The sequence below is a fragment of the Rosa chinensis genome, chromosome 2, assembly GCF_002994745.2.
Source record: "Rosa chinensis cultivar Old Blush chromosome 2, RchiOBHm-V2, whole genome shotgun sequence".
In the NCBI taxonomy this organism is placed as follows: Eukaryota; Viridiplantae; Streptophyta; class Magnoliopsida; order Rosales; family Rosaceae; genus Rosa; species Rosa chinensis.
The window spans coordinates 41,030,516-41,102,316 of NC_037089.1; the positions used below are offsets into that span (position 1 = coordinate 41,030,516).

General features: G+C 37.6%; 3 protein-coding genes and 2 long non-coding RNA genes across 10 annotated transcripts in view; 3 read left to right on the top strand and 2 right to left on the bottom strand.

The window, feature by feature from the left end:
- Positions 1-6,587: 6,587 nt before the first annotated feature.
- Positions 6,588-8,300, bottom strand: LOC121051567. Its single transcript, XR_005806110.1, has 3 exons — positions 8,242-8,300; positions 7,198-7,244; positions 6,588-6,767 (listed from the first exon to the last, which is right to left on the bottom strand). It is a non-coding gene; the product is annotated as an uncharacterized LOC121051567 (long non-coding RNA).
- A 6,895-nt stretch (positions 8,301-15,195) lies between these two features.
- Positions 15,196-20,670, top strand: LOC112184282. Its single transcript, XM_024322551.1, has one exon. The coding sequence runs from the start codon at positions 15,196-15,198 to the stop codon at positions 20,668-20,670; it is 5,475 nt and encodes a 1,824-aa protein (XP_024178319.1).
- A 1,184-nt stretch (positions 20,671-21,854) lies between these two features.
- LOC112185409 (two pore calcium channel protein 1A) lies at positions 21,855-39,203 on the top strand. 4 transcript variants are annotated; one of them, XM_024323657.2, is made up of 24 exons: positions 21,855-22,103; positions 22,213-22,356; positions 22,458-22,565; positions 23,159-23,254; positions 23,960-24,090; positions 25,225-25,285; positions 25,501-25,667; positions 25,997-26,102; positions 26,339-26,416; positions 26,641-26,702; positions 27,581-27,653; positions 28,334-28,399; positions 28,498-28,641; positions 28,924-28,981; positions 29,348-29,455; positions 30,634-30,697; positions 31,246-31,414; positions 33,630-33,694; positions 33,927-34,017; positions 34,984-35,070; positions 35,878-35,955; positions 36,765-36,802; positions 36,899-37,006; positions 38,855-39,203. In XM_024323657.2, exons 1-23 carry the CDS (start codon positions 21,969-21,971, stop codon positions 36,984-36,986), a joined length of 2,217 nt encoding a protein of 738 aa, XP_024179425.1. In that variant the 5' UTR covers positions 21,855-21,968; the 3' UTR covers positions 36,987-37,006; positions 38,855-39,203. The 4 variants fall into 4 exon arrangements, with proteins under 4 accessions (XP_024179425.1, XP_024179427.1, XP_040370437.1 ...); XM_024323659.2 differs by lacking the exon at positions 34,984-35,070; XM_040514503.1 differs by lacking the exons at positions 23,960-24,090; positions 25,225-25,285.
- A 13,696-nt stretch (positions 39,204-52,899) lies between these two features.
- Positions 52,900-56,660, bottom strand: LOC112185412. Its single transcript, XR_002930246.2, has 4 exons — positions 56,172-56,660; positions 55,968-56,071; positions 53,854-53,949; positions 52,900-53,116 (listed from the first exon to the last, which is right to left on the bottom strand). It is a non-coding gene; the product is annotated as an uncharacterized LOC112185412 (long non-coding RNA).
- A 595-nt stretch (positions 56,661-57,255) lies between these two features.
- Positions 57,256-71,801, top strand: part of LOC112185408 (two pore calcium channel protein 1B) — a 15,481-nt gene continuing 935 nt past the window's right edge. Inside the window, exons 1-24 of one of the 3 annotated variants that reach the window (XM_024323651.2) lie at positions 57,256-57,443; positions 57,545-57,688; positions 57,778-57,885; positions 58,088-58,183; positions 58,912-59,042; positions 60,155-60,215; positions 60,433-60,599; positions 60,901-61,006; positions 61,243-61,320; positions 61,546-61,607; positions 62,560-62,632; positions 63,038-63,103; positions 63,202-63,345; positions 63,627-63,684; positions 64,051-64,158; positions 65,085-65,148; positions 66,364-66,532; positions 67,308-67,372; positions 67,605-67,695; positions 68,454-68,540; positions 69,310-69,387; positions 70,167-70,201; positions 70,298-70,406; positions 70,566-71,801. The exon at positions 70,566-71,801 is cut by the window's right edge and continues 22 nt beyond it. In XM_024323651.2, coding sequence (XP_024179419.1) covers positions 57,300-57,443; positions 57,545-57,688; positions 57,778-57,885; positions 58,088-58,183; positions 58,912-59,042; positions 60,155-60,215; positions 60,433-60,599; positions 60,901-61,006; positions 61,243-61,320; positions 61,546-61,607; positions 62,560-62,632; positions 63,038-63,103; positions 63,202-63,345; positions 63,627-63,684; positions 64,051-64,158; positions 65,085-65,148; positions 66,364-66,532; positions 67,308-67,372; positions 67,605-67,695; positions 68,454-68,540; positions 69,310-69,387; positions 70,167-70,201; positions 70,298-70,385 — 2,223 coding nt within the window. In that variant the 5' untranslated portion in view covers positions 57,256-57,299 and the 3' untranslated portion in view covers positions 70,386-70,406; positions 70,566-71,801. The remainder of the gene's footprint in view (positions 57,444-57,544; positions 57,689-57,777; positions 57,886-58,087; positions 58,184-58,911; positions 59,043-60,154; positions 60,216-60,432; positions 60,600-60,900; positions 61,007-61,242; positions 61,321-61,545; positions 61,608-62,559; positions 62,633-63,037; positions 63,104-63,201; positions 63,346-63,626; positions 63,685-64,050; positions 64,159-65,084; positions 65,149-66,363; positions 66,533-67,307; positions 67,373-67,604; positions 67,696-68,453; positions 68,541-69,309; positions 69,388-70,166; positions 70,202-70,297; positions 70,407-70,565) is intronic. The other 2 variants (XM_024323650.2, XM_040514502.1) reach the window with 2 other exon arrangements.

The window sequence follows — 71,801 nt, forward strand, 5'->3', positions numbered from 1 at the left end:
AGTAAAAAGTGCTTTGGTTTGGTATAATTACCAAAATGGGCATAGATGATAAAAGATGCTACTAAAATACATAACTTTGTTTTATGGTTATGTAACTATACCAAATTAAATAATTTCTCATGTATTGTCCTTGTACACTAGTTTAAATTATCAATTCATCATTTTTATCTCAATATGTATATTAATTCTATAAATTATATAAGCAATTTTAGTTTTTTGTAATTTGTTTGCTTATATATTGCTTGGATCAAATAAAAGATTACATTAAACCCTTAAATATTATACAAATGAGTTGAGAATATTACACAAAACATTCCCCCACCATGGTCAACGGGAAACATTACACAAAATGTATTAAAGTTAATACAACTTTGCAACTAAATGCTAAGTAGATGCATTCATTAGACTTTGTGCAATTACATTTCTTAACACCTCCATTTCATGTCTTCCCGCAACAACTCGGGATCTAAAGGATTTATGCTCTCAGAATCACCCACAATTGGTCTTTTTATGTGAGACAAAGATTAGTAGATTAGAGGATTTCGAAAAGCTTCGTCTGGTGCAAGGGTTGGCGCATGCGGAGAAAGTTTTGAGTTCAGGACAGGTGGGGGGCCTGGGGCTTTTTAGGAATGAGGACTTAACAATTCAGATTGGAACCAAATCAGCGCATCATATTGACACGGTGGTGGTGGGTGAATCTGGACTCCCGTCTTGGAGATTGATGGGGTTTTATGGACATGCAAGAACCGAAGACCGGGATCGCTCTTGGCAACTTCTACTTGACCTAGCTGATATGGATTCCCTTCCCTGGATGGTAATTGGGGACTTCAACGAGATTCTGAATAGCGGGGAGAAGATTACAGGTCCAATCCGGCCGGAGAGATAGATGAGAGGCTTCCGGGAGGCGTTAGGTTACTGTGATCTTCTAGACATAAGTTTTCAGGGAGCAATGGCTACTTGGTGGAATTTTGATACCTTGCTGCTCCTTGATAGGGCTGTTTGACCATGCTAAAGTTTTTCATTTATCATCATCGAATTCTGATCATGTTCCTCTCTTGCTACGAGCTAGTTCGGTTCCTTTGCTGGCTAGGCCTAAATGTCACCGTTTCAAATTCGAAGCATTTTGGCTGCAGCATGAGGATTGTGATAGAATGGTGAAGGCTTGGGGAACTGATGTGTCGGGTACACCTATGTTTTGCGTTACCAAGAAGATCATGCATACTAGAATTCAATTGAATAAATGGCAGAAAGAGGTGTTCCGGGGCCTGCAATTACAAATGATTGGCATTCACTCTAGATTGGAGGAGTTGTTGAGTGTGTTTCCATCAGAGAGTGTGCAAACTGAAAAGAGGGAGTTGATGGACAAACTTCAGAATTTACTATTCCAAGAGGAGTTGTTTTGGAAGCAACGAGCTAAAATCACATGGTTGAAAGAAGGGGACCGTAATACGGGCTTTCTTTCACCGGAAAACAGAAAATAGGAAGCATAAGAATACCTTGCAGGGACTATATGATGAGTATGGGAATTGGCATGAAGATGAAGCGGGCATTGAGAGAGTAATTACTGCATATTTTTCCAAATTGTTTCGAGCCTCTGAGGTTGATGTTGACACAATGGACGTGACTCTTGCGGCTATTAATCCTTGTGTTACTGAGGGGATGAATGCTCAGTTTTGTGCGCCCTATACTTTGGAGGAAGTGCGTTTTGCTCTTTTTCAGATGTATCCCACTAAATCACGGGTCCAGATGGGATGCCTCCACTTTTTTTCCAATACTATTGGGAGTATATTGGTGAGGATATTTTTGCAGCAGTCCATAGCTTTCTGCAGACGGGCCAGCTGTTGAAGCAAATAAATTTTACCCACATTTGTCTAATCCCGAAAGTAAGTAACCCGGAGAATATGGCAGACTTGAGACCAATTGCGCTATGTAATGTTATCTACAAGATTTGCTCAAAAGTTATTGCTAACAGACTGAAGGTTGTTTTACCTGAAGTGATTTCTCCCTTCCAAAGCGCTTTTGTTCCTGGCAGATTGATTATGGACAATATCCTAGTGGCCAATGAAATAGCCCATTTGTATACAACAAGCAGGATGGGAATGAAGTTATATTGCATTGAAATTAGATTTGAGTAAGGCGTATGATAGAATGGAGTGGATTTTTCAAGAAAAAGTGATGATCCGGTTTGGTTTTGCCAGGAGTTGGATATCGATGGTGATGTAGTGTGTGAGTACGGTAAGGTATTCCTTTTTGGTTCGAGGAAGACCACGGGGATATGTCATTCCTAGCAGAGGTCTGAGACAAGGGGACCCTCTGTCACCTTATCTTTTTCTTATTGGAACTGAGGGTTTTTCAGCCCTACTACAATAGCAAATGATCATAGGTTCCTTATTGGGTATTGAGGTATGTCCTAATGCACCTTTGGTGAACTATTTATTGTTTGCGAACGATAGTATGCTCTATGCATAGGCCTCGGTGGAATCTTGATCTATCATACAGGAGGTGTTGAACACTTATGAGAGAGCTTCTGGACAGGTCGTTAACTTTACCAAGAGTTCGGTGTTTTTAGCAAAAATGTTCATGTTGATCTACATAATGATATCTCTAGTTTGTTGGGGCTGGAGGTTGTGGAATCTCATGCAAAATATTTAGGCCTTCCCACTTACGTAGGGAGGAAGAAAACGTCTACTTTTCAGTATATTAAGGAGAGATTGTCTAAGAAACTTACTGCTTGGCAAGGTAAGTTGTTGAGTGGGGCAAGGAAGGACATTTTGATCAGAGTGTTGGCTCAGGCATTACCTACTTATGCTCTGAGTGTCTTCCAACTTACCAAGAGTTTTTGTGATGATCTGGAACAGTAGTGTGCAAGGTTTTGGTGGGGTAGTACTCTAGATAAAAGAATGTGTTGATGCTCAGAATACTGCCATATGATGTCGGCTTCCGATAACGTGGACAATGGTCCAATCTTTCGATATATTTGTAGTTCACGAAATGCCGCTAATCTGTCAAGTGAAATACAACGGCGTCAAGAGGGGAGACCGCGGTTGGTGGTCTTCGCTCCTCCGATGCTAAAGTTTAAACGATGTATTGGTATTGACAAATATAGCGGTAAATAGCTATTGAACGTGTAATTAATGAAGAGAGGGAAGTGGACTTTTATAGGTGAAATAGTGAGTTACCTCACTCTTGTTTTCGATGTGGGACTGATATCCTTCAATTTGGTAAGTTTTGGTTCTTTCTGCAGAGACAACTTTGGGTGGCGCGTGTCGGCGCGTCAAGGAATATTTCGGCCTGGAGCTGGCTTGTCGGTGAAGGTTGTCTTGCTGTGTTTCCAGAGATTACTCTATTGAAGTTACTCTGCCAAGGTGACATCTTTAAGTATGAGTGCAGATTATGGCCGGTAGTTGCTATGTATATACAACGTGGATGGTGCATTTCATCATGCTACTCGGAAGGGTGGACTGGGTTTTGTGTTTAGGGATGAGCATGGGATCATGTTGGGAGGTGGCGCTAATCAGTTGAATGGTCTGTTATCGCCGGAACATGTAGAGAATTTGGCGTGCAAAGCTGCACTAGAGTTTGCGCTGGAACATGGTTTTGGTCCTACAATTTTGGAGACTGGTGCCATGGAAGTCCAACGACAACTCTCAACAAAGGAATCTGCCAATACATCCTTGCTTGGCAGGCTTTATGATGATGTAATGGATCTGGGAGAAGCTCAGGAGGTTGTTCATGTGTGTCATGTTGGTAGGCAAGGAAATATGGTGGCCCATCTGTTGGCTAACCATGCTTGTTCCCTTAGGCAGGTCGAGTTCTATTTTTCAGTTCCAGTTTTTTTACAAGCTGCAATTGTAGCTGACATTTGTAATGTGTAAGTTTTATTTTCATCATTAAATGGTTGATCTCCTTAGATTCAAAAAAATCTCCCTAATCATGTTCATATATTATATAATATTTTTATTTTCTAATATAGTAGAATTAATTATAATTAATGATTCTTATTTCCTTCTTACTTACAGATTTTTAAATCTAATACTGATACAATTAAAAAAATATATATTAACATCAATAACATGTATATATATTGTTAAGTCGACCAATTCTTTTCTGAATAGTATTGCCGCAGTCGTTTCTTTTGATTCTCACTACTCCTATTTTGAATGAAAATAAATGTGCCTTGTATGTGCATTGTTTTGCTCAATATGTTAGTGCATACATGCTAATAGCAGTGCCCTCCAGACAATATTCTGGTTGGCAATATCTTCCATAATATTCCGGTCGGCAGTACCCTCCGATGCATCATTTGGTAGGCAGTATCCCCTGGTGGCATGAGATTGTTAGTCGGCATGACTATAGTTAGTTGGCATGAGTATTTATTGAGATTATGATATTTTCAAAGAGTTTTGAGATATTTCACTGATGATTTGAAGTTATTTTATGAGATGAAATTTACTGCATGATTTGAGACGGTTTTCGAGATGTTTTACAATAGATGTTTGAGATTTCAGGAAAGATGAATATTAAGAGTATTTCACGAGACCTTACTACATGCGTGGTTTTTAAGATAATAAAATGGGAAAGCATTAAATCTTCTTTTGTTTTCTTTGCAATTATTAATTTTTCGACCACTCACTCTAACGGTTTTCAAATGTTTTTCCTTGGGCTTTTCTGTTTCTCTTGCTCAGTCTGCAGAGTAGTCGAAGTCAAACTTGCGTAGGATGTGGAGGCATAGTGACTACCGCTTCCATGCATCTTCCTTGTAGGTTACATGCTAACCTAAGTATAATTTATTTCAATTTATTTGTCTAGTTTGCTTTGATGACTAGGTTTTGATTGTATTAGTAGGATGATTATTGTTATTGGAGATTTGAGTTTCAGTGTTATTTTATGTTGTTTGTTTGGGAGTTGGTTATGGAATTGTGTGGATCCGGTAGGCTCTAGGAGTTGAAGACGGATATGTTCATTTGAGGAGTGTTAGAATGTTTTTACAGGTTTTGCGTAGTCCATTTTTAGGGGAAGTCCAGCCAAAATTTTTGGTAAAATTTCTTCCAAAGTGAGCCCCACAGGGCCTGTTTCGGGTTTCAGAGTGAAATCTGGTTTGAGTCTTGCTATGAAGACCTTTGGTATTCTCCAATTTACTCCATAAGAATTACCCTACTTATGAGAGAACATTAGAAGCACGTTTCACTATGCCAAAAAGGCCTTCAGACGACAGAACTATTCTGTCGTCTGAACGAACCAAAATGTGTCGTCTAGTACGGTGTCGTGTCTTGGGGGTATCAGACGACAGAAGTGTTCTGTCGTCTGATTTTTCAGACTACATAAAAAAATAAAAATCATGTGTTGTCTGATGAGTTTTGCATTTTGGGAACATTGTGATCTGTCATACAACAACAATTAAATGTTGTGCCAATTGACTTTAAACGACAATTATCTGTGGTCGTAAAGCGCATCAGAGGACAATTAAGTGTCGTTCTATGGTAGGTTTATATGAATTTAAGTGTTGTGTGAAAGGTTTTGAAATTATACGTATGTGATGTTGGGAAATAATTTAGACAATAGATATCATATTCTTTCTGTTATGTCAGTCTCATTACAACGACAATTTACTGTCGTTTGAGGTTATTTAAGACGACAAATATTTGTGATCTGAATATAAAAAAGACCACTAATAGTACGTGTTTTATATTGTCTGTGATCAAGTCCAACCACACTTATTTGTTGTTATTATATGCTTCAGCCAACAATTCCATCTAACTTATGTTATTGTTTTGCCATTTAGACTACAATTTTCTGTCGTCCCAAAGCCAAAAAGACAATAGACTTCTAATTGGTTTTTGTGTTGCTTTTGTACAGCTGCAACCACACATTAGTGTGCTTTTGTTGTAGTTTGCAATTTGAGATAACACATGGTAGTAGTCCTTTGTTACAATTGGTATGCATGCATTTTGGAAATTAAAATTGCTCATTCATGAAACCATAAAATCCACATCCAAAATCATTCATTGTAATTTCCATTAATCCACAATTGTCTCATGTACACAAACCTAATCATGAGCATCAGTTCAAAATGACCGATATATACTAATCTGGAAGTCCAAATGCTTAATAAAGGAAGAACTTCTACTAGACACAAGTCAATAAAGGAACTAGCTAGTTGTACTGCTGTACCAGTTTCACGATCTTATCATGAATGGAATCACCCGAAGCATAGAAGTGATCATAGAAAACGGAAGGTATTCCGGGGTGCGTGAGCATACATGCATAACCCTGCAGATATGCTTTGCCAGGACTCAAAATACCAAACTTGATGCCAACCCATAACATATACTGTTGAGAATTCCAAACCTTAACAGCAAAAACATAAACTTGATTGCAGAAAGTGAGACAAACATAGTAATAGCAAAAGCCAATATCAAAATGAAGCTAAAGACTCAATATTTACATAAAAATGTGGGGAACAATGAAAAGGTTTATTGAGACCAATAATCCTAAACCAAATAATCAAATTCTTCCATATCTAATTCTAGTAGATTAAGAAATGAATTTGTTGCTAGTAGGTATAGTAATCTAGTATATGTGCTTACTCTAGAGTTTGTCTCAAAGCTGAAATAGGGTCACGGTGATGACTACCCCATAATTTAGAGGAAACAAAAATGTCCTCTCTTTTTATAGTCCCATCTTGAAACGTACGTCTCTGTTAAAGTGTTTATAAGGGCAGCCTCAGAACCATATATCTTGACTGTGCCAAAGTGCATGTAGCCCATCTGCATTGTACAAATCAATTATTTCAGAAATTTGTAGGTAATATTGAAAATCACATTGATCTGAGTTTTCATCAATTTCATCGACGACTTACCAACACATTATAAAGATCAATTACCTACAAATAGAGAGAACAAAGCAGCAACAAGTTGCAAGGAACTTAATTTCTCTTTACCTTCTTATTTCTATTCTAAGAAAGATTAAGAATTAATATAATTGCTTTTCCAGCTAGCTACCTACTTGCAGATAGTTTAAGAGAGAAGGAAAAAGAAGCAATTAACAGAGACGTTTGGCAGCAATCCACACCATTGCAGGTATTATGGTTGCTATTGTTTTTACGTTGGACATTACCAGAAAGTAATCAACACCATTGCAGGTATTTAAATTTTCTGACATCCAAAATATAAGAGAACGTTAATTACAGGTATTTACCTGAGCAGCCAAAGAGAGCATCAAGAAGACAGTCCTTGGAAATCTACCTACAAATAGAGAGAACAGAACAGCAAGAAGTTGCAATGAACTTAATTTATCTTTACCTTCTTATTTATATTCCAAACATGCCAAAACTTTTGTTCAAATATCCTAAGCTATAGTACCAAACCCAAACTTCAGATTATACAAATCTCTCAGCATGATCTAACAAATTTGAGCCAGCTTAGCCCCTGCCCTTCCCTTCCCAAGTCTTAGGCTTCCTTTCTACCCAAAACAAGAAAAAAAGACAAAGACAAAACACACCAACAACAAAGAAGACAGCAGCAAATGCTGCAAATCTCGACTGAAGTCACTACAAATCAAAACCATCTCAAACCTGCATCCAGAAACCCAAATTCAAACAGCACCAAAGAATCATAAATCGAAGAAATCAAAGAATCAGAAACTGCAAATCTCGACACAATGTATCCTCTCCAACCTCCAAAGAATCAGAAATAGAAGAAATACTCAAATCCCTAACTGATCTACTTAAGCTTCCAAACAATCAGATTCAAAGAGGCTATGGGCTGCCCTATATTCCACTCTAGCTCAGCAGCCCATAGCCTCTTTGAAACTCTTCAAAAACTTCACCCTATTCTCATATATAATTCCAGAAACTCAAATTCAAATAGCACAATGCCTACATAATTAGTAGAAAACAAAATCACATATACTTAATTCATAGCTCTGGAAAAAGTAACGAAACAGATGCGAACTGCACGAGGAATCAAAAGAAACTATCTAACAACAAGAACTCAATCAAAATGGCTGTCCAACATTTTAAAAACCAAACAACAAAGACCAATTTCAAAACAGAAGATGAAGGGAAAATACAAGTAGTTTGGAATCTATATGGATCCAATTGCCAAGCCCCGTCCCAATTAACTCTTTACAATCTTCAAAATTTGAACGAAAGAAACAAATTCAGGAGCTCAAATAAGATCAAACCAACAATCAAACAGATCGAATACAAGTAAATGACACTATAAAACTCCACACACTTACTTTGAGTTTTCTAGCATTCTTGCAGAAACTTATAACAGTTGCCTTTGAGTTGCTACTAGGATCTCTACTAATTCTCTTTTGAAGAGGCCTAACCCTTTGGTCAATACTAGAAAATCAGCCTCAGCCTTGGCTTGGTAGGTTTTCTGTAAAGCTACATAGTGCCTGCAAGAAAGTAGATAAAGCACACATTTCAACAAATTAGTTTTTAAAGCACAAAAGAGAAACATGAAATTCTGGGGATGTCGACTAACTCAGTTGAAGATGTTATATCTGGTACTGATCCCTCGAGGGGTGCCTCACCACCACCTTCTTTTGCTAGGAATTCCTGTAAAGTGAAAATTTATGATTATACAACTTAATAAATGAATAGTGGTATGGATTGTATAGAATTTGACTAGCTAAATACAAGCATTTGATTACTTGATAAAAAATATATATATATATAAAAAGTAACTTTTGCAACCTTCATGCATCCAAAGAAAACGGCAGAAATCTAAGAGCCTTATTAAAGCGAAGACTTCTAGTCAGATTACTCAGGTGTTCCCTCCCTGCATGGACCACTCAATTAGACAACATGCTTCAACTCTGAGCATTTATTTCTGTATTTACAATGATCATGTCGGAAAACCGAGGACTAGAGCTAAAAACTCTGTTTGCAAAAAATATGAGTTAAGCCATTAACACTAGGTTTTACTTTTTTTTCCTTTTTTTTTTAATCAATGCATCAAAGTTAAACTGCCTTACACTCACAACTAAGAACACTGAACCATTTTGAAACTACAGTTTAGGGTTATCAATCAATTCAAAACTTACCATAAGGAAATCAGTTGGAGATTAAGGAAATCAATTCAGAACTTATCATAAGGAAATCAGAGACTCTAGAAGATGTTATAAATGTTAAGTGATAAAAAACACTCTCACCAAGATAAACAGATCTAATTTATGCACACTATATCCAGTTGTCGCAGATTCAATCTTGGTTTCACAAATCTTCAATGCCGCCACCATGACCCAAAAGTCTGATTAACCGGAATGAACTTAAGAACGGCTGTCACTAATTATTTGTTGCAACTCTGGACCTGAGACATAAAGTAAGAAAAATCAACCACCTGCTCAATGGGGATTGATATTCACGCATGAGGCTGAAACACTAGTTATGACGGCAAACTCCAAAGAAGTGTGTGCAAAACCATAAAGCCAATACCAACCCCAAAGGAGTGAGAATGTAAGCAATAATTGACAAAGCTTGACACCGACACTGCATCTATGCAGGTGCAGTAATTGAGTGCAGTTTGTAGCTTAGTTAAACAAATACTAATTTTAGAATTTTTCCTGACATGAAGAAACAATGTCATTTCGAATTTTAGTGACAACTATATACTATCTTGAAAATTTCCATTCGCAACAGCCTCTTCAACTAAAAACGTTCTCAAAATTCCAACCAATGCTTGAATAACATATCCTCACTAATTCCTCAAGGAGTAAAGACTTTAAAGGAGTTCTCAATGCTTCACTGTAGTTATCTACATCATCTGCAGTCATCCTAGTTTTGATAAGCTCCTTATAAATTCAAGAACACAGGAAGAAAAATCACGGTGCTGAACAGCAATAAAACGATTGTTCAACATAGTAATTAATATACAAATCAAGAAGGTAAACCTTGAACTCTTTTTTCTCTTCCCTAGTTGTTGGAAGTACACTACTAGGACTTTTTATCAGAAATGCAAAAGAGACTGACATTGATAATGTCTCAGATAAGAACATGAAAATAGCACTCTGTTCCTTCTAAGCTCAGGCCATGGATTATTCAAACGAAGGTCATCCAGAAAATGTTCAGGCTTGGACTCAATCACAGTATGTTTCTGCACCCAGAAAACCATAGAGAAAATGAAGGACATACCCATTTCATTTCATTTTCTTCTCTTTTATTTTGTCTTCAATATCCCAGCAACCAAAGCTAGCAAGAAAAGCATAAAAAACCCAATAAAAACCAAATCGAATGACAACCCAGATCACATAAATCCCGGAAACATTCACCAAAGCCAACACCTTTTTCAAAAACAAAGCTTAAACAACCAGAACTAGCACCTGATCTAATTCGAGGATAGAGGGAGAGGGCTAGTGCTGGCAACCGTCCAGGAGAGATTGAGAGAGATAGAGAGAGAGAGAGAGACGAAGAGTCACTAAGTGATTGACTTCGAATTCATGGAGAGACCAAGACAAGAGTCATTGAACCAAAGCTAGTCTATGAAATCAAAATGAAACAAAATCAAAACCTACTAACCTATCAAATCAAAATACAATTGTAATCTACATAACTAAGTTCTAATGGCCCAAACAAGGCCTTCAAACTCAAACCCAGATCCGTATAATCCCAAATAAGAGATGAGCTGCTGAAAAGGAGACTTACAAAACCAATAGTCATCGAAGCATAGGTTAGCAGAGTCCATGAAGGATATACAAGAGGCTATCTGTCCTCCCAGATTGACCATGATCAAGAGGAATTGTATAATAACACCCATATTCTCTCCTGGAATCCCACTAGCACTGCAATTCCAAGCATCAAGCTACCAAAGTGAATAAAGAATTGTATGAAATTTGCCCAGAAACTTAAGATAACTTAGCAGCCTATTAATGCCACTGACCACTAAGCTCTCAACCTATGTACTCAGCTAACACACAGACTTGCCAATCCGATATCATCAAAGTAAAATTAAAAATTTCACCCAAAGCCCATTATAGAAGCATAACTGTGTCTAGCAATTTGTTCTAAAAGCAAACAAATGATGCAATATGAGTAGAAAACAGCTTGTACAATAAAAGAAAGAAAATCATCTAGTGTAAACATACCTTTTAAAAGTGGCTCTGTTGATTTGTGTTATCGACAAGATGAGCAGCCTTGCCAAAAAAGGTATGAACACTAGTGGCAATCACCACAGCTTCAATCTCTCCTTGTTTTCATGTAGACCCCAAATACACAATGTCACCAGGGCCTTTGATCACAGGAAGTGACTCACCGACAAGTGTAGACTGCAAAGACCAAATGCAAAAAATGAGACTAAAATCTAAATAGCTCCATTCAATCATATAATCTTGCGAAAATGTGATTGTTAAATCATTTGATCAATTTCAGTGGATCACCATCGAGGAGACAAGCATGTGCTGGAATAATATCCCCAAACTTAATGTTGATTATATGATTTATATCAGCAGGAACAAGAACGGAAGCATCCTCCTCAATCCACCTCCCAATCTGATACACGCACAAATTCAGAGAACTCAAGCCACCCAAGAACTGGGATATATTATTAACAATTTCATTAGCTTTAATAATTTCAATTTGGGTTTTATCAATTAGGAGATGAATTGGGTTTTAGAATACCTCTTTCGGTGGAGTGACCGGAGTGAATAACCCAACAATTTCGAACTGATACAAGACATATAATCATGAATCTTAAAAAGTTACAAACTGCAATTGAAGAAGAAATCAACATTAAATGGAAATCAAGTTATCACACCCATTTCTAACTACCCAATCAGTATCATTAGTTCATTACCTTAATTAAAATCAACATCAAGATCAAAACTCAAATGGAAATCGACATCAACATCAAGACCAGATCAGTTAATGAGTAACATTATCTTTGTTAAAAACTTAAAATTACCATCAAGATCAAAATATCAAATGGAAATCGTGAAATCAAACCCATTTCAACTTTACCCATTCAAAATCTAATTTCCCAACAAGATCAAATGGAAATCAAAGTATCGAACCCAAGTTTACAGATTAGAAATTTAGAATTCAGAAACTCAGATGAGAAGCAGAGGAGGAGCGGAGCTCGGAGAGGGAGTAAGAGATAGTGAGATACCTAGAGCCTGGAGGAGGAGCTCGGAGACTGCAGAGGCGGACTGGCGGAGACGGATTGCTGGTTGTAGCCTTGCAGGTTGCTGTGTTTGGTGTTCCATATTCCTCGTTCAGGTCGGGACTCGGGAGTGCTCCAATTCTCCAACTGAGTTCAGCGGTGGGGCTTGAGTCCTACCCAGTCCCGGCTGAATCCGCCCCTGCTCTGTGATTTAGTTCTTGGGAAGTGAAAGACTTGTGGTGATGGACAGGTCCCCATCCCCAAATAGAAGAAAAACCTAATCGAAACTAAGAAGAAGAGGGAGAGACTAAGAAGAATAGAGAGAGCGAGAAGACAAAGGAGGGGGTGAGAATTAAGATCTGAGAGAGCTGAGTGAGAAGGAGAGAGGCTGGTTTTTGAGGTTTTCAATTTCGCGAGTTCTAGGTACAGCTGAGAGAGCTGATCGATCGAGTGAGAATTCGAAGGACAGAAAATGACTTGTATCAAAACGCACAAGTCAATATAACCTAGAAAATTTTAAAACAAGCTCTACACTCGGACGACATTTAAATGTTGTCTGAATGTCACAACATTTTCTAGTCAACTAGAGCTTGGTTATTTGAGAGGGAAAAGTATTTGATCAAATTTTGGATATCCCTCCAAATTTGGGATAGGAAATCATCATCTATTACAACAACAAATATGTGTTGTCTGAAGGCTGGCCATTTTTTCAAATTGAACGGGTATGGTTTTAGCCTATATTCAGACAACATAAAAAAAAATTATGTCGTTTGAAAAACTCAGACGACACAAAACGAAACTTATGTCGTCTGAAGTGTGTCGTCTGAAGGCCTTTTTGGCATAGTGTTTACTTATTTGGAATGATAATGAAAATGGAGGAAATGATTTTTGAGTAAAAATATTTTTCCGTTTACTAACACATAAAGGAATCCGAATGGCTGTGGATCTCACTTCCTTGTCAGGAATTTGATAACGAAAGGGGGAAATGAGTTTAAGAATCAAAGCTTCCATAATCAAGTTTTTCTACCCAAAATACCCTCACGTAATTTCTGTAACTCCAAATTACCCAATCCTATATTGTTGTCTTTTTCTTTTTGTTGGGGTATTTTAGTAATCAAAGTACGTAGTTTAATTCAATTCATAAATATAAGTAAACAACATTAACCGTAATCAGCTCCTTTCTTATTATGATTCCACATGGTAGGTAAACAGCATAATAGAAATGAAATATGCTGTTTACTTACCATGAGTAATATTAATATAATGGTCCTTTCTGACCTGAGTAATATTAATATATCGACAAGATATTCTTAAAAAAAAAAAATAGAAATGAAATATTCCCACACCGTTTCCTTTCTTATCATTCGATCTAGTTATCTCCGAAATTTTATACAAAATGTTTTGCATAAAATCTGTAAAAATCAAACAAAAGAACAATAAAATCCTCAAACCAATCATAAAACTACCAAAACTAACTTCAATAGAAAGTTCATTATTGTGTAAGTAATACTCCTAATACTTTTTTCTTTCAAACACCATGAAATATTACTCCTGCCAACAATATGTCCTTCTCTACTGAATGATCAAACAATCAATACACAAAACTCAGTCAGAAAAGAAGCAAAACAGAAACCGGTTAGAGAGTGTAACTTGAAGACCGGATCCCTATGTAAATCCAATTCCAATAAGTTAATCATTTAACTTAGTGCTATAGGAATTCAATCAACAAAATTGTTTATATAACATACGAAAACTTAGTGGGTTCCTAGTTTGCAATTCCATATAATCATCATTAAATCCACATATCTACCCATTCTCTCTTCATGACAAAACAGAGCCCAAAAAAAAAGAAAAAAAAAGAATGATTTCGCTGCAAAGAAAGCAGAAAGAAAACACACCCGAATGTAGACACATTCATCACCAAGTAAAAAAGGCTGATTAATGTTTACGATAAAGAGAGAATGGGCATCATGTGGAGATCGTCAGACATGCAGAAATCAAACCCATAGAGCAATCTAACCAAAACCCTGTTTCATAAACCATCTTTCAAGCATAAGAAGAGTTCCTCAACAGCATATCATCTCACACCAGCAGACCACCTCATATCAATTTTCTACTCTACTCTCGGGCTATGGCTTTAAAATTGAACTAAAATGTTCAAAGGTTACAACTTCAAAAAAATTCATCCTCTACAGACTACAGATCTCAGGAAAAAAAAAAAACCTTTTCAAAAAGTTTCTAAAAATTTAAAGTTGAGCATGATTTCAAAAATTGCTTAACATGTATTCTCTTCCATTTACCTTGATTTACAGATTCAACCTTCTCCTTCTCTTCAGACCTTGGAGACCAATTTCTTACAACAGTAGCATATGAAACCTGCATACAAAACCAATCACAGTTTAACATTAAATAGGAACAATTTACAATTACAATGGACAAAATTGAGAGAGGAGAATTAAGGAACCTTGAACGTAGAAGCAATCTATGTCTCCAAGCATGAACAATAACTTTGGAATTGGATGTTTGAAGCCACACCTCAGCAGCTCTCCTGCCTTTCTCAACACACCTCCACCTCAAGGTTAAGCCAATAACCCAGAAACCCCTAACATCACCAAAACCCCAAATCAAAATTCTTTCAAAAAGAACCACAGATTCTTTCATTCTCCGTGTTTCTTGATTATTACTATTATCGGAAAACACAAAAACACACACACGGAGAACATGCAGAACATATTCTCTGGAATTCTGTCAGGGACCTATTCTAATTGATTTCTTATTGATGCTAATGGTTGTGAGTTTCTGATTTTGCTAAGAATATTGTTTATGCATCAGTTGTCGTTTTTCTTTTACGATATGTATGAGTGTTAGCCAGCTGTGATGGCAGCTGTAGGAATCTTGAGACCGTTTGGCATAGGATCACTGATGTTTGACGCGTGTCAATCTTCACATGTTTTGCACCTGGGCATTGCATTCCAGGTTATAAGCGTTGTAATGGTTGGAGACAAACATTGATCAATTTTGAATAGAATTTCCTTTTCGTTTTCTCTTTCATTTTGAGTCTCTATTATCTGGTATCAGAGCCATAGCGCTCATGGGACCAAAGCCGAAGGGCGGTGGTGGTTCGTCGGTGACCCGCGAATTGACGGCGGCGGAATTGGATTACATTGCTCAGCTGTCGCTCGGTGACTCTCAGATTCAGGCTGTGCGTGCCTCTGTTGAAGAGATTCGTGTTGCTCAAGAGTCACTGCGTGCTCAAACTGCTGCAATTCAAGCCCAAAACGCTGCGGTTCAAGCGCAAAATGCTGATGTACAGGCTCAATTACTAGAGGAACTTCGACAACTCCGGGCTGCCTCTCTCCGACGAGAACCCGACCCCATTTCACCCAACAACCTCCGTTTTGGTTCACTTCCGGCATCAGAGTCCAGTACCCAAGCGTTGAACATCTCAGCACATCTTCCAATCACCGGAGTAGGGTGTTTAAGTACCATGTCTGAGGCTGGCCCAACTGGGTATTCACCATCACTTGAGGTAGTTAACGCTTCGAGCTCGTCGTCGATACCGTTTTCAAGGGCTTCATCGTCATCAAGTGTGGCTACAACTGAGGGTAATACTCGAAATTCTCCACACTCTAATTTCAATTTGACAAATAAAGATGTGACTTTGGGCTTAGATTCTGCTAAGACTTCATCTTTGGCCACGGAGAATACCATGGTTTATTCTACTAATATGGGTGTTTACTCTGGAGGTTTATGCTTTTCTGATTCTCAGAATAGTGGAAGTATGGCTAGTATGATTTTGAGAAATGGAGAACAAGCTCATTACTTCCAGCATACTAGAATTGATAATGGTCATGCTGCTCGTTTTAATGAGTCTATGGCCAGATCTTATCAATATTACAACCCAGGAGGGAATTTTAGTACTGTGCACCATATTCCAGGGCAAGACCATTTTCACATGATTTATCCTAGCCAAACTTCTGGGTATTACCCTAACCTTCACCAACAACCACCCATTTCACTTCCATTTGCAGTCCCAAACTATCTACATAATAAATATGGGAGTACAAGTGGAACTGCACCCCCAAATTTTGCTACTACAGTCACACAAGTTCCTCAATTTTCTCTTACTCCAGCCTCACAAATACCACCGACTTCTGGCCCGTCTAATCATATCCCTGGAAATCAATTTGGAGGGGGAAACGACTTGAACCCTGTGAACTTTTTGGGAGGTCAACAAATGGGGTACCATGACCCAAATCTGCCTACAATGAGGCAAATGCGTTTGGAATTCGCAATTTTTGATGGTGGTGACCCTATTGAGTGGCTAAATAAAGCTGATCAGTACTTCGATTTATACCAAATCCCAGAAGACAAAAAGGTTGTCATAGCTTCTATGCATCTAGCTGGGAGAGCAGCTGACACTTGGTACATGTTCAGACACGAATTTCCTTATTCATGGCAGGGGTTGGCAGATTTATTGATGAGAGAATTTGGCGGGTATAACAGAATGGGTTACCAGGCTGCATTGGCCAAAATGAACCAGGTTGGGAGTGTGGATGAGTATAAGAATCAGTTCACAAGGTTATCGCGAAGAGCCTCAGGATTTTCACAGGAGGTACTACTGTCTTGTTTTATTGGTGGATTAAAGGAAAATATTAGGTTTGATGTCCAGGCTCATCGACCAAGAACTCTTTATGAAGCATGCGAAATGGCCAAAGTGTTTGAAGCTAAGTGTGAAAGCCTCAAAGTTGCCGCAACAGTACAGTTTCAGTCTAGAAATGTGGGAGTTGGTACTTCTAACTTTCATAGAAATAGCCCTTCTGTTGCAGCAAATAGGAGCTCAAGCTTGTCATTGCAAACACCTGCAAGAATTGGCAATAACAGCAACAGCACCAATAGCAACATTGCGAGAATTGGCAATAACAGCAACAGCACCAATAGCAACATTGCGAGAATTGGCAATAACAGCAACAGCACCAATAGCAACATCAATTCTACCAACCGGAAGTTGTCTCAGGCTGAGTATCAAGAAAGGAGGGCAAGGAACCAATGTTTTTTTTGTGATGAAATCTACAGACCAGGTCACACTTGTAGGAGAGGTCAAGCACTACTTATTGAAGCTGCTCCAACGCAAGAGGAAATAGTGCTACCCGCAAATCTCCTAGCTGAGAACGTGGATGAAGTTCCACCTATTGAAGATACTGAAGAGCCTCTAATCGAGCTGAATGTGATTTCAGAGGGGAGCAGAACTGAGACCATGCAGATGAAGGGATGTTTTTATGGCAAAAGGGTTCATGTTCTTGTAGACTCCGGGGCAACACATAATTTCTTGCACCCTTCGTTACTGTCAAGTGCTAAAGTAGTGGTTATCGATAAGAACTCTCTCGTAGTAAGGGTGGCTAGTGGAGCTTTGTTAAAAACTCAAGGGTTGGTTAATGCAACCATTAAGCTACAGGAATATCAATTTTCTGGAGAGTTTCATATTCTTCCTGTACCAGGATGTGAGATACTTTTGGGGGCAGCTTGGTTGAGGACTTTAGGGGATATTATATGGAATTTTGAGAGCATGAGAATGAGGTTCACTGTTAATAATCAAGAGTTTCAGCTTCAGGGAGAAACGACACCGACAACAACTGTTGTCAGTTGCAAGGTTATGACTAGAATGTTGAAGAAGGAAAAGGAAGCTGTCCTAGTTCAAGTCCAGCCGGTGAAACAGAAGAGAAAAATTGAAGAAGTTGACCCAAGAATTCAAACTTTGCTACATCAATATTCCGACTTGTTTCAAGTACCTACGCAATTACCTCCTTCCAGAGCACACGATCACCGAATTGAGTTGTTTCCGAACACTCCACCGGTAAACGTAAGACCATATAGATATCCTTACTTTCAGAAGGAGGAAATAGAGAAAATCATACAAGAGTTGTTGGAAGTTGGTATAATCAGACCAAGTGTGAGCCCGTACTCATCACCAGTTTTGCTTGTGAAAAAGAAGGATGGTTCTTGGAGACTGTGCGTAGATTACAGGTCGCTAAATGCAGTAACGGTAAAGGACAAGTACCCTATCCCTGTAGTTGATGAGCTCCTTGATGAAGCACATGGCTCCGCAGTTTACACGAAACTCGATCTGAGGTCCGGATATCATCAGATCAGAATGCGTCCTGCTGATATAAATAAGACTGCATTTCGTACTCATAGTGGTCATTACGAGTTCATAGTCATGCCCTTCGGATTAACCAACGCACCCTCAACATTCCAATCATTGATGAATGACATACTGAGAGAATTTTTGAGGAGTTTCGTTATGGTTTTCTTCGATGACATTCTGATCTACAGTCCTGACTTAGAATCACACTTGATACATTTGGAGAAGGTACTCCTCAAGCTTCAGGAACATTCTTTGAAGGTTAAGGAGAATAAATGCATCTTTGGCACCAAACAAGTAGAGTATCTTGGTCACGTTATCAGCGCCGCTGGGGTTGCAGTAGACCCTGAAAAAATTGAGTGTATCAAACAATGGCCTTTACCTAAGACCTTGAAGGGACTTAGAGGGTTTTTGGGGTTAGCAGGATATTACAGAAAGTACGTAAGGAATTTTGGACTGATTGCAAAAGCATTGACCAACATGCTGAAAAAGGATAGTTTTCATTGGACCTCGGAGGCAATTAAGGCGTTTGAGGAGTTGAAGACAGCTATGACTACCACACCTGTCTTGGCTTTACCAGACTTTACCAAGGAGTTCACACTAGAGTGCGATGCGTCTGGAATAGGCATTGGTGCTGTATTATCCCAAGAAGGGCATCCAATTGCTTTTATGAGCAAAGCTTTAGCCCAAAGGCATCTGGTTTTATCGGTATATGATAAAGAGATGCTAGCCGTGGTTTCAGCCGTCGAACACTGGAGGCCATACTTACTGGGACATAAATTCAAAATTGTCACTGATCATAAGACAATTGAACACTTCTTGCAGCAGCGAATCACCACACCTGCTCAACAAAAATGGTTGATGAAACTCATAGGCTATGACTACAGCATTCAGTACAGATCCGGGAAACACAACACGGTGCCTGATGTGTTGTCAAGACAGGCCGAACTTCATGTGATAACTGGAACTTCAAGACCTACTTTCCAGTTTGTATTGGACATTCAAAGTGCTTGCCAGCATGACGATGAAGCAATCAAAATCAAAGAGCAGCTACAGCAAGGTAAATGTTCTAACCATAAATTCTCTTTGATTAATTCTCAGTTGCATTATAGAAATAGAATATTTGTGCCTAAAGCTAATGAGTGGAGGAGAAAGATAATTCATGAATATCATGATGGATTGGAAGGAGGCCATTCTGGTTATCTTCGAACCTATAATAGAGTATCCAGAACTTTTGCTTGGCCTGGTTCTAAGAAAGATGTAAAGAAGTTTGTGTCAGAATGTGACATATGTCAACGAAACCATAGCGAGACCATTCTACCTCCTGGCCTCCTCCAACCAAACCAAATTCCTGAGAATGCTTGGATAGATATATCTATGGACTTTGTAGAGGGCTTACCTTTATCCAGTGGAAAATCAATAATCCTTGTGGTGGTGGATCGGTTTACTAAATATGGCCACTTTCTACCATTGTCTCATCCATATTCTGCTAAGTCAGTAGCTGAGGAGTTTATTCGAGGGATTTTCAGGTTACATGGTCTACCCAAAACCATCATTACTGATAGGGATTCATTATTCCTCAGTAATTTTTGGAAGGCCTTCTTCGAGACTCAAGGTACTCAATTATGCAAGAGTACGGCTTACCATCCCCAGACTGATGGCCAAACAGAGAGCTTGAACCGAGTTCTTGAGCATTACTTGCGTTGTGTTACAGGAGATAAACCCTCAAAGTGGTTAGCAGCTATTCCCTGGGCAGAGTGGTGGTACAACACCACTTACCACTCTGCAATTAGGATGACGCCTTTCCAAGCATTATATGGTTATCCTCCTCCCAAAGTGCAGCTCTATCTCCCTGGTTCTACTGCAGTTCATGAGGTAGATCAACAACTCAAGGATAGGGATTCCTTGCTAGCCATGCTCAAGCAGAACTTAAAGAAGGCTCAGGAGAGAATGAAGCACTTCTACGACAAAAAACACACTGAGAGGAGCTTCATTGTTGGAGATTGGGTTTACCTCAAGCTTCAACCTTACAGACAGCATTCAGTTCAGAGAAGATTAGTTCACAAACTTTCTGCCAAATATTATGGGCCATTTGAAATTGTGCAGAAGATAGGATCAGTGGCCTACAAACTGAATTTGCCTGCGACTTCAAAGATACATCCTGTGTTCCACGTCTCCTTGCTTAAAAAGAAATTGGGACAGCATGTTGTTGTGAAGCCACACTTACCACCTGAGATTGATCCTGATAATCCTCGTTGGTACCCAGCTGCAATTGTGCAGACTGGAATGTTTAAGGAAAAAGGTGCAGCCGTAACTAAATGGTTGATACAATGGTTGGGAGCTCCTATGGAGGATGCTACTTGGGAATACCCTGCTGATTTCAAGGCTCGATATCCAAATTTCAATACTGATCAACAAGCTTGAGGACAAGCTTATTCTGAGGAAGGCAGGACTTGTCAGGGACCTATTCTAATTGATTTCTTATTGATGCTAATGGTTGTGAGTTTCTGATTTTGCTAAGAATATTGTTTATGCATCAGTTGTCGTTTTTCTTTTACGATATGTAGTAGTATGAGTGTTAGCCAGCTGTGATGGCAGCTGTAGGAATCTTGAGACCGTTTGGCATAGGATCACTGATGTTTGACGCGTGTCAATCTTCACATGTTTTGCACCTGGGCATTGCATTCCAGGTTATAAGCGTTGTAATGGTTGGAGACAAACATTGATCAATTTTGAATAGAATTTCCTTTTCGTTTTCTCTTTCATTTTGAGTCTCTATTAAATTCTCTCCCTCTCTTTCACTCTATCAACAACAGAAACACAAAGCTCAGCCAAGAACAAAGAGAAAAAAAGGAAAACATCGTGTCTATCAGCTTCAGAAAACAGATTACGTGAAACCCAAAATTTGACTCATCACCAAAACCCACTATTTCAACAAAAATCAAATTTGACGAACTGTAAATCCAAAAAACTGCCAACAAAGAAACCCTAAATCGAAGAAACACAGACACAACCATGACATGCAACATCAGAACTGAAATTACCCGCAAATCGGTTGCAAGTAATCTTGCCAAAAATCCTCAAATGCAAATAAAACACCGATTGCACAATCCTCAACACTATTTACCTCTCGGTGGAGCGAGGTATTATAGACACGATATTGAGAACCACCCCAGGTGTCGAAGCAAGAAAAACACACACTGAGGGTTGGTGGTCCAAGAAAATGAATTCCCTCCACTCTCTCTCTCTCTGTAGTGAAGAAGAAAGACACGGGGATCAAAGCAGGCAGACAGGTGCCGGGCAAGAGAGAGCTGACACAGGGACAAAATAGTATTTTCAGCCACGACCGGCTTGGCTCAAGCCGACACTGTTCATAAGCCGATGAACAGTTAACTGAGAATTAGAAGATAGTAAATTTCAGATGTGGGAACTATATTAATATTTAAAAACTAATTTCAAAAATATTTTGAATATAACTCAATTGACAGATCATGCTGGGACCTAAAATGAAGAATGGGCGCATGTGTCCATCAGCCGACATCGTGTTGAATGCTTGACCCAATAAATAAACCCCGCATCGCATCGCCTGACATCACAGATCTAAAATAAAATCAAATCCGTATTCTCTTCCGCTACTATCTTACACGTAATATACACGTACATAATAATAATAAAACTTATCCCGCCTCGAAACAATCAAAAGTAACCGCCGGACAAAGCAAATGGAGAATCCATTGCTCACCGGAGAAAGCAGTACTCTCCGACGCGGGGGCGATTTGTCCAGGGCCTTCAAACGCCGCTCCGATGCCATTACATTCGGCTCTTCTTATCAGAAAGCAGCCGCTCTCGTCGACTTGGTATCTCTCTCTCTTTCTCTCATTTCCTCAATTCTCATCATCTTCTTCATTCTCTCATCAATTAATGATTGAAATTGAAATGGAGTTAAAAGTAAAATGCAATTTGCAGGCGGAAGACGGCATTGGCTTACCTGAGCAGATACTTGATCTCTCATCTTTCCATAGCTCTGCAAAATACTACTTCCTTTATATGCGATTCAGCTTCCTCTGGGCCCTACTCTACTTCGCTCTCTTGATTCTCAATTTCCTTGAGGTTTGTAAATCCCTAGCCTCCTCCTTCCTCACAATCTCACGTCGCAGTATAATCCCCCCCCTGTTATTGCTTCAATAATTTGTGTCTTCAATTGTGTGCAGAAACCTCTGTGGTGTGCCAGGTATACTGATTATACTTGCAGTGACAGGGATTACTACTATCTCGGCCAATTGCCCTACTTAACTCCTACGGAGTCCCTTATTTATGAGGTACACTCTTCTACATTCACAATTCTTCTCCAAACTTACTTTTAATTTTTCGTCAACCTATGTTGCGTTTTAGTGTCATTCCCTTTCATCATAAATCTTGCATCCTGTCCAGTGGTTCTTTCTTTAGAGACTGAAATCATTTGTTTTACCACGACGGACACTTTGAATTTATAATTCTACCAACTTCGGAGCTGATTAATGAGCTTGCAACAAATGTGCAAAGGAAATTTCTTGATAAATCGTTTCATCTTCACGACTACATGGCTGCAAGAATGTGCACACCATGGAAGGGATTAGCACAAGGATATAACTGGTTTTTATACAACATTTCTTTTACATTTCTTTTATAAATTTCTCTTATGTACTTGGGTAAAAACACACACACACACACATGTTCTGAACTGCAGTGTGATTAATGCTAGAAGATTCATAGAGTTCACTTAACGTCTAGATTCACTGATGAGACTTGTAATTCATTTTTATTTCCAGCCAATTTCTAACGGATGGTGCACTAGATAGCTAGTCTTTTCCTCTTTTTATTTTTTTTAATTAATTATTTATTATCTCAATTTGTGTGATTCTGTTGTCTGCAGGGCATAACACTGATTGTACTCATGGTGCATACTTTCTTTCCAATTTCATATGTGGGGTTCCGTCTCTATTGGAAAAGTCCTCTTACTCAATTCAAGGTAGGTTTATGGGTTCGACCTTGTACATATCCAAATGATCTCCAATCAGCCTTTTTTATTTTTTTTTATTTATATAAAGGGGCAGGGTGTGGCTCCGGGGGATCTTTATTGTTGGTTACAGTTGGTGCTACCTAACCATCCCTTTGTTTCTTAAGTGTATATCTATTTCTAGCACAGCCACTGCCAATTCTTTTCCTTATTTTGATAGCTGCTTGGTCTATTTTCTTTTTACAAGAAAATTGGGGAAGTGTATGATTTTCATGTTTTATCATGTGAGGCAGCTTAAATATTCTTTTCATGTTCACATCTTTAGGTAAATTTTCTTTGTTATAAATGGAATAGATTTATGTTCTAGGATTCTAGTTATGTACAGGTAGAAACTACAACAAAATTTCCTTCAGAATAGATTTTGGCCTTCATAAACTTCCTTTTTGACGAGTTGTAGCTGTTTTCTAGTGGTCACAGTAGTAGGAGAACCTGAACTACTTTATGATTTCTAGATGTGTACAGCATAATACTTGTGCTTTTACGACCATTGATACCTTCAACATCATATGTAGTGGAGAAAATAGAGCAGCTTCTGCTGTGCAAACGGATAAAAAACGAAGGTTTAATTAAATATTTGAGATATCCACTGAATGTGATAAATTCTTGATACTTTTGTTTTATTTAGCGTAATGATATACATGTACTTTTTTTTCACAGGTCGTATGCCTGCTGATTTTGGTTGCTGATTTGCTGGTTTATGTTCTCTATTTGTCTCCAGTAGCCTTTGATTCTCTCCCTTTCCGGGTTGCTCCATATGTCAGAGTCATCTTTTTCATCTTGAACTTTAGGTATTGTGCGATAAAACCCTATTCTGTGTTTATTCATTGCAAGTAAATCATATACAGATGGGGCAAGTCAGTAAGAGGTTTCTGTCAAGTTCAGTGAGAAAATGTGGAGGAAGAAGTAACCTAATGTGAAAATGTGTGTGTGTGTGTACATCTGTATTATTATTATTATTATTTTTTTTAATAATGCAACCTTAATTTTACTGTTAGTATCATTCTACTATGACCGTCCTTGTTAATTTGGTTCTCAATAAACTTTCTTGTCTTCATTTCTGCAAGGAAGATGTAAATGGAACTACAATCATACTGAAATTAATCATTTAGTTGAAGCATAACTTTAGATCTATTATTATTTTTATTATTTCTAAATTTTCTTTTACGGTTTAGTTCTTTGGTGGTAGTGATGGTTGGTTTACCACTATTTCCAAGAGTTTAAGCTGTTAGGATGTGGGAAACTTACTTAGAGTGTACACTCCCCCTCACATTTGGGTGTCTCTCCACCATTTGCATCCAACATGTGGTGATCAACTTATTTGGGTGGCTTCGCAATTACAGAGATTCAACTCAGGGTCTCCCCACTATTTTTCAAATGGTCAAGCCATTAGGATGTGGGTCAACAATTATCTAGCGTTCTAACCAGCTGGTGGCTCTTTTTTTTTTTGGTCATTTCAGGAGCATACCATGCTATTTTTGATTCAGGGCAAGAAAAGTAAGTTAGTGCCACATTAGAAAAAAAAAAAAAGTAAGTTAGTGCCACATTAGAAACGCTGATACCTGGTCATCTATTTCTGATTCAGAGGCATACCATGCTCATAAGGGTAGATAGAGTAGCATGTAACTGACTTTAGGCTTGTAGAGAAATTCTGCAATTTTACCAAACCCATCAGTTGTATCAAACTGGGAACCGCGCTAGTCTAATTGCTGGTATATAGATTAAGTTCTAAAAGCAGAGTAGCCTATAAACTGATTTTTTGTTTTTTTTTTTTGTTTCTTTTAAGCCAGTAATGATGCTATATGGTGTATAATTTAGGCACTTAATCATTATTAGCTTACTTGATTTGATATTGTTTCATCCTAGTTTAACGACATAATTACAATTAATCTGTTATTTATTTTCCTAATTTCTTTCATTGATAGGGAATTACGATCGTGCATGCTCATCTTGGCTGGAATGTTTGGCACATACTTGAACGTCTTGGTTTGTTAACTATCCACTGTTTTGCTTAACTTATACTAGTGTTGTATTCTTGTTATGTGGGTTATTGGTACTGTTAAATGCTGATTTTTTTTTTTTTTGGGGTTTTGATTATATGGCATGCTTCCATTTGATTCTGTTTCGATTTCAACTTTTCAGTTCCATACAGATGTATAATCTCCACTGTTCCATTTCACAGTTTATTTCTTCAATTGCAGGCTTTAGGGCTTTTATTTCTTCTGTTTTCCAGTTGGCTAGCTTATGTCATATTTGAAGATACTGACCAGGGGACAACAGTATTTACTTCATACGGTACCACATTGTATCAGATGTTTGTTTTATTCACCACATCCAACAATCCAGATGTCTGGATACCTGCCTACAAGTAAGTGTGGCCTAAACAATTATATTACATACTTCGCCTAAACAATTATATTACATACTTCATATTCCTTTCTCATGTTTTTAGTTACAGCTAGTAAAGTTAAGTTCCCATTTGCCACTGCCACGCTGAGGAGTTTGACTCGTACTAGTTTCACTTTTGCTTCCTGTCATTTTAGCTCCTTTACAAATCAGAATAGAACTAGTTATAATTTCCTTGCATTCCTGTTTCACTTTATTTTCCTAATATCTTATATTACAGAATTTTGAACTCCTATTCTTTTCATATGGTCCTTAGTATCAATATCTAATGATATTCTGTTTTGATTTTAGGGCTTCACGTTGGTATTGCTTGTTTTTTGTTCTGTACGTGTTGCTAGGAGTCTATTTTGTCACAAATTTGATCCTTGCCGTCGTGTATGACAGCTTCAAAAGTCAGGTGTGGTTTATTTATGTGTAATGCTTCTTTTACTTGTGAACCAATCACATCGATAATACAGTATATATGATCTAATTCTGAACAACTATGTGGATGAAATAATTTTATTCATATTTATTTGCCGCATGTGTATGTAGAGCGGATATCTTTCCTAATACACAAACAATATTTGATGGGTTATTTCTTTAATATTCGGGCATAGGAATATTGCATGCTAAATTGTCATTATTTTGTAGCTTGTAAAGCAAGTTTCTGAGATGGACCAGACGAGGAAAACTATACTGGAGAAAGCCTTTAATTTAATAGAACAAGATGTAAGTAATGCTGTCCTTACTGATTAGATATTACTTTGGCAGGCTTTCCATCAAGTTTTGCTTCATCTGTTCCATACAGAGGAAAAGAGTTATGAGAGTCTTTTTATCCTTCATACTCATCATGCATTTTCTTATATTCTATTTTTAGGGGAGCGACCAAAATAACTCCCCTATTTTTATCCCATTGCATGGTTCCAAGTGTTTGGTTATTTTGTGCTTGACAGAATGCTGGATATATCAATAAGGACCAGTGCATACGTTTGTTTGAGGAACTAAACAAATACAGGTAATTCAATCTCATCTATTTGATAACTTGCACTTGATACACCAGTGAGGAGAGGAGCACCAACATGGCTTACTTTGCTTCTGCATAAATGATCTATTTAGTAGTGCTTTTGTTGAAATATTGTTGCTAGAATCTTCTGTTAAACACGGCATGACTCTGTCTCCAACAATCCAGCTATGATTGCCCAACAGGCTCACAAGAATTCGGATCTGACGTTGATGGTCTAACTGTCTACGCAGTCGTGGCAAGGCCTTAGAAGGCTGCTATTATTTTGGTTTCATATTAAATTTTATTTAACAATGATTCTGGTTTCCTTTTCGGTCAGGTTTTTCAAACTTTGACTGTGAAACTGAAACCTTACCCTTAAGCTCCCAGCTTGCCATATGAAACTAGCAGGAGAAAATATTGGATCTGAGTTAACATCAATCAGGTATTTGTTAAAAGACTCACCAGAAGGCTACCCACTCCTATCATCCATTTTTGAGCCCACCAGTCAACTCACTTACCTTCTCACTGTTAGTCTCTTCTAAAACCAAAATTTTAACTCACAGGGAAAGTGTGGTGGAGCTAAACTTTCTACTGCCCCCTCTACTTTCTCCTCATCATCTGCTATAACTTCAATAATCAGCTGGTAATAGCTAGGCTTTTCTACATTTTCCTTGGAATTCTCATCTTGCATGGTGATTGGACTACTGGCAGTCATTACTAACATCAGTAGGTTGACTATTCCAATTCAGTACTTGCTTGATCGACCCACTCACTGTTTGTTACATTGGTCGATAATATCCTTTTGTGAAATATTTCCAATATTGAACTGCTCCTTTGTGATATTTATCGTCTGGAGTTTAACAACTTTTTTTTTTAAAATGTTTTTTTAGGACTTTGCCAAAAATATCAAGAGAAGAATTTGAGCTGATATTTGATGAGCTGGATGACAGTGGAGACATCAAGGTAGATAAATTTTTATACAAGCATTTTTAGACTTTTAGTATCTTTTATTCCACAGCAAAAATGACTTTCTTTTTCATCACCTAGATGACTTTATTGATTTCTTTTGTTGTCTTTACATTTCAGGTAGCCTGTGTGTCTCAGTTCTGTTGCTATATATCCTTGGTTTAGTTAGTATCTTTTTGTTTTTCATCTTGTTTTTGTCTTTGCATTCCCAATCCCCCTCCCCCTCTCTTGAGGGACTGAAAGTTTATTAAGACCAGGATTAAATAATTGAGTGGTTGCTGGCTTTATGGGTGTTTAGTTGCTGATTGACTGGGTTTGTTCTTTTTGGTGTTTTTCTGGGTTTTGGTCTTTCTTTTAATTAAATTTACTTTTGATGGTAATAGAGGAATTTTAGAGATAAATACTTTGTGGGGTTTAGTGAGTAAATACTAGGGTGGCAATAGCCCTACCCTTTCTATTAAATGTTAGAGTATGCTGATGACATTTGTTTTAACTTGCCTTGGTTGGTATTTTTTCTCTTTTAAGTTTTTGAACACAACTTTTCTTCAATTCATGCTCATGCTATTATTATTATTATTCATTTATGTATATTTCACTGGTTGGTTTATTAATATTATCAGTTGTTGACTCTGCATCTCCTCATTTGTTTGCTGAACTATTCTCTGTTTTGCCTGCAGATTAACTTAGACGAATTCACTGACCTCTGTAACGCCATTGCCCTAAAATTCCAGAAGGAGGATACCGTAAGTCGAAATTTGTCCAAGACATAGAAAAATTTTATATTTATAATTGATAATTAAGTTCTCAAACTGAAGTTTGGTGCTGCAAATTTTGGGTGCAGCCATCTTGGTTTGAAAAGTTCCCTTTGTGTTACCATTCTCCCTTCTCAGAGAAGTTGAAGGCCTTTATTCAGAGCCCCAAATTTGGATACATAATATCCTTCATACTCATAATCAATCTATCTGCTGTTATCGTTGAAACTACGGTAAGGCTTAACATTCTTACACAAGTGCTGGACTCATCGTTTAAAGTATATATAAAATATAATTTTCTATTCTTTTCAACATGAGAAAAATATCTCCTTTACCTTTTGATTTGGGCTGCTTTCGTGTTTCATATTTTACAAAGAGTTAAATGGATTGTTAAACAACTTGTAAACGACGACAGAATCATTTGACGTTTTGATGGTTCCTTCAAATTACTGTTGTTACTCAAATTTTGACTGCAACTATGAAGTGTGTTAATTTTAATCTCTGTTCGGTTTCAGCTTGACATAGAAAACAATTCTGCTCAGAAGGTATGGCAATCGATGGAGTTTGTCCTTGGTAAGGGCTTATTTGAGCATTAGTTCTTCGGGTAGTTTGTTATGTAAGGGAATGATAAGGCATATAATAATGTCCAAACCAAATTTCTATGGTTTTGGGAAGATGTTTATAGTGTGCTATGAGTTACACTCGTGACCGGAGATTATCATATACTTAAAAGTTACTTAATTTTAAAGAGTTAAAGCAGACAAAATAGTTTAATCTGGTGGTTTAGGCCATTTGAGTAATTACATTACATTATCTGGTTCTTGTTGATTAATCTTCCGGTTTAATCTTTCAGCTTGTGGTTGATGTCATTTATTGACAATTGATGCTAACAAAAGAAGCTTTAAATTGTTGATTAGTGGTTTTCTTTCTCATCCATAGGGTGGGTATATGTACTGGAAATGGCTCTGAAAGTCTATTCATTTGGATTTGAGAACTTTTGGAGGGATGGCCAAAATCGATTTGATTTTCTGGTCACATTGATAATAGGTAATATGTCTGCCCAATCACATCCCAGCAATTTTTATCTTTTGTTTTTTCTTTTGCTTAATGTAACAAATTGGTTTTGAAGTGCTCATTATTTTTACAGTAATTCTTTCACTGGTTTAATATATTAACTACTAGATCAAAACCATAGAAAGCGTAGTATTAATATCTGTGTGGCCCAAAAAGGTTCTTGGGAGGCAGATCTGGATTATCTGCCTTCAGACCCAACTCCTATGGGAAGCACTATTGTTGAGAATATATACATCCCACATGGGAAAAATAAGACCTTGCCTATGGGTTTATAAGGGTTTGGGCCACTCCATCCATTGCCAATTGGTTTTGGATGTGAACCCCAGATTACTTTATCATGGTATCAGAGCAGGTTTCTCACGTGTGTATGCCTAATGGCCACACGGGCTCCACGTCACCCAAAAAGTTGTCCATGTGAATGGCGTGCGGGGGCGTGTTGAGAATATATACATCCCACATGGGAAAAATGGGACCTTGCCTATGGAGTCGGTCATTATGACAATACCGCATGGTGTAAACATGACATCTGGAAACCTGGTATTATTGTTAGTTTGTGACAGACAATTGTTGAAATTCCTTATTTGTTCTGTTTGTTAAATAACTATGGTTCTATGATTTTATCATATTGCATTCTAAAGGCCTACCTGTTTCTTCTGATGCTCTGTTTTATAGTTTTATAGGCTATAGCTGAGGAAAAATAAAACTAAAATTCAGTGCACATTCTTATCTGATCTCAAGCTTTCGTATCTACAATGTATCAGTTTTTCAAAGTAATATGTTTAATTTTGAAAAGCTGTCGGTTTTAGTTTTTGATTTTAAAACAGCTATTATTATATGTTTTCTATCCGAATAATGTGGAAGTCTTCTGTGTAATGTTGAGAAATTCTTTTCAAACCACCACATTTTCTCAGTTTCCTCTTCTGTCTGTCTGTCTGTCTCTCACTCTCTCAACAGTTTTGGGTCAATATCAGTGTGATTACAAATGGTAGCAAGAAATGCCAACTGAAAAGAATTTGATTTTGCATATATGAGTATGGGTAATCATGTCTAGAATGGATCCATTTATTGTATCGTTCAGGTTATATATGTTTTCTTAACTTTTTGTTAGATTCAATTATATTTGTGTGACGTCTTGAGTATTAAATTTGCAGCTATCGGAGAAACACTAACTTTTGCTGCTCCAGAAGGACTAACTTTCCTTTCAAATGGAGAATGGTAAGGGTGTCAAATTTTAATACCCTGCATGTGTATTAAGTTATGTCCATAGAATGAAGAAGATGGTGATGAGTGATAAAGTGATAAAACATAATTTAAGAGAGAGAAAAAAAGGAGCGGAGAGAGTAGAGATGATTAAGTTATTTCCAAAAGAAGAATTATTTGCTATTTAAATTATTTGTAATGTCATAATTATTCCTAGCCGTTGAATGAATGAAGATTTAATGGTTTAAAAGTTCTGTATCTTGTGTGAAAAATATAGTGCTATTGAACCTGACCCCAGATTTATGACCTAGTTCTGGAGTGCAAATTTGCTCGTGTATTTTGGATATTGGATAGTAGAGTAAATTCTTCTAATATCAGTATCAGGATAACACACACACCCACATAAAATAGATGGTTTTAAATAATCTGTTCACAACTCATGACCAAGCTCTGTCTCCTCGTGTTTAGCAATATACTATTGTGAATTTGTTCTCAAATTTTATGAGCTCTTACAATAATGAAAAAAGAGAGGATGTAATTGCATATGCCTTTCTTATCAACAGGATTCGCTACCTTCTCATTGCAAGGATGTTACGATTGATTAGGCTCCTGATGTATGTCCAGCGTTGCCGAGCCTTTATCGCCACATTCTTAACTCTTATACCAAGTTTGATGCCATACCTTGGGACCATATTTTGTGTCATGTGCATATATTGTACGCTTGGTGTACAGGTACTACGGAGCTCTTTTCCTCTGCTTGTCTTTTGTTGCAATAGTTCCACAAATTTCAATATCTAAATTTTTGGTTGCAAGTATGCCTACATACATATCCTTTACAATACAAATAACTTTGTACAAACAACAAAAAACTAAAAATGAAGAAACATTTTTTGTTAGATGCTCATCTTTTGAACGGTTACGGAAAAAAAGAAAAAACGAAAAGAGAAGCTACTTGTAGTAGATGCTCTCATAATGTACTTTGATGGCTTAGGACAAGTTCATGAATGACTGCAAGCCATTGTGTGCTCTACTTTATGTATACATGTCGCCCAAGTTCTTTATTGGGATAGGTGCAACAAACTTGTACCATATTTCACCATTTCAGATTCAAAACGTAGTACATTTGCATTCGATCATTCCATGCATATTTCAACGGTTCCATGTCATTCATAAGGCAATGGTAGTTATACTCCATTTGTAATTATACTCTAATTTATATAATATATATATATATATATATATTTATATCTGCTAAGGAGGTCCTTAGATATTAATATCTAAGGATTTCCTTGATATACTCACTTTTCGATATACTCACTTTTCGGTCGCATATCCACATCTCGACCTTTCAGTTTTTAGGTATATGTGAATAGATCATCTCTACAAATTTTAAGCCGAATTGATAATCATGAAGCCATTTAAAACTGCAATTTACAATTATGAACACGAACTATTCAGGTTGGACAGATTCGGTTTGTTCATTGATTTAATTTAGTTTGATACCTTAACGATCATCAATTTGGCTGAAAATTTGCATAAGTGATCTATACATTAGCACCTAAAAACTGAACGGTCGAGATGTAGATATACAACCGAAAAATGGGTCTATCAAGGAAATCCTTAGATATTAATATCTAAGGACCTCCTTAACATACAACTTCTCTCTCTCTCTCTCTCTCTCTCTCTCTCTCTCTCTCTCTCTCTCTCCTCTCTCTCTCTCTCTCTCTCTCTCTCTCTCTCTCTCTCTCTCTCTCTCTCTCTCTCTCTCTCTCTCTCTCTCTCTCTCTCTCTCTCTCTCTCTCTCTCTCTCTCTCCTCTCTCTCTCTCTCTCTCTCTCTCTCTCTCTCTCTCTCTCTCTCTCTCTCTCTCTCTCTCTCTCTCTCTCTCTATATATATATATAGAGGCCCGATCACAAGCAAACGTCCGCACTGTCGCTAAAGTGTGGACATCGACGCAGCAGCACCTTACAAACGGCGGCGCGCGGCTTGCAGGAGGGAGGCCAGAGGCATCCCAGACCGTTCTGGGCAACGATTGAGGTCGGAGGAGATCGAGGTTGCACGTTCTGGGGAGCGGATGGACCTGCAACTGCAAGCTTCTGGGCAACGCCGCAACCTCGTCGCCGGCGTCTCCACCTGACTGCAGACCGGCTTCTCAGACCCCTAGGCCCCCTCCGGCAAGCCGCGTCGCGCCGTCGAAGCTTGATCGAAGCCGGAGGAGCGACGTCCGCACTTTTTCTGGGTTTGCGGACGTCTGCTCTCGAACGGCATACATACATATATATACGGAGGCGATCTAGAGCGGATGTCCGCTCTGTCGCTAAAGTGCGGACAGCGACGCTGCAGCCACATTCAGGCGCTGACATTTGGCCTCCGTCTGGCAAGATTTCAAGCCACAGTCAGCGCCTGAACGCGGCGGCCCTTCCACTAAGGGATCCCTTTTTTAGTCTTTTATAGGGATAGGCATTAGATAAACTTTTCGATTATATTTTGGCATCTCAACCGTTCATTTTTTAGGTCCTAATGTGTAGATCACTTCTGCAAATTTTCAGCCAAATCGGTGATCGTTAAGGCATCCAAAACTGCCATTTACACGAACAGACCGAATCTGTCGAACTGGAACCGTTCGTGTTTATAATGGTAAATTGCAGTTTTGGATGCCTTAACAATCACTGATTTGGCTGAAAATTTGCAGAATTGATCTATACATTAGGACCTAAAAACTGAACGGTTGAGATGTGGAAATATGATCGAAAAGTTGGTCTAATGCCCTATCCCTAGAAAAGACAAAAAAAAGGGATCCCTCACTAGAAGGGCCCTGTATATATATATCTGTGTGTGTGTTTTTGTTTGTTTGTATATATATCTAAAATGTATTAAGCTTCTCAATTCCACCCTTATGCTAATCTCACAAGAGTCTGTAAGCATTTATTTCCTATTTAATATGCAGATCTTCGGGGGGATTGTTAATGCTGGAAATGCCAATTTGGAAGCAACAGATCTTTATGACAACGAGTATCCTTTGTCAACTATGGAAATTTTCATTGGACCTGTGGTTATTCATAGATGATTGAATTGTTCTAAACTTTTTTAAGATTACAAGATTTAACCTCATACTACTGTATAAATTTCCCCGAGTTATGAAATTGAAGTTTGATAAGTCATTTAGCTCCATTTCCACATAGGCGTAACGATGGCTTTATTTCCATGTTAATGTCTATTCATTGAATTTTCTTGACAAAATAAGCTATCTACTTTTCAACTTCAATGACTATCCAAATGGGATGGTGACACTTTTCAATTTACTAGTCATGGGAAACTGGCAAGCTTGGATGCAGGTATACTTCTAATTTCTTTATTGTGTTTGATGTTTCACTCATCCATTATCTGATTTATATTAAATCTAGTAGACCAACAAACGTTCTCCTGTTCATATCTCCATTGAGCACCTGAGCATGCTTTTGTCTCGGATGTCAAGTAGTTTTTCTCTGTTTATCCTTTGCTGTGTTGTTTTCCTTTAACGCGGGCTATGGCTTCTTTTGTTTGTTTGTCACTTTGTTTTGTTTGGTTTTTGTATGGAAACGAAAAGAAAGGTCTGGAGGCTGATGCAGATGTAATTATAATACTACCTTGTTGAAGTGATTTATGCTCAACCAAACTAACAACTCTGAGGCTGATGCAGATGTAATTATAATACTACCTTGTTGAAGTGATTTATGCTCAACCAAACTAACAACTCGACCTTGTTGAAGTTGGATTTGGAATTACTATACTACAACCTCTGCTCCTGACCTACCAAGCGCTAAGCATACCTACATTAATATACATAGCTCCAGATGGTGTTACTTCGAGTGCTTTTGCAACTGAATTAGCATTTTTTATGCCATGATCAGTATAGGTGTTCTTGGATTTCTTGTTAGAATACCTTTCTGTATGTTTTGATATCTGGATGCTTGGATGTAATCTCCTTTCTGTATTAGTTGACACTGCCAGAGTTTCCAACCAGACCATATTCCTCTAAATATGTTAGGAAAACAGGAACATGATTTTAAGCAATTCCAACTATTTTCCCGATCACATATGCTTGATGAAGTAACTTCTCATAGTCCATAGTATTTCTTGAACCCACTATAGTTCATGGAGCAGATTCTGAAATTTAAATTTTTTTTATAGTTTTTCCGGAACAATATTAGGCAATTAATTTTTACCTCATATTTGTACTGAATTTCATGCCAACTAGCTAAAGATTAAATAAGTTTTATTACTGTATCGTGTCACTAATTACATGTAGTTAACCATTTCAGAGTTATAAGGCTTTAACGGGAACTTCTTGGAGCCTTCTCTATTTTGTCAGTTTCTATCTTATAACCGTATTACTTCTACTGAATTTGGTAAGTTACTAAAATGCTGCTTCAATAATTCCCGTACTTTGTTTTATAAGGTTCTACTGACACACAACAGAAAAGGAGGTGTGTGTGGGGGAGATTATATTTGAAGTTTTGGTTTTTGTATAATTTTTTCCTAACACAGTTCAATGATTGAAACCATCCACAATTTAGGTCCCCCTTTAATATGATCTCTATATAAAAATAAAAATAAAACCAGGCTAATGGGAAATCATTTAACCAATCACCATTATTGTCATCCCACTTTCACACATTTTCCCAAGCTGAGATGGAAAGGTAGTTAACCCCTTGTACAAATTTGAGGTAATTTCCTAAATAGCACACTTGAAGACTGTCATGTTGATCCCATGTACAATAGCTTGGAAAGAACATGGCGATGCTAATCTTTATCCAAAGACAAAGTTCTCTGAGAAATAAAATATAGTAAGGACAGAACAAAAGTGATGAGGAATTGTCTGTTTGTTCCTCAGCAATGTATCTCAGGACTAAATTTTTCCCAGTACAATTCTTTTGTTTATATAATCTTGTTTTATTAATTTAAGGATCAAAGGTTTCATCAGTATAATGTTCTATTTAAACTTTTAAAATGAGGTCAGGTAACTATTTTTGTTTATCTTAACTATAACTGCATAACTAGGTTAGCAAATGCTTTATGCTAGTCCATTGGCATAAATTATTATGTCTTAAACTAGAAAAGAATTCTGAGACTTTACATATTTATTATCAAGTGGAAATGATTCCACTTGACTTTCGTAGGAAGACAGATAATAATTTTTTTTTATGTAACTGCAGGTTGTGGCTTTTGTCCTGGAGGCTTTCTTTGCTGAAATGGAGCTCGAGTCTGCAGAAATTTGTGAAAAGAATGGGGAGGTCAGGATCTCCTTTAAACTTATTTTCTGACTTGAGAACAGGGAATTATACTAGAATTGTAAAAATTTCTTAAGATCTTTCCTTATCTTTTATAAAATATAGCCATTATAAGAAATAATGCTTTCAGTTGTGTTAAAATCTTTCCAGATCTACATCTACAAATTTAAGGAGAAAGTATGGAATCCATTCCGTCATCTAAAATCTCTAGATTTACTTGAAATTAAGTCATGCAAAAGCAGGATTAAGAGATGAAATTAAGTCATACGAGTCCCATGATATCTTCGTAATTTGGAAATGTGATAATATATTTGGCACCCTATATGTTTTAAAATATAAAACCAATTATGTTCCTAGTGTTGGAGTACTACTTGCATGTGGGGTTTTCGCTCAGAAAGTATATATTTCCAATATTGGTTATCCATCCTTAATATAACATTTAGCTAATTTATTGGACTTGCTTTCACTATACTAATATGCTTGTCTAAGAATGTGAGCCTAAGTAGCCCATTTTTCTTTAACTTAAAGGTATGATTGTTATAAAATAGGGGCCTATATTGTAGCATCGGATGGTTGTACACCATGATGTAGGTTTTACAGTGTCTATTCTTAACTGATTTCTAAGCATTAAGAGGTTAGATATGATGCAATGCCAAAATTTAAATTGGAATCTTGGAGCCATTCTTTCTTTGACTAATATTTCTAGAGCTTTTTTCTGTTATCACGGAGGCAGCACCTTGGACCTCCAACCATAATCAGTTCAGTTATCATTTTATCATCTTGTTTAATTATATTTTCTTCTATTAATTTAGGAGGTGGAAGGAGTAAAAGACCGACCTCGATCTGTAGGGTATGTATTTCTAGCTAATTATGGCTATATAAAGTTGTCACCAGCTCGTATTCCTTGTTACAGATAGTCTAAACTCACATCTTGGGTCTTGTACAGCTCAAAATCACGGAGCCAGAGAGTTGATGCTCTTCTTCATCATATGTTGAGTGCAGAGCTAAATGAAACGCAGTCCTCCAGTGCATAGCTATGTCATTTTCCGTTATGGTAATGATTCTGATGAATGATTTATTTTTCTTGTGTCCTCCCTTGATAGTGTTGAGTCCTTCAAACTTTCTCTTATAACAGCTAATGTTAGTGTTAGGAATTTTGAAAGTATAGTTACATGGGATGTTTCATAATGGCTTGCTTGGCGTCCTGCCTTGCAGTTTTCAAACTCAACATGATGGAAGCTTGGATGTTAGTGTATGCTTGTAGCAGCATATGCGCTTCTTAAATTAATGACTATCTTTCTCAAAGTTGTTGACTGTGATACACATTCACATACATAGAACTAGTGAAAATGTAGGTTTTAAGGATTCATATTTCAGGGGTATAACAGCTGAAATCCAAGTTAAGAAATCAAAAAGAGCCAAGCTAACATAGATGTTTGATTACAAAAATGAGCTATAAACTAAGGGACAGGCGCTGTAGTGTTAGGCAAGGTACAGGGTTTAGGAAAGCTGATCCTATATGTACGTTTATCAGTCATTGGAATTGCCAATTGCTAATGTATTGCCTCATCATTGTACATGGAGAGTATCTCACCTTTACTAGAAAGATAAAGTAACCAGATGGTAGTACTAACATTTGAAGAATGACATTAACTTGGCTGCAAGATGTATCTTGTATCTTCTATGTTTGTTCTTTTGGAAGGAGTCAGATTAGTAGAGACCAAATTGGATATTAGGAAATGGAAGCTGGAGTCTGTTTGATTGCTCACCTGATCCCATTTTTCCTCCTTCAAGTTCATTATGGAAAGCTAAGGTCCCCCCCCCCCCCCCAAAAGTCAAATTTTTTGGTTGGCTTGTGGCACAAGAGCATTGGGGTATTCTGTGTAAAAGTGAGGGAGAGAGTGCAGGTCATGTTTGTGTTGACTGTTCTGTTTTTGTCAAACTTATGGAAAAAGCTGTTTATGGAAGTGGGTTGAGCTGGATTGTTCCAACATAGTTAGCTGGTATTTTATGCAGTCACCATTCTGCTTTAGGGAAGAAGGCCAACGTTCGTTGGAGTTGCTGTGTTTTGGGTTATTTAATTGGAGAGGAATAAAGGATTTTTGAAGACCATCATTCTTATGGGCTTCCACCTCCGTAAAATGGAAAACTGGTTGCAGATTGGACAAGTTGTATTGCTTCCCAAATAGAGCCAATGGACCCCCTTCTGTTGTTGCAAGTTGCTTGAAAATCTGAATTTGACATTTTCTCCTTCTTTTGGTCTGACCGTCTGAGGATTTTTTTCCAGATGATTTATTTTGGTCTGAGGATCTGTGTTTCAGTCCAGATGACAATTTAATCCAGGTTGGGTTGGCAATAGGTGTTTGTTCCCTTGAAGCTTACTACTTTACCGATAATCACAGAACTGAGATTTTGTTTCTCAATTGTGGTTTTTCAAATTAGGGTCCGAGAGACATGCATTCGGATTCTTGAGCTTAGCATCACCCACAATTCTTCATGAGTTTAGCCAAGCTTAACTTTAGATAAAAAAGCCACTGGAGCTTAAGATATCTAGGATAAGCTGGTCACCCTGGCAAAAGGTTGCCCATGCTTGGGACATATTATCTCCAAGCATGGGTTGCTGCCAGGTTTGTTCAAGCTCTAGTAGAAGAGAGAAAAATTAGGGAGCGTTAACAATGATTCTGCTGGTTCGGGATGCCTTTGTGGAGGCTGCCTGTTCTGAGAATTTAATGCAATGATAGAATTGATTACAACACCTGATATTTTTGATATAATGCTTTTTTTTTTCTCGCTAGTATCACACACTAGCTTGCGCTTTGCAAGTGAATTTTATAGAGATTCGATAAGTTGGTTAGGTTTGATCTTTTTGACATTTGTTTTGTGTTTCTGTGCTTTTTGACAGGTTACGTTAGTGATTTGGTAGAACCAGAAAGAAGAGTGAAGGAAATATAGAGGGCACGGATTTGTTGGATTGTCGTCTGCAAATTAAAAGTACAGGATATTTTTTTTTTGGGTCACAAGATACGTAGAGGATACTGTGGTAAGGAGTATAGGTCTCAGGGAGTGGAATGCCGGGGCACTAAGGTTCAGTTCATTCTTTAGTGATTTTAGACTACAATTTTTTTATTTTATTTCATTATCGACTAGCCATTTATGAGTCGAAGTTTGGATGTTCCATTTACAAAAGAAAGACTAATGCAACGGTATACTTAATTTTTTATATATATTTTCACCCAAGATATCTGTACCAACTACTATAGTGCATATTTGGATGTAGATTTTGTTCTTAAGCCCACTCATTCTTAGGTTCGCATTTGGGATCCAGGAGACTTCTGCTTGAGAAGCTGGGCTCCGGTTCATTTTTGGATTGGGGCGTTGGTTTCCTGATTCATGTTCTTGAGAGTTCGATTGCTAATGTCTTAAGTTTTTGACACTCTTGGTCGCCTTTGTTCTCTTAGAACCCTCTGGTATTGGAAATCCTATTGGGGTGTATCTCCCTTGTTACGGTTATGATATTGGTTACGGTTACTACTACAATTCACTGCTCAAATGACATATGCAATGCAGTTCAATGCCTTTCGGCATTTAATCATGTTCTTGTTTTGTTTCATTGCTTTTCATTTGATGCATTTGCAGTGCTTCATGTACTCCTTAGTTTCAATTAATATAGCTTGTCATCCTTCCTTTTTAAAAAAAAATCATAATACATATTAACTTGATAAATTTCTCAATTCAATTTTTTCTCAAAATATTTTTCTTAGTGGAGTGATTGCCTAATAAACTTACGTTTGCACGAGACACAAGAAGTGGAACTACATACATTGTACAAGACATTAATTCTTGAAGATTTTTGGTGTTCTCCCATTTACTCCATAAGGGTTACACTACTTATGAGAATGTTCTATGGTTAGTGGTGATATGTGGGGTGATTAGAGGGATGCAATATATATATATACTAGCGTTCTTCATACATGCTCTGCATGTGTAATAGATTTTTTTTTTAAAGAAAATTAAAAAAATAAATAAAATAAAACAGTTATTGCAAAGAGAAAATAGTGGAAGAGAAAAGTGGAGATGTGAAAATTTATTTTTTGTTTTTTTTAATAAAAATCCATTTTGTAATTGTCATATTTACTCTTGTGATTTACTTTGTTTTCAAAGTTTTTTAATCTTTCAGGGTTAAATCTGTCAAAATTTTTGATTTTGGCTAACAAAGCCTCTTCTCTTAATAATAGTATAGATATATATATATATATATATATATATATCTGTGTGTGTGTGTGTGTGTGTGTGTGTGTGTTTAAGGAAAACTGAAGATTTTTGGCGTTCTCCCATTTACTCCATAAGGGTTACACTACTTATGAGAATGTTCTATGGTTAGTGGTGATCGATGTGTGGGGTGATTAGAGGGTTGCAATATATATTCCTGAAGATTTTTGGTATTCTCCCATTTACTCCATAAGGGTTACACTACTTATGAGAATGTTCTATGGTTAGTGGTGATGTGTGGGGTGATTAGAGGGTTGCAATATATATGTGTGTGTGTGTGTTTATATATATATATATATATATATATATATATATATATATATATATATCTGTGTGTGTGTGTGTTTAAGGAAAACTGAATTGGGAGAGAATTGAGTCATACTTTCATTGATAATAGGGGCCTCTTTATATAGAGGATTACAAGCATAAAGATAGAGTTGTACATGGAAACATAATCGTACATTGATTGGATATCTCTTAAGATTCTCTGAGAATATCTCTAATATAAACCCTATTTCAACTAGAGCAAGTAACCTCAAGTTTGGGCTAGACACATATTCTGGATTTACTTGAACACTCCCCTTGTGTCGCCCAAACGTGGTGCTCCTCTCGTTGTCTGATTAAAAATATTGTCGAGTAACAAAAACCCAGTGGGACAAAAATAACCTCGGTCGAAGGAGAAAAAGAGCACAACACACCTTCCACGTTTTGAGACCATACATGTAGACACCTCCCCTTGATGACAACGGTCATGGGAGTTCGGATAACTTCCACAAAACATGCTACCAACATGTTTCTCGAAAGTGGAATTTAGCCAATGACTTAGTAAGCAAGTCTGCCACACTGTCCTCAGATCGAACCTAGTTCACTCTGATCTTGAGGAGAGTCTGTTGTTGCTGATTATGCTTGGTGTTGTCGCTTTTGATGTAGCCTTTGCTTCTTTATTTAAAACAAGCAGCATTATCTTAAATGCCTATAGGCTCATCTGTGGTAGACTTCAAACCACAATTGTTCGAACATGAGTAATTATCGATCCAATCCATATACATTCACGAACCACTTTGTGAAGAGCAAGAATTTCTGCATTATTCGAAGATATAGCGACTAAGGTCTGTTCTGTAGACCTCCATGATATCACGGTGTTTTCCCATGGTGAACACTTAACTAGTTTGGGAATGACCTTTGTCTGGGCCAGAGAGATACCCAACATCAGCAAAACCTTCCAAAACACTTATGTAGTTTTGGGATGGGGATAATGGACGCAGGCCGGTGTTGGCGGCGTTCCTGGTGTGTGATGGGTCTGAATCCATCATCTCTCTATAGGGATAGAACGAGCCCATATCAATCGTACATCTCAAGTACCGAAAGATATCTTTTACACTAATCAAATGACGTCGCGTTGGCACAAAGCTATACCTTAGCTAACAAGTTCACTGCAAATGAGATGTCCGGTCTTGTGCATTTAGCTAAGTACAATAATGCGCCTATTGTACTAAGTAAGACACTTCTGCCTCTAGCACATCTTCGTCATCATCCTTTAGACGAAGAGGATCCTTTTCAGGATCAAGACTACGGACTATCATGGGGGTGCTTGAAGGCTTGACCTTGTCAAAATGCCTAAGCATCTATCGACACGATGCTCAAGTTCCAAACCGAGACATAATCGTGTTCTCCAAAAATCTTTCATCTCAAACTCGGATTTCAAATGTTCAACGATTTCCCTTAACTCTTTAAGGGCTTCTAATGAAGATCATATCCAACATGAACCGCGATGGAATCCAAAACTTGTTATGGAAACGCGTGGGCATATCCCTTCCCAATCAAGTAGTCATTTTAGCGAGCGTTTAAACCTCTTTGTAAACGCGCTTCGTGGTCTAGAGCCACTTGATTTGGGTAAATGAAGTTCACCATGAACTTTCATGTATATTCCGTATCTAGATCCCTATAGAGATACGTAGTGACCACATTTGTAAGCTGCATGTTCAGTTATTCGGAAACTACCAAACTGATAGGGTAGTGGAGTGCAATGACATTCATTACGAGAGAATATGTCCCATCATAGTTTTTTCCATGGTGTTTTATGAGAAGCCTTGCTCCATAAGGAGAGATTACCATATCTTTTTCTCACTACGCTTTCTAATGAAGACCCATTAGTTAACAGGTTTTATGTTAGGAGGTGTTGGCATCACTGGCTCAAAAACCTTTCTCTTCGTTAGAGAATCCAACTTAACTTGGATTGCATCTTTCCATTTAGGCCAGATTTCTCTACGTTGGCATTCATTCATCAATGGAGCGTGGTTCGACATAGTCAGACTCAATAAACTCATGCACAACAAAATGCGCAACTACATCATCAATCATGATGGAGTTTCTATCCCACGTCTTATGTACACTAGTGTAATTTTCATAGAGCTCTATATTCTCAGGAATAGGTTCTGACGTTGAGGCGTCCCCTAACGATAACCATAACCTGAAAGATACTCATGAGACGGATTTTGAGTGTCGATGATCAAAGGATTGGAGTGTGCTAAAGTATCCTTCGAACCCAGGGGCCTCTCACTCATCCTAGCTGGGGCCACGACCTGTAACGCCAGAGTGCCACTCTCTTTGGTGTTGGCGCATGCCTACCTCCTTATGGGGTGGCGCTACGTCCTCTTGTAGGGACGTACTTCCTTGCAGGCATATTTGCAACAGATGTGTGATCTCGTCACTTCAGTAGGGATCGAGATGAGACATTGTGGGGACATGCCATGACAATTCCTGTCGTTCCTGCTGAACATCCGTGTTCTTATCTCCCCCTAACGACGGGAAGACTATCTCATCAAAGTGACAACCCGCAAATCTAGCGGTAAGGAGATCGCCTTGCAAGGGTATTAAGTGCCGGACGATTGTTGGAGTCTCAAATCCAACGTAGTTGCCCATTCATCTGTACAGACCCATCATAGAGCGCTGTGGCGGCACGCAATTGGCACATAAATGGCACACTCAAAGATGCATAAGTACGATACTTGTACCCAATCACTAGCTGTAACGCAGAAGTAGATTGAGTGGCGGTGGGTCGTAGACAAATTAGCATAGCTGCATGCGATATTGTATTTCCCCAAGCGGATATGAGGAGATTGGTGCGCATTACCAATGTCCGGACTACCATCGTAGACATTTCCACGAGACTATTTGGGTGTGTTCATGGGAATGTGATGTCCAACATCAGTCCCAATGCAATAACCATCGAAAGTCTTCGATGTAAACTCCCTAGCATCGTCAAGTCCAATTGACGGAATATGATGATCAGGGAAGTGAGCCCGTTGTCATATGATATTTGCTAGGAGTGTAGCATAAGCAACATTACAAGTGGACAATGGCAAAACACGTGACCAACGTGTTTGCGTATCAACCAATATCATGAGATATTTAAACGTCCGCAAGTTGGTTGAATCAGTCTATAGAATCCCCATGAATTCTATGTAAGAACATAATGAGTATTTTCATATCCTTTGCATAGGACGGTCTTAGTCCTAATTTCCGTAAGGAATGGGCTTTGTAAAACGAGCGAGAGGCTTTAGAAGCAACCAATGAGAATTTTGGTTGGGCCTGAGCATCTGGAATGCTATTTGAAGCAAGTTGCTGATTGCCGCATCACCTAGGGCACCATCACCATGATGGACGCCATCCATGGCGTCATGGATAGGGACTGCGCCAGCCTTAGGCTGGTGGTGGACTGAGGCGGTGCCCTAGGCAGCTGTGTCAGTCACACTTAGTCCAGAAATCAACTTTTGATTCATGCTTCGTTTCGCTCGAAAGAAATGATGTCCATGTGAAGTCTTTAGTAGACTGATCATGATATCATAACTAGGTTGATCTATCATGTCCTGACAAAGCCAATATGTGTCTAAATCTAAGAGATCTTCTCTCATAAATTTATTGGATTAATAGCTCGAAAAGGGACACATAAACTTCTCTAAGATGCGCATTTGTTCGCAATCATTAGAGGTATTGCAAAGGAACTCATTTCCGTTTTCTACATGCGTTTCGCATGGAATCTGTTGGCAATTCATAGGTGCGATTTGCCCTAGGAGTGTAGAGAGTTTTTGCGACAGTAATCAAGGTGCCATTTGGCAGGAAAACTTGGGCTATTCCTTGTCCTTGAATTAATATTGATGACCCAGCCATCGTAGTCACAAATGTAATATGCTCAGAATCAAAATTGAGTCATCATGAGAAGAACACGAAATTTCATTCATAAGCCAATGGAGTTACATCATTGTCTCTTTGACCAAAGAAAATATAATCTAAAATGATAACTAATGCAAAACAATGGTAGTCGTCTAACTTCTTTCGGTAATTCCAAAATAAATGTGACCAGGTGAGTAGAGAGATGTCGGTGGAGCAAGGCTCGCTTAAGTACCACTAATCTCATAACCTTCCTAGACATCAGACTTACTTTGAGTGAGCCTATACTTTGAAGAAAAACTAAACCATTGGTATTTACTACAAAAATATATGGCAATTGCCTATTACATCTCTTGGAAAAATAAAGACTTAAACAGAATTGGTGATCTATTGATCCCAGCCAGATTTGTAGTCTTCAACCCTTCACTCTAGATCATCTTCTTGATCTTCTTGTTCCATATAGTGAGTTTCTCTTGCTTCACCATATGCTTTGTAGGCTGTGACGATTTCTTCATGAGCTCTACAAATGTGTGCCCAATGATCAGACACTCCATATCGAGAACATACATCTCTTTGCTCAAACTCCATTGATTGAGGCTCTTTGAAAGCATCATTTAGATGGCTCTTAGTGTTGGTGGCGCCACCAACATGGCCTGAGGCGTTGCCTCCCTCTCTCTTTCCACGTTTACCTCTTCGGTTCCGTGTTCGCCTATTTTGGCGGTTACCTTCCCAAGTAGAGCGATTATATGGACCAGAACGTCCAAAAGTATCCCTAAGATTAGGGTTTCGCTCTTGGCTCCTTCTCTTAGGGGTGTGACTATAATTGGATTCCGAAATATGCTCTATTTCCACGGATCTCAAATTATAGTTCTTCACAAGGTTATTGTCATGCTTTTCAGCGACATTCATAGCTCCAATGAGCTCATGAAACCTTGTGATCCGTCCTGCAACAACATGGATTCGATAGTTTTTAGCAACCATCAATGCAGAGACGGGGAAGGTAAAGAGAGTCTTCTCAATCAACATCGCATCTGTGATCTCTTTACCACAAAATTCCATTAAGGATTTAATGCGAAGTGCTTCCGAGTTGTAGTCAAGAACTGACTTGAAATCACAGAAGTGGAGGCTATGCCATCTCACTTCTAGGTCAGGAAGCGGGGAGTCACGGATGTTGCCAAATCTATCTTCGAGTGAGACCCACAGCCTTCTGGGGTCTTCTTCATTCATACACTCCTACTGGAGCGAATCATCCATATGACAAGTCATTAGGATAATGGCTTTCGCCTTATTTGCCTCTAAGGCTACTCTATTTGCTTCCAAAGCTTGAGCTTGCTCAACAGTTAGCACGTTCTGGCTAGGCTCGAGAATCGTATCTAGGATTCCATCGGCCTTGAGATGCTGGCGGACACCACGAACCCACCTGTGACATCCAGAGCCAGTTGTTCCCAATGGAGCAAAGTCCAATTTGTTCAGGTTACTCATCCTGAAAGAGAACAAGAAATTAGGGTTAGTTTCGGAGCGTAAAAGGCTACTACGAAAACATATTAAATTTCTGAGCGTAGTAGCTTCTAAGAAATTAGGGATTTTCTGAGCATAGTCGCTTCCAAGAAAATCCGATTCCAAGAGGGGTTTTGGATTAGATCAAAACGAGGGGTTTTGGATTAGATCAAAACAATGACGTATGTGGTCGATTGTTTTTCTTCTCAACAAACTCTAAGTTTGGAGGACTCTACAAGCTCTAAGCTTGGAGTGAGCATGAACCCCCACAGTTCGGCTATTTGGTCTCCCCTATGAAAAAGAAATGGAGGTAGAAGAAGAGAGGTTGCAAGTCCCCGAGAAGAAGGAGAGAAAAGAATAAAAACTAAAAAAAATGGGAACTTTTAGAAAAGTTTACCTCTTAGGATTGCAGAATGTATGTGGTCCTTGTCGTAGGATTTGGAGACGAGCTTCAGTCTTAGTGCAAGCGAGCAGACTTGTAGGATTGCAGCATGGTAGGGGAGTCGCCGGGTCGCAGGTTCGCGGAGTTGCGAGGGCGCGGGTTTGCGGAGTCGAGGTCGCGGGGTCGCAGATTCGCGAGGTCTCGAGGATGCTACGGAGATGCCGCGGGGTAGCGAGGATGACCTAGTAGGGTTAGCGTTGAGTTGCAATGCGGGGGCTGCGGGAGTAATGGTAGCACCAGCGAGGCTAATCCGGTGAAGTTTTTTTTTTTTTTCTTCATCTTTTAGGGTTTTGGTTTTTAAAGCTAGGGTTAGGGCTCGTGCTGATAACGTGTTTAAGGAAAACTGAATTGGGAGAGAATTGAGTCGTACTTTCATTGATAATAGGGGCATCTTTATATAGAGGATTACAAGCGTAGAGATAGAGTTGCACATGGAAACATAATCGTACATTGATTGGATATCTCCTAAGATTCTCCGAGAATATCTCTAATATAAACCCTATTTCAACTAGAGCAAGTAACCTCGAGTTTAGGCCAGACAAATATTCTGGATTTACTTGAACAATATGTTTAATTTAGATTTTAATTGTAGTATATTTATGGAACATGTCAAAATATAATCGAGTGTCTAAACTCATAATTAGTTATTTTCATAATAGACTTTGATGGGTACAACAATTGACACAAAATCTAATGATTCGAGTTTATTTGTAGTATGACGAAAATTTTAATACTTATATTTATAAAATTTAAATTGAAACTACAGGTGTCGATTCTATATTATTATTTAAAAATTAATTTCAAAATATTTTGAATGTTACTGAATAGAAAGATCACAACTGGAAATATTAATAATATTACTATTAATAAGGGGAATTTAATCAAGGGCTTAACCACTAGGTAGGAGGGTTTTGATATTGTCGTACAGTCGTGTTTACATTTTTGGGGGTTTTGTTAGATACAGAGTAGCGAATTGGGGCAAAGAGGAGAAATTGCAAGATTGGATGCCCAAGGTGAATTCGTGCTCTAATCTCCTTAGTATGGTGTCATTATGTTTTGTTTCAAACACGATTGATTAATTCTAGGTTTGGGTTTGTCAAATTCTTATCATTCTAAGGGTTTCAAACGAATCCAATTTTGGGCAATCTAGTGATGATATCTGGGAGTTAACACTATGAGTACTAATGGAATTCATATATTTGTCTTAGGCTGAAAAGGTTGGTGGGGATTTGGGTGGAGTTTGCTTAGCCTACGTTACCTGTAAGTAATCTTTATCTTAGCTGGTGTTTGTTTTTCAATTGCTAAACTTGGTTTATTGAATAGCTTCCTGTATAGCCATATCTATATTTGCGAGCGTGTGCATGATTGTGCTTGTGTGTAAGGCTCTTTAGTGGGTTTTTTTTTTGGGTCATTTTAAGGGATCCCTTGTGGGACCTACTTTTCGATTGTATTGAACTAGATTAAATCAATGGACGAACTGAATCTGTCCAATCTGAACCGTTCATGTTTATGAATGCTTTAATGATTATCAATTTAGCTGAAAATTTGCTGAGATGATCTATTCATATATATCAATTTCACTAGAAGGAAGGGTGTGTGTGTGTGTGTGTAGGGCTCTTCCACTAAGGGATCTATTTTTTTTGTTATTTTAAGGGTCCCCTTATGGGACGCACTTTTCAATCGCATATTTACATCTCGACCGTTTAGTTTTTAAGTATATATGAGTAGATCACCTCAACAAATTTTCATCCAAATTGATGATCGTTAAGGTATTAAACTAGATTAAATTAATGGACGAACTGAGTCTGTCCAATCTAAAACGTTCATGTTTATAATTATAAATCGCAATTATGAATGTCTTAACGATTATCAATTTGGCTGAAAATTTTTAGAGGTGATCTACCCATGTATACCTAAAACCTGAACGGTCGAGATGTGGATATGCAATCGAAAAGTGAGTCTATCAAGGGATCCCTTAAAATGACCAAAAACATGGATTCCTTAGTGGGAGGGCCCTACGCGCGCCCACACACACACTGTTACACCCCACATCCGATTGACCCCTTTTACTGTGTTACAACAATTACTGTATGTTTTACCATTCGCGGTTATAGTTTTACCTTTGGGGGGGGGGGGGGTGGCGGCTAGAAGTTGACTTTTTATGGGTTAACAATTTGAGAAAATTTCCTTCACGTAAGTTGTAGGGGACGTTGAACTGAGTCCGTGGACATGTGGTACACTCAAATTGGAGTTCGTATGTGAAAGTTATAGCTTAAAATGTGGAAGTTACTGTTCATGGTAATAAAAAAATATATATGGAAAGTTACCACTGTAGGTTTCCATTTTCGGAAACCCACGGTAACTCTCCCTTTGCTCTCCCCCGATCTCTTCCTCCCTCATTTTCGCCGGTTTCTTCTTCCCCTAAATTCTCCGCCGTCCGGCCATCAATCGGTGGACAACCGGCCACCACAAGGTCGCCTCTTCTCCCTTCCGACGCTGGTAGGGATGGCAAATTCTCCCGAACCAAACCGTACCAACCGCATCCGAGCCGAGCCAAGTGAATTGGTAGCCCAAAACTTGGTAACGTAAGTCTTGGTACGGTACAACCGTACCGACTCTACATACACGGTACGGTAATGGTTTCAATTTTCACATATACATGGTATACCGTACCGTACCGAATACATGTATCATACTCATATTTTTTTAATTTTTTATTCTTTGATCTTCTTCTTTTGGACTCTTCTTCTCTCTTCTGAGTCTTCTCTCTTCTCTTTCTTCTTTCTTCTTTTTCTTTCTTTTCCCCGTCTCTTCTGTCTCTCTTCTTATCTTCTTCTTTTTAGTTTTTTATTCTTCTCTCTTCTCTTTCTTCTTTCTTCTTTCTTCTTTTTCTTTCTTTTCCCGTCTCTTCTGTCTCTTCTTCTTCTTTCCCATCCCTTCTGATTCTTATCTTTTTCTTCTTTCAAGGTCATTTCTTCTCTTTCTTCTTTCACCTCAGTCTCTCTCTCGAATCCAAGCTCATCAACCCTCAAACTTTGTTGCTGTCACTCCCGCTGTCGTCGGACGGGCTGTGGCCGTAGGCGACAATGGTAGATGGGAGGAGGAAGGAGAGTTCAGGGGCTCTGAGGGGTGGGGTTTCAGATCTTGCAGACCTAGAGGGGATGGGATTTGGAACTTGGTTGCTGGTTTGGGGTCAGAGGAGATTGAAACGGATCTCGACCTTCAGTTTGGGGGAGTCGGCGCGATCTACGCGGTGGTGGAGGGATGGCAGTGGAGTCGGCGCGATCTGGGTGGTGGTGGAGGGATGGCAGTGGTGGTGGTGGTGTCGGGTGGTTGGGGCTGACTCTGCAAGATCTGGGCTTGCCTTGCCTAGCAGGCTCAATTCTTGGGCTCTGGCCAGATCGTGGCCCAATCTTAAACTCGGTTGGAGGCCCAACCAACCGATACCAACCGATACCGAGAAGTTGGTAACCGAAGTCTTGGTACCGGTAATGGTACTTCATTTTGTGTACCAATAAGCTCTGGTACGGTAGGTGGTTTTAGACTTGAAGGCCCGGTACCGTACCGAACCCAGCCCTAGACGCTGGTGCCCTTGGATTTCAACGATTTGGCCGAGAAACCTCAAATCGAAGCAAGAACCATTACAGCTGCAGTTTGGCTTCTTTTGGCAATTCCTTCATTTCAGGCCATCTCCGACCTCCAAACCTAGTCTAATAGGGGCGCCTCGAGCCGGTGATCGTTTGCCCTCAAGTTTCTAGCTCCAATTTACCGTGTGGAGGACGAATTGAATGAAATTTCAAACCTAGGGTTTGAAATTTCTGGGTTTTTCTTCACCGGCCATTTTCGAGCGTTTAAAGGTAAAATTGAAATGTGTTGTAGTTGAGAAACTTATTGGGTCTGTTGTGATGTTGCTGTGGCTGGAATTTGGTGGCCATCGGAGGTAGTGGTCGCCGGCGCGTGGCCCCATGCGCGGCCACTGTGGGTGGCGCGTGGTGGCGTGTGGAGCTGCGTTTTATTTACTGTTTTGACTCCATAAATCCCTTAACGATTTTAGAATTTTATACATGAAGTTTGGTGGAAATTGGAGGAATTACGAATTGAGCATGAAATGTTAATTGTCGATTTACGCGAATTCGATCGCCGAATTTCTTTCGAATTCACTTTAGAATTTATATATCGATGAATGAATATTATTGGAGAATTATGGATGGATTCGATGTGAATTAAGGAGTTGGATGTTGAAGGGGGACGTTTTGAATTTCAATTTCTAATTATCGTAAAGTTAATTTCCGTCCTGTAAATATATTTTTACGAGTACTATTCGTACAGGACGAGAGGAGTCTTCGTACGAGGAAAATACCGAGCGACGTCAGGATTGACCATATACTGTGAGTGGACTTTTATTTTCAAAGAATGTTGCATGCATTTATTTATTTGTTTCTGAGTTAATAATTTGTTTATCGTATTACTTTCCCGAGTATATGGTTATTTTCAGAAATGGTTTTGGATATTTGATTGTTTGGAGATTTTATGGCGTGCGGGGTCACGTCATTGGATTATGCTTATCTTCTCTTATTTATTTATTTCCGATGTGATTTCCAGATTTATACTATTTATATTATATTTATATTCGTCGATTTGAGATTTTTATGAGATTTCAATGGAGTTAGTCTTTATAATTATTTATCTCCTATTTATTTTTGAATTTGAGATACTCTTGACGTGTGGGACACGTCGTTGGAAATTCATTTACGAGAGTTGGGGAAGTTTTATGGATTTATGAGGTTTACGGATTTTCTTTTGCCATACTTTGGGTGACTTATCATTGCTAGCTTTGATCTTCCGCCTTTGTGGCGCTGGTTACTGTCTCTGTGACAGTAATTCTGAAGCCCAGTATCCTATCGCTACACATAGTGGCGTAAGGGTATATTACGGGAGTAATGGGAGTACTTTAGCCTGGGAGGTTATCACCCGAGCCTGGGAGGCTCACTCGTATGGCTATCGTCTTCCCCTACTCATTATACTATTTTCGACTAGCGGGGCTAGTCCGATTTATTTTAGCCAGCTGGGCTGGTTTTATTTCCTTGAGTGGCAGAGTTTCAACCTTTTCTTTTAATCGTTTGTGACTAGCGGGGCTAGTCGGTTTTCATGAGTGGAACTCCTCTTGTTTTATTTTCGTTAATCATTGCATGCATCGGGAATTTTTAAAGAAATAAATGTGGGAAAGTATAAAATCCATTTGGTTTAAAATTGTTTATTTTTGTCCACTCACGCTAACGTTTTTATGTACTTTCCCCTGGGCCATTCGGTTTCAAATGCCCAATTTACAGTATTGCTTCTCGGCGTTCAGGAGTGAGCCATAGTGACCGCATCCGCTTCCGTCATCATATTTTGTAGGTTACTTGTTTAACCTACCGTACTCTATGTTAATTTACGTTTCTAGATTGCTCTGATTACTATGGGATTTGTGACCCAGACTTGTATGGAATTATATTTGAGGTCTACGACCTAACTTTGTGAATTGTAGTATCTTAAATCTTGGAGTTTCTTAGACTTGAAGTACTTGATACACTATTGTTATTTTTGGGCTTGAGTTGGTTGAATGATGGGAGCAGGGTGGCTCCAGGAGTTGTGGTTGGATTATTAGAAGTGAAATTTGTTTCCATAGGTTTTTGGGTTGTCCATTTTTAAGGGAGGTTATGCCGAAATTTTTGGTAAACCTTCTTTAAAAGTGGGTCCCGCAGGGCCACTTCGGATTCCAGGGTGGAATCCGGGGCGGGTCTTGTCACACACACACACACACACACACACACACACACACACACACACTTATAGTTAGATATTTGCAGCTCAATAAAGACGCATGTTCTTCATTTTGAAGTACTTTTCAGGGTTGACTATGTTGTTTTAAGAAACCTAAGCGCGCGCGCGCACGCACACACACACACTGACGCACACAATCACTCCATACATATATACTTATAGTTAGATATTTGCAGCTCAATAAAGACGCATGTTCTTCATTTTAAAGTACTTTTTAGGGTTGACTGTGTTTTTTTAAGAAACCTAACCACATGGTTAAGTGTGGGTTACGGACTCGACCATGGGGGTAAATGTGGATAAGAGTGTCTGGCGCTAGGACTAAGCGGATTATATTGGACCTGACCACTGGATATTGTGCGGGTATTGGACCTAACCACCTGAGTTAAAGGTGGTCATAGTCTAGCAACCATCGAGCTGTTTTCTCGCTTGTCACACTATATTTTTAGAGATTTTTTGAAAGCTTTTTAAGTATTAATTTATACTTTGTACTTTGCAGTTTGTTGTTGTTTCATTCCTGTTCTATTTTCAGTCATGCTTGATCCAACTAGTTAAGATAAAGATTGCTTATTGAGCGCCTAAGCTCATCAACGTTTTATTCTTATTACTAGCAAAAGTCCCCGCGCGATGCTGCGGGATTTGTTATGGTTACCAATTTTGTATGTAAAGCTATGTTGATGTGAACAATTGGGACAATTACAATTACGCATATATGGTTAATAAAACTATTCAATTCTTAAGAAATAAAATAAAAAAAGGACCAACTCAGGTATCATATTTAGTTGTTCACTACTTGAAGAAAAAGAAGAATAATCAAATGGTGTTTAAAATTGATTTGTCAATACGTCAACCAATCTAAAATTGAAATTAGCACCAAGTAAATGATTGTTTAGCTTTCTTTGGAGAATCTCGAATAACGCATATCAATCTTTGAAGTCTTCTTACCCACTTGAAGATCTCAGTTATCTGCAAGAGCAAGAGAAAAGGCTGAATTAATACAGTGCTTTAAACTGTACATGTATACAAACAATTGGGACTTCATAGTCATACTACTATGTTACATTAAAGTGTACATGTTAACCTGTATTATAAAGTATTATACTATATAACAATGCAAGTGTAATGAATTTTGCTCATTTGTTTATCTCTGTGCCAATTATAAAGTATATGTTACTAATCTGTACATTTCTCTCTTTGATTTGATAAACGATGAAGTTTCCTTTTCTGATTTGATATGCATTGTTGTGGATAAATTAATATGACCACGTTGTAAAATATTGAATCTTTGTGAATGTGAACGATTTGGTGCTTCAATCAGTGGTCTTTGTAATGAGGAAGTTCTGGCCATTGACATAATATTATTTCTAATATAAAGGCAGCTAGCACACATAAATTTTTATATTCCTCAATAACTCTAGCTTCCATGATTTTGGTCTTTTCACTTTTTCTCTATTAAAGAAGGCAGCATGAATTATGGAATTATATGAACCACCTTCACTTTCAAACACACACACACATATGCTAAAAAAAAATATAATAATAATACATACTACATACATACAAAAGATGTTCATTAAAGCATTTAATCTTTTCCATAGCCTTTCAAATTAGCAAAGAGAATTATTCTATGTGTACCATCCAGAGAAAAGAAAAGGTAATAAATAATTCTATTAGAAGTTATGCTTGACTTTATTGCAATATACCTGAGATTACTTGGTCAGATCTGCATAAATTGATGTGCCACGAAATAAAGGAAATGCTATATAAAACTTCCGCTCAGCAAACGGTCATGGCTTTCACTGCAATGCAACATTTCAATTTTAATCAAAAACTTAAAATACGCTAAAGCACCATCAGGTGGAAAACACGCTTTACTGTTATAGAGAAGTCTTTCCAAAAGCCCAATGTCTATGTCAGAGATATGACCACAATATTGTTAAACAACAGTCACAACAACATTATATAATTCATTCCTAATAATGAACTTTAACCTAACTAACATATGTGGGTCAAAAGTTCATTACATAACTTTATCAATGAGCAACTATTAGCATTAGCACTATCTCTTAGTAATGCCTTTGTGGTCTAGGAAAATGATGGAAGACAATTGGGACCAATACAAAAGATCATCGTCAAGATGACCTACAGTATCCAAGAGAAGCACTTCAACTTCCTTCTGTTACCTGTTCTGTAAAGGCTAAAACAAAGGAAAATATATCTCTTGACCAAATGATTGACACGTTTTAGCACCCTCTCGTATAGGATCAAGTCTGACATGGTACACTCATAGTCAAAGCATTTTAATCACACAAATCAGATGCTAAAATTTTGGTCTTTGTTGACACTTCAGACAATAAATTAGTTTTTATGATCTTACTGCTAGTACTTTGCAATTGACAACAGTTTTCAATTCAAATATAGCATCATTATGTCCAAGTTGAATAGTTTGATGTTTCTCCCAAAGCTAAGATGTAAACATCTAGGTAACTTACCGAATGAGAATGGGTGGACTTAATTATGATCTTTATATTATTAGTAGTCTTCCAAAAAATCTCCCATAAAACCTGAAAAGTTCTAACTATTAGAGTTATGGAAGATTCTGTTCATCAAAATTCAAAATTGGTAGGAACTAACTCAAAGTTTTGTTGATTGTTATGCAGTGTCAAAACTCAGTCTCAATAGTACCTAACGGTCAACAAATTATTAGACCAAATACCAAAAAGAACACTAATTTCCCAGCAAGAAACAAAACCCCACAAAACTCATTCTGCCAAGACCCATCTGCTATAAGAAATAATTTACTCAATGAAAACCTTAATTCTTAAGAAAGGAAAATTCCCACTGCTTCCTGGTCACTCCTTACAACTTAAGAACTTGCTATATATATATATATATATATATATATATATATTCCCTTTAGTTGTTCGCTTACCTTTATAATTGTGAAGTTGTCACTTATGTAGTTCTTCTGCTTAAGAATGAACGTGTTCTTCAGTATGTGTGAAATGAGGAAATGCAATAAACAAAAGTTTTCAGCTTCTCTTTCCTTATAACTTTTGCTCCAAATCTTCAAATGAGAGATAAAAATGTTGTTTGTTGATAAAAACCACCCCTAGCCATATCATAAATTCACACTTCATAGTAGTATCTTTCATGCAGTATGGTTTTCTAAAAATTGCACAGTAGATATAAGACATAAAGAATTAATAAGAAACTCTGGGTATGTGCTTCATAAGTAGTAATGTTGGATCCAGTAAGCTTATTTCATAAGAAATCTGTTTCAAAGGAAAGACGCATTTAGTATCCTATTATTTTTAATTTGGTTTGGTCTAATAAAAAGGACATTGTAAGGCTCCACAACTCCTTAGAGCTGAACAACCAAAGTTCATAGAAAACTCAACCAAATCGGACTAAGAGACGAAGAAATATACCTAAAAGTTAATGATAAACTAAAATTGCATAGGGTTTTCATCGAACTACAAAACAGGTCAATCAGTACATCTACTGGCCAATTAGTCATTCATCAACTTATATATATCAAACACAACTACATCCTCTGGCTCTACAATTTTGATCAAGTTTCAAAAAGCAATTTGTAATAAAAAGAAGACAGCCGTAACTAATTCATTGGAAACTCAAGCTACAAAAACAGGAGATACAGAGAAAGTTATAAAAGGGAGAATCCGTCAAAACCGAGCCATCAAAAACATTTGCTATAGCTTTCTTTTTCAATCACGCAATAGTCTAATAATCACAATTCACACAACCCTAATTCCTAATTTGAAAAAAAAAAGATATAGCATAGTGTAGAGAATACCTTGGGATGATCAGTTGACTGAATTCATGCACAAATCACTTGAATGACACTGATTCAGCAAAAGTCCCAACTGGTTCATTCTTGATCGATCTCTCCAAGGCGTTCTATTCATTCAACCACCAAAGGACAAAACTTGTTTTCAGTACAATCAAAGACCCAAACTTGTGCAAATTTATTGAAACAAATCAGATGGTTAAATCTTACCTTTGAAGTTATTGAATGGGAGTGGACTCCCTGAGATGCGAATCGTGCCGGTCACCTGGCGGCGTCGCTTACCATGCACCACCTTCCTCTGGTTCCGTTTTCCTCCAGTCTAATGGGTATTGGATTGGAGAGATCGTGTAGGGAAAGAGCCTCCAATTTGTCCTCTCTCGCCGTTGAGTCCGCTCACTGCATGCAGGCGACTTTCACTTGAGCTATTGGAGTATTGTGGTAGAACTAAAAGAGACTCTTCGCTCTTACAGTCTCTTTCGACCTCTGTCACCGTCATTGTTTTTTCTGGAAGCAAGCACGGACTGCCACGACTTAAAAAGCCACAGAAATTTAACGGCTGGAAGACGCAGAAGATGCCACACCTGTTTGGGTAAAGTAGGTAAAACAGAAGATGCTTCAAGGGCAAAACCAGAACTACACTGTTACTAAGGAATTACTGTTCATAAGCTACCGTACTCCTACTTTGTTTTAGTATATAGTAAATTCCTAGTCTTTGAGGTGTAGCGGGTGAGAGTGTACCGGCACAGAGAGGCCAGTCGGCCGAAGCGATTAGAATAAAACCTTTGCAGAGTGTTGGCTCCTTTTAAGGGTGCGTGAAAATACTGAAATAGCCATTCCTTTTTGTTTCCAACTTGCGGAGTGGATAGCCTTTTTAGAATATTTCTTCCATATGAAGTAGTTTTGTAACTATATTTTTATTCCAAAGATTGATTTTTGTCGTTTTCAATATAAAAGAGTTGATTTATGAGATAATGTGCGAATAATCATTTAGGCTTGGACTTGCCTTTATCCTTCATTTATTACGTGGCAAGCCGCCGTTGTCTCGGGCGTGACACTCGCAAGATCGTATGCGCGACCACAGTGTAAATTATTCTTGTTGCTGGGCGGGTTTATTCATAAAAAAAGCCAAAAGGAAATCCTCTAATTTGCAATTGCCGACATCGCACTGATGCTTGACGAATAAATAATTCAAACCCCACATCACATCACATCACAGATACAGAGTCAAATCAAATCCGTATCTCTTCCGCTACCACCTTTACACGTAATACCCGCGTCCATGATAAATAAATACTCACTTATCCCCCGCCTCAAAAAGCCAAAAACAACCAAAACCAAATGGAGGACCCATTGCTTAACGGAGAAGGCAGTAGTAGTCCCCGACGCCGCGGCGATCTGTCCAGGGCCAAGAGCTTCAAACGCCGCTCCGATGCCATCACCTTCGGCTCTTCTTATCAGAAAGCAGCCGCTCTCGTCGACTTGGTCTCTCTCTCTCATTTCCTCAATTCTCATCATCTTCTTCATTCTCTCATCAATTAATGATTGAAATTGAAATGGAGTTAAAAGTAAAATGCAATTTGCAGGCGGAAGACGGCATTGGCTTACCTGAGCAGATACTTGATCTCTCATCTTTTCATAGCTCTGCAAAATACTACTTCCTTTATGTGCGATTCAGCTTCCTCTGGGCCCTACTCTACTTCGCCCTCTTGATTCTCAATTTCCTTGAGGTTTCTAATCCCAAGCCTCCTTCCTCACATCGCAGTATAATCCCCCCCCTGTTATTGCTTCAATAATTTGTGTCTTCAATTGTGTGCAGAAACCTCTGTGGTGTGCCACGTATACTGATCATACTTGCAGTGACAGGGATTACTACTATCTCGGCCAATTGCCCTACTTGACTCCTACAGAGTCCCTTATTTATGAGGTACACTCTTCTACATTCACAATTCTTCTCCAAGCATACTTCTCATTTTCCCACAAGATACTAGTATTGGCACTTGTTGTAATTCATTTTTTTTTCTTTCTGGCCAATTTCCAACGGATGGTGCACTAGATAGCTAGTTTTTTTTTTGTTTTTTGTTTTTTTTTAATTATTATCTCAATTTGTTTTATTCTGTTGTCTGCAGGGCATAACACTGATTGTGCTCATGGTGCATATTTTCTTTCCAATTTCATATGTGGGGTTCCGTCTCTATTGGAATAGTCCTCTTACTCATTTCAAGGTAGGCGTATGCGTTCGGCCTTGTACATATCCAAATAATCTCCGGTCAGCCATTTTTTTTTTCAAGGGGCAGGGTGTGGCAGAGGGGGATCTTTGTTGTTGGTTACAGTTGGTGCTACATAAACATCCCTTTGTTTCTCAAGTGTATATCTATTTCTAGGACAGCGACTGCCAATTCTTTTCCTTATTTTGATAGCTGCTAGCTCCATTCTCTTTTTACAAGAAAATTGGGAAGTGTGTGATTTTCATGTTTTATCATGTGAGGCAGCTTAAATATGCTTTTCATGTTCACGTCTTTGGGTAAATTTTCTTTGTTATAAATGGAATAAAATTATGTTCTAGGATTCTAGTTATGTACAGGCAGAAATCAGTTATCTTCTCATAAAAGGAATAAGCTCAGAACCATCCAACAAAATCTCCTTCAGAATAGATTTCGGCCTTCATAAGCTTTCTTTTTGATGAGTTGTAGCTGCTTTCTAGTGGCCACAGTAGTAGGAGAACCCGAACTACTTTATCATTTCTAGATGTGTACACCATAATACCTGTTCTTTTACGACCATTGATACCTTCAACATCATATGTAGTGCAGAAAATAAAGCAGCTTCTGTTGTGCAAAGGGTAAAAAAATGAAGTTTTAAATAAATATTTGAGATATCCACCAAATGTGATAAATTCTTGATACTTTTGTTTTATTTTGTGTACTGATATATATATGTACTTTTTTCACAGGTCATATGCCTGTTAATTTTGGTTGCTGATTTGCTGGCTTATGTTCTCTATTTGTCTCCAGTTGCCTTTGATTCTCTCCCTTTACGGGTTGCTCCATATATCAGAGTCATCTTTTTCATATTGAACTTTAGGTATTGTGCGATAAAACCCTATTCTGTGTTTATTCATTGCAAGTAAATCATATACAGATGGGGCAAGTCAGTAAGAGGTTTCTGTCAAGTTCAGTGAAAAAATGTGGAGGAAGAAGTGACCTAATGTGAAATTGCGCACGCACACAGAGACACACACACACACACATCTGTTCTTTTTTTCTTTTCTTTTTTAATAGTGGTTGCCTTCAGTTTTACTTTTTGTAGCATTCTACTGTGACCATCCTTGTTAATTTGGTTCTCAAGAAATTTTCTTGTATTAATTTCAGCAAGGAAGATGATAAATGGAACTACAATCTTACTGAAATTAATAACTTAGTTGAAGCATAACTTTAGATCTATTATTATTCTTATTATTTGTAAAATTTTCTTTTACGATTTAGTTCTTTGGTGGTTGTGGTGGTTGGTTTAACACTATTTCCAAGAGCTTAAGCTGTTAGGATGTGGGGCAACTTATTTAGAGTCTACACTCCCGCTCACATTTGAGTGTCTCTCCTCCATTAGCATCCAACATGTGGAGATCAACTTATTTGGCTGGCTTCTTCGCAATTACAGGGATTCAACTGGGGGTCTACCCACTATTTTTCAAAGGGTTAAGCCATTAGGATGTGGGTCAACAATATGTAGCGTTCTAGCCAGCTGGTGGTTTTTTTTTTGTTGTTGGTCATTTCAGGAGCATATCATGCTATTTTTTGTTCATGTGAAGAAAAGTAAGTGCCACATTAGAAACGCTGATATCTGGTCATCTATTTTTGATTCAGGGGCATACCATGCTCATAAGTGCAGACACTGCTGCAGGCAACTGACTTTAGGCTTGTAGAGAAATTCTGCCTTTCAATTTTACCGAACCCATCAGTTATATCAAACTGGGAACCACACTAGTCTAATTGCTGGTATATAGATTAAGTTCTAAAAGCAGAGCAGCCTATAAACTGATTTTGTTGTTTCTTTTAAGCCAGCAATGATGCTATATGGTGTATAATTTGGGCACTTTATCATTATAACCTTACTTGATTTGATATTGTTTCATCCTTGTTTAACGACATAATTACAATTGATCTGTTATTTATGTTCCTAATTTCTTTCATTGATAGGGAATTACGATCGTGCATGCTCATCTTGGCTGGAATGTTTGGCACATACTTGAACGTCTTGGTTTGTTTACTATTCACTGTTTTGCTTAACTTATACTAGTGTTGTGTTCTTGTTATGTTGGTTATTGGTAATGCTAAATGCTACTCCATTTTTTTTTTTTGGGTTTTGACTGTATGGCACGCTTCCATTTGATTCTGTTTCGATTTCAGCTTTTCAGTTCCATACAGAAGTAAAATCTCTATTGTTCTCATTTCACAGTTTATTTCTTCAATTGCAGGGTTTAGGGCTTTTATTTCTTCTGTTTTCCAGTTGGCTAGCTTATGTCATGTTTGAAGATACTGACCAGGGGACATTGGTATTTACTTCATATGGTACCACATTATATCAGATGTTTGTATTATTCACCACATCCAACAATCCAGATGTCTGGATACCAGCCTACAAGTAAGTGTGGCCTAAAAAATTATATTACAAACTTCATATTCCTTCCTCATGTTTTTAGTTACAGCTAGTAAGCTTAAGTTCCCATTTGCCATACCACACTGAGGAGTTTGACTCATACCAGTTTCACTTTTGCTTCCAGTCATTTTAGCTCCTTTCCAAATCAGAACTAGAACTAGTTATAATTTCCTTGCATTCCAGTTTCACTTTTTTCCTAATATCTTATATTACAGAATTTTGAACTCCTATTCTTTCCATATGGTCCTTAGTATCAATCTCTAATGATATTCTGTTTTGATTTTAGGGCTTCACGTTGGTATTGCTTGTTTTTTGTTCTGTACGTGTTGCTAGGAGTCTATTTTGTCACGAATTTGATCCTTGCCGTCGTGTATGACAGCTTCAAAAGTCAGGTGTGGTTTATTCTTGTGTAATGCTTCTTTTACTTGTGAACTAATCACATGGATAACACAGTATATTTGATCTGCTTCTGAACAACTTTGTGGATGAAATAATTTTATTCATATTTATTTGCCACATGTGTATGTAGAGCTGATATCTTTCCTATCACACAAACAATATTTGATGGGTTATTTATTTAATATTCGGGAATAGGAATATTGCATGCTAAATTATCATTATTTTGTAGCTTGTAAAGCAAGTTTCTGAGATGGACCAGACGAGGAAAACTATACTGAAGAAAGCCTTTCATTTAATAGAAAAGGATGTAAGTAATGGTGTTCCTTACTGATTAGATCTTCCTTTGGCATGCTTTCCATCAAGTTTTGCTTCATCTGTTCCATACAGAGGAAAAGAGCCATTAGAGTCTTTTTATCTTTCATACTCATCATGCATTTTCTTATATTCTTTTTTTAGGGGAGCGACCAAAATAACTCCCCTATTTTTATCCCATTGCATGGTTCCAAGTGTTTGGTTATTTTGTGCTTGACAGAACGCTGGATATATCAATAAGGACCAGTGCATACGTTTGTTTGAGGAACTAAACAAATACAGGTAATTCAATCTCATCTATTTGATAACTTGCACTTGATACACCAGTGAGGAGAGGAGCATCAACATGGCTTACTTTGCTTCTGCATGAATGATCTATTTAGTAGTGCTTTTGTTGAAATATTGTTGCTACTTGCTAGAATCTTCTGTTAAACACGGCATGACTCCGCCTTCAACAATCCAACTAGGATTGCCCAACAGGCTCACCAGAATTCGGATCTGACGTTGATGGTATAACTGTCTAAGTGGTCGTGGCAAGGCCTTTGCAGGCTGCTATGATTTTGGTTTCGTATAAAGTTTTATTTAACACGATTCTGGTTTCCTTTTTGGCTAGGTTTTTCAGACCTTGGCTGTGAAAAGCATATAAATTTCTTTTGCTCTCCTGTGGGCCACCAACCAGCCTAAAACCTTAACCTTAGGCTCCCAGCTTGCCATATGAAACTAGCAGGAGAAAATATTGGATCTGAGTTAACATCAATCAGGAATTTGTTAAAAGACTCACCAGAAGGCTACCCACTACTATCATCCATTTTTGAGCCCACCAAACCAACTCTTTTTAATAACACTAGTAAAGCCAACATTTCACTTACCTCCTCACTGTTAGTCTCTTCTAAAACCAAAATTTTAACTCACTGGGAAAGTGTGGTGGAGCTAAACTTTGCACCGCCCCCTCTACTTTCTCCTCACCGTCTGCTAAAACTTCAATAATCGGCAGGTAATAGCTAGGCTTTTCTACATTTTACTTGGAATTCTCATCTTGCATAGTGATTGGAGTAGTGTCATTACTTACATCAGTAGAACTGACTATTCCAATTCAGTATTTGCTTGACTGACCCACTCACTATTTGTTACAGTGATTGGTAATATCCTTTTGTGAAATAATTCCAATATTGAACTACCCCTTTGTGATATTTATCATCTGGAGTTCAATAATTTTTTTTTAATGTGATTTTAGGACTTTGCCAAAAATATCAAGAGAAGAATTTGAGCTGATATTTGATGAGCTGGATGACAGTGGAGACTTCAAGGCAGATAAATTTTCTTACAAGCATTTTTAGACTTTTAGTATCTTTTATTCCACAGCAAAAAATACTTTCTTTTTCATCACCCAGATGACTTTATCGATTTCTGTTGTTGTCTGTACATTTCAGGCAGCCTGTGTGTCTCAGTTCTGTTACTATATATTGGTTTAGTTAGTTTCTTTTTGTTTTTCATCCTGTTTTCGTCTTTGCATAACCGATGACATTTGTTTTAACTTGTCTTCGTTGGTATTTTTTCTTTTACTTTTGAACACAACTTTTCTTCAATTCATGCTCATGCTAATATTATTATTCCTTTATATATATTTCACTGGTTGGTTTATTAATATTATCACTTGTTGACTGTGCTTCTCGTCATTTGTTTGCTGAACTATTCTCTGTTTTTTCCTGCAGATCAACCTAGACGAATTCACTGACCTCTGTAACGCCATTGCCCTAAGATTCCAGAAGGAGGATACTGTAAGTCGAAATTTATCCAAGACATACAAAAGTTATATATTTATAATTGATAATGAAGTTCTCAAACTGAAGTTTGGTGGTGCAAATTTTGGGTGCAGCCATCTTGGTTTGAAAAGGTCCCTTCGTTTTACCATTCTCCCTTCTCAGAGAAGTTGAAGGCCTTTATTCGGAGCCCCAAATTTGGATACATAATATCCTTCATACTCATAATCAATCTATCTGCTGTTATAGTTGAAACTACGGTAAGGCTTAAAATTTTACACAAGTGCTGGACTCATCGTTTAAAGTGTGTATAAAATATAATTTTCTATTCTTGTCTACATGAGAAAAATATCTCCTTTACCTTTGGATTTGGACTGCTTTCATGTTTCATATTTTACAAAGAGTTAAATGGATTGTTAAACGACTTGTAAACCACGACAGAATCATTTGACGTCTTGATGGTTCCTTCAAATGATTGTTATTGCTCAAATTTTGACTTCAACTATGAAGTGTGTTAATTTTAATCTCTGTTCGGTTTCAGCTTGACATAGAAAACAATTCTGCTCAGAAGGTATGGCAATCAATGGAGTTTATCCTTGGTAAGGGCTTATTTGCACATTAATTCTTCTGGTAGCTTGTTATGTAAGAGGAATGATAATGCATATGATAATGTCCAAACCAAATTTCATTGGTTTTGGAAGATGTTTATGGTGTGCTATGAGTTACACTCGTGACCGGAGATCATCATATATTTAGAAGTTACTCAATTTTAACGAGTTCAAGCACACAAAATAGTTTAATTTTACGGTTTAGGCCATTTGAGTAATTACATTACATTATCTGGTTCTTGTTGATTAATCTCCCTGTTTAATCTTTCAGCTTGTGGTTGATGTCATTTATTGACAATTGATGCTAACAAAAGAAGCTTTAAATTGTTGATTAGTGGTTTTCTTTCTTATCCATAGGGTGGGTATATGTACTGGAAATGGCTCTGAAAGTCTATTCATTTGGATTTGAGAACTATTGGAGGGATGGCCAAAATCGGTTTGATTTTCTGGTCACATTGATTATAGGTAATATGTCTGCACAATCTTTTGTTTTTCTTCTGCTTAATGTAACAAACTGGTTTTGAAGTGCTCATTATCTTTACAGTAATTCTTTCACTGGTTTAATTTATTAACTACTAGATCAAAACAATAGAAAGCATAGTATTAATAACCGTGCGGCCCAAAAAGGTTCTTGGGAGGCAGATCTGGATTATCTGCATTAAGTCCTAACTCCTATGGGAAGCACTATTGAGTCAGTCATTATGACAATACCACATGGCGTAAACATGACATCTGGACACCTGGTATTAGTGTTAGTTTGTAACAGACAATTGTTGAGACTCCCTATTTGTTCTTTTTGTTAAATTCATAGTTATTGACATATGGTTCGATGATTTTATCTTATTGCATTCTAAACGGCTATTTGTTTCTTCAGATGCTTTGTTTTATAGTTTTATAGGCTATAGTTGAGGACAAAAACAAAAAAAACCTAAAATTCAGTGCACATTTTTATCTGATCTCAAGCTTTCCGTATCTAGAATGTATTGAGTTTTCCAAAGTAATATGTTTAATTTTGAAAAGCTGTCAGTTTTAGTTTTTGATCTTAAAACAGCTATTATCATTATATGTTTTCTATCAGAATAATGTGGAGGTCTGCTGTGTAACATTGAGAAATTCTTTTCGAACCTCCACATTTTCTCAGTTTTTTCCTCTCTCTCTCTCTCTCTCTCTCACACACACACACACACACACTCAACAGTTTTGGGTCAATATCAGTGTGATTACAAATGGTAGCAAGAAACACTAATTGAAAAGAATTTGATTTTGCATTTATGAGTGTGTGTAATCATGTCTAGCATGTGTCCGTTTATTGTATCATTCCGGTTTTATATGTTTTCTTCTTTTTGTTAGATTCAATTATATGTGTGACATCTTGAGTATTAAATTTGCAGCTATTGGAGAAACGCTAACTTTTGCTGCTCCAGAAGGACTAACTTTCCTTACAAACGGAGAATGGTAGGGGTGTCAAATTTTAATACCTTGCATGTGTATCAAGTTATATCTCCTCTATGTGCAATGGTCCTGATTTTTCTTTATGTCAAATTAATGTCTTCATCAAGTTGAAATGACTATCATGATCTTTCATCTGAAAATTATTTGTCTACAGAATGAAGGACTTGTTTTGTTCAACTGCATTGTTTATGAGGATTTGTACTCTTTTCATCATCAGATTTATGGGTTGGGTTCAATGGCACCAAATAAATTACTCAATTTCTTACACAATTCTTGGACCTTTAGATTTTATGACTCTCAATGGTCTCTACGAGTAGCTTAACAATTATTTTATTTGAAGCAAATTACGTTCTCTTTGTGTACTGCGTTCTTCATCTTCATCTTCTTCTATATCATATATGTATTTTTTGGCATCATTTTTCTTCTCTTCTAACCATCGCTCTCTTCTTTTAATTGGATCCAAGACCAAATGAAAACATAAGAATTACAAATCCAAAATTCAGATGAGCATAAACCTTTATATGGCAAAAGTAATTCCAGTTTCTGAAATTCTACACATGTTTTCCTATTAGATTCTATGATTATACTGGAGAATACTTGGGACTACAAGGATGATTAATTCTAGCATATAAATGATAACAGACTATTATTTCATGCCGGCCTGGGATTAATGTCAGAACGCTAGGGAAATAACCAAGTATATTGCTATATGGGGCTGTCCATAGAATGAAAAAGATGCTGAAGAGTGATAAAGTCATAAAACGTAATTGAAGAGGGGAAAAAGGAGAGGAGAGAGTAGGGATGATTACGTTATTTCCAGATGAAGAATTATTTGCTATTTAAATTATTTGTTATGTCATAATTAATCCTAGCCATTGAATGACTGAAGATTTCATGGTTTAAAAGTTCTGTATCTTGTGTTAAATATAGCGCTATTGAACCTAACCCCAGATTTATGACCTAGTTCTTGAGTGCAAATTGCAAATTTACTCGTGTATTATGGATATTGGGTAGCAGAGAAATTATTCTAATATGAGTATCAGGATAACACACACACACAAAATAGATGGTTTTAAATAATCTATTGAGAACACATGACCAAGATGTGTCTCCTCGTGCTTAGCAATATATTATTGTGAATTTGTTCTCAAATTTTATAAGCTCTTACAATAATGAAAATAAAGAGGATGTAATTGCATCTGTCTTTCTTGTCAACAGGATTCGCTACCTCCTCATTGCAAGGATGTTACGATTGATTAGGCTCCTGATGCATGTCCAGCGTTGCCGAGCCTTTATCGCCACATTCTTAACTCTTATACCAAGTTTGATGCCATACCTTGGGACCATATTTTGTGTCATGAACATCTATTGTACGCTTGGTGTACAGGTACTTCGGACCTCTTTTTCTCTGCTTGTCTTTTGTTCCAATAGTTCCGCAAATTTCAGTATCTAAATTTTCTGTTTAAAGTATGCCTACATACATATCCTTTACAATACAAATAACTTTGTACAAGCGACGAATGACTAAAAATGAAGAAGCAATTTTTATTAGATGCTTATTTAGCTTTTGTTGCCACATCTTGAGTCCTCATGCCAAGTTTCGATGACATACAATGGGACCATATTTTGTGTCATGTTTATTTTAAGATAGATTATGCAGTTGGTGTACAGGTATATGGACGTACAAGCTTCCTTCCACTGCCTCTCTTTTGTTCCAACAAAGATTATGTTTAGGTTCTACTAATATCCTGTATGCGAAAAGTAGTTTTAATCGTTTAAGGAAAAAAAGAAAGAAAAAAAAACAGAGAAGCTAATTGTAGTAGATGCTCTCCTAATCTCCTGCTCTTCATTTGCTGCGATTTGTGTACTTTGATGGCTTAGGACAAGTTCGTGAATGACTGCAAGCCCTTGTTTGCTCTACATTGTGTATAAATGTCGCCAAGTTCTTTAGTGGGATAGGTGCAACAAACTTCTACCATATTTCACCATTTTAGATTCAAAACATAGTACATTTGCATTCGATCATTCCATGCGTCAATGGTGGTTATACTCCATTTTTAATTAAATTCTAAAGAAATCTAAACTGTATTAAGCTTCTCAGTTCCACCTTTATGCTAATATCACAAGAGTCTGTAAGCATTTATTTCCTATTTAATCTGTAGATCTTCGGCGGGATTGTTAATGCTGGAAATGCCAATTTGGAAGCAACAGATCTTTATGACAACGAGTATCCTTTGTCATTTATGGAAATTTTCATTGGACCTGTGGTTATTCATAGATGATTGAATTGTTCTAAACTTCTTTAAGATTACAAGATTTAACCTCATACTACTGTATAAATTTCCCAGAGTTATGAAATTTTAGTTTGATAAGTCATTTAGCTGCATTTCTACGTAGGCATAACGATGGCTTTATTTCCATGTTAATGTCTATTCGTTGAATTTTCTTGACAAAATAAGCTATCTACTTTTCAACTTCAATGACTATCCAAATGGGATGGTGACACTTTTCAATTTACTAGTCACGGGAAACTGGCAAGATTGGATGCAGGTATACTTCCAATTCCTTTATTGTGTTTGATGTTTCTCACATCCATTATCTGATTTATATCAAATGGCTAGTTGACCAACAAAAGTTCCCTTGTTCATATCTCCATTGAGCACTTGAGCATGCTTTTATCTTGGATGTCAAGTACTTTTTCTCTGTTTATCCTTTGCTGTGTTGTTTTCCTTTGCTCTTTAAATTAATTTTTGCGAATGCGGGCTATTCTTTTGTTTGTTTGTTTTTTTGTTTTGTTTTTTTTTTCTATGGAAACAAAAAGAAAGGTCTGGAGGCTGATGTGGATGTAATTATAGTACTGCCTTGTTGAAGTGATTTATGCTCAAAATACTTGTCAATACCACAGCTTTTAAAGAATGCCTTTCTGTATGTTCTGATATCTGGATGCTTGTATGCAATATCCTTTCTGTATTAGTTGACACTCCCAGAGGTTCCAACCAGAACATATTCCTCCAAATATGTTAGGAAAACAGGAACATGTTTTTAAGCAATTCCAACTATTTTCCCGATCACATATGCTTGATGAAGTAGCTTCTCATATTCCATAGTATTTCTTGAACCCACTATAGTTCATGGAGCAGATTCTGAAATTTAAATTTTTTATAGTTGTTCAGGAACAAATCTTAGGCAATTAAGTTGAAGTGACTTTTTACCTCACATTTGTACTGAATTTCATGCCAACTGGTTAAAGATGAAATAAGGTTTATTATTGTATCGTGTCACTAATTACATGTGGTTAACCATTTCAGAGTTACAAGGCTTTAACAGGAACTTCTTGGAGCCTTCTATATTTTGTCAGTTTCTATCTTATAACCGTCTTACTTCTACTGAATTTGGTAAGTTCTAAAATGCTGCTTCAATAATTCTCGTACTTCGTTTTATAAGGTTCTACTGACACACAACAGAACAGGAGGTGTGTGTGCTTTCTTTTTTTTTTTTTTTTTTGGGAGGGTGGGTGGGTGGGTGGGTGAGATTATATTTGAATTTTTGGTCTTTGTATAATTATTTCCTAACACAGTTCAATGATTGAAACCATCCACAATTTAGGTCCCCTTTAATATGATCTCTATATAAAAATAGAAAAAAAATCAGGCCAATGGGAAATCATTTAACCAATTATCATTATTGTCATCCCACATTCAAGCATTTTCCCAAGCTGAGATGGAAAGGTAGTTAACCCGTTGCACATATTTGAGGTAATTTCCTACTTAGCACACATGAAGACTGTCATGTTGATCCCACATACAATAGCTCTAGAAAGAACATGATAATCTCTATCCAAAGACAAAGTTCTCTGAGAAATAAAATACAATAAGGACAGAACAAAAGTGATGAGGAATTCTCTGTTTGGTCCTCAGCATTGTGTCTCAGGACTAAATTTTTCTCAGTACAATTCTTTTGTTTATATAATCTTGTTTTATCAATTTAAGGAAAAATCTCTTTGCATCCGTATAATGTTCTATTTAAACTTTTAAAATGAGGTTGGGTAATAATGTCTTAAACTAGTAAAGAATTCTTAGATTATATGTATCTATTATCCAAGTGGAAATGCTTCTACTTGACTTTCTTAGGAAGACAATAATGTTTTCTTTTATGTAACTGCAGGTTGTGGCTTTTGTCCTGGAGGCTTTCTTTGCTGAAATGGATCTCGAGTCTGCAGAAATTTGTGAAAACCATAAGGAGGTCAGGATCTCCTTTAAACTTATTTTCTGACTTGGGAGCTGGGAGTTATACTACAATTGTCAAAATTTCTTAAAATCTTTCTGTATCTTTTTACAAATATAGCCATTATGAGATATAATGATTGCAGTTGTGTTAAAGTCTTTCCAGATCTACATTTACAAATTCAAGGAGAAAGTATGGAATTCATTCTGTCATCTAAATTCTCTAGATTTACTTGAAATTAAGTCATGCAAATACGAGTCCCGTGTTTCCTTGATATCTTCATATTTTGGAAATGTGATAATATATTTGGCACCCTATATGTTTTAAAATATAAAACAAATTAAGTTCCTAGTGCTGCAGTACTACTTGCATGTAGTGATTTCACTCAATGTATATATTTCCAATTTTGGTTATCCATCATTACTTAACGTGACATTTAGCTAATTTGTGGACTTGCTTTCACCAAACTAGTATGCTTGTCTAAGAATGTGAGCCTAAGTAGCCCGATTTGCTTTAACTTAAAGGTATGATTGTTATAAAATAGGGGCCTACATAGCAACAGATGATTGTAAACTGTTTAACAGTGAGTCTATTCTTAACTGATTTCTAAGCATTATGAGGTTAGATATGATGCCATCCCAAAATTTAAATTGGAATCTTGGAGCCATTCTTTCTTTGTCTAATATTTCTAGAGCTTTTTCCTGTTATCATGGTGGCAGCACCTTGGACCACCAACCATATTCAGTTCAGTTCTCAATATATCATCTTGTTTAATTATATTTTCTTCTATTAATTAGGTGGAACGAGTAAAAGGCCGACATCGATCCATAGGGTATGTATTTCTAGCTAATTGTGGCTATATAAAGTTGTCACCTGCTCGTATTCCTTGTTACAGATAGTCTAAACCCACATCTTTGGTCTTGTACAGGTCAAAATCACGGAGCCAGAGAGTTGATACTCTTCTTCATCATATGTTGAGTGCAGAGCTAAATGAAACGCAGTCCTCCAGTGCATAGCTTATGTTATTTTCCATTATGGTAATGATTCTGATGAATGATTTATTTTTCTTGTGTCTTCCCTTGATAGTGTTGAGTCCTTCAAGCTCTCTTATAACAGCATTTGTTAGTGTTGGGAATTTTGGAAGTATAGTTATATGGGATGTTTTATAATGGCTTGCTTGGCATCCTGCCTTGCAGTTTTCAAACTCAACATGATGGAAGCTTGGAAGCTTGGATGTTAGTGTATGCTTGTAGCAGCATATGCTCTTCTTAAATTAATGACTATCTTTCTCAAAGTTGTTGACTGTTGATATACATACACATACATAGAAATAGTGAAAATGTAGGTTTTAAGGATTCATATTTCAGGGGTCTAACAGCTGAAATCCAAGTTTAAGAAATCAAAATTAGCCAAGCTAACATAGAATTTTTTATTACAAAAATGAGCTATAAACTAAGGGACAGGCGCTGTAGTGTTAGGCGAGGTTCAGGGTTTAGGGAAGGGGATCCTATATGTACGTTTATCATTCATTGAAATTGCCAATTGCCAATGCATTACCTCATCATTCTGCATGGAGGGTACCTCACCTTTGCTGGAAAGATAAAATTACCAGATGTTAGTACTAACATTTGAAGAATGACATTAACTTGGCTGCAAGATGTATCTTCTATGTTTGTTCTTTTGGAAGGAGTCAGATTAGTAGAGGCCAAATTGGATATTAGGAAATGGAAGCTGGAGTCTTTTGGAAGGAGTCTTTTTGATTGTTCACCTGATCCCATTTTCCCTCCTGCAAGTTCATTATGGAAAGCTAAGGTTCCCTCCAAAGTCAAATTTTTGGTTGGCTTGTGGCACGAGTGAGTGAATACTTGTGATATACTTCAATGTAGGAGGCCAAAAGGTTGTTTCTCTCCCCATTGGTGTATTCTGTGTAAAAGTGAGGGAGAGAATCCAGGTCATGTTTGTGTTCACTGTTCTATTTTTGTCAAACTTATGGAAAAAGCTGTTTATGGAAGTGGGTTGAGCTGGATGGTTCCAACAGAGTTAACTGGTATTTTGTGCAGTCACCATTCTGCTTTAGGGAAGAAGGCCAAAGTCCGTTGGAGTTGCTGTGTTTTGGGTTATTTGATTGGAGAGGAATAAAGGATTTTTGAAGACGATCATTCTTATGGCCTTCCACCTCCAATAAATTCAAAAACTACTCTCTGCTATTATTCAAGACTGGAAGGCTGCTGTAGCTTAGTCTTGTGGTTTTTGTGTTTCCCATGTTATCTTGTCTTGCTGATGTCTTCTTAATTGTGCTTCTCAGTCTCGGTCTCGTCTCCTCACCTCTCGTCTTCTCCTCTCCTCTCTTCTTGTCTTGCTGAGCCATTGGACCCCCTTATATTTGTTGCAAGTTGCTTGAAAATTTGGACATTTTCCCTCTTCTTTTGGTC

Excerpts from the sequence above, each read along its gene's own strand:
- LOC112184282 (XM_024322551.1), top strand. The coding sequence starts at position 15,196 with ATGGGACCAAAGCCGAAGGGCGGTGGTGGTTCGTCGGTGACCCGCGAA.
- LOC112185409 (XM_024323657.2), top strand. The coding sequence starts at position 21,969 with ATGGAGAATCCATTGCTCACCGGAGAAAGCAGTACTCTCCGACGCGGG. Across the intron at positions 26,103-26,338 it reads ATGACAGCTTCAAAAGTCAG|CTTGTAAAGCAAGTTTCTGA; the intron begins GTGTGGTTTATT and ends ATTATTTTGTAG. Across the intron at positions 29,456-30,633 it reads TCTGGTCACATTGATAATAG|CTATCGGAGAAACACTAACT; the intron begins GTAATATGTCTG and ends TTAAATTTGCAG.